A 72089-nucleotide genomic window follows, 5' to 3' on the forward strand; every position below is an offset into this window, starting at 1 on the left:
AGACACTGAGGCCCAGAGAGGGTCTCTTAGGATTGAGTTTGTATAGGAAATGAATAGGCTATCTAGTCCAACCACCTCATTTTACACATGAAGAAACTGAGGTCCAAGAGGGGTTAAATTGGTAGCTGCCATCTCTTCCTAACAATGCTGTATAGGTAGTGAAGGCTTCTGTTTTTATTGTATCTATGGTTCCATCCATCTCCATATAGCCTGTTTTTACAATCAGTATTCAGATTTCAGGGGGTTGTCTGGGGTCAACTTCTCTGTTATTTATCAGTTGAATCCTGTTTATGTAGGATGAATGAATGGATGAGTGGATAAATAAGTGAGTGGAGAGATAAATGAATGTTTGGATGGATAAATAGATGGATGGATGGATGGATGGATGGATGGATGGATGGATGGATGGATAAAAAACTATTAAACACTGTAGTCACCATCAGGGATTCAAATACAAAAGTGAGACAGTTCCTGCCATCAGGAAGCTATATAGATGAATGATAGCCACAGAGAAGTGTTATGATTTATTTAGAGAGTTACAGGAATGGTGAGAAGAGTCCCTGGGGAGCTGATTGGCACACCCTTTCTAGTACCAATGACAGAATTGACTTGATCGTACTTCTTGACATGTGAAAGGGGTAGGGCAAGACCAGGGCTCAGAGAGAACAGATAGCAAGAAAAAAGCTGGGGTAGAATGAATGTGCAGGAGGGCTGGGGATGGTTGGATATAATGGCCATAAAATAAGCAGCCAAACCTTTACAACAAGGGCCTCAGGGCTGGTGTCCTGGAGGTGAGAGAAGCAGGGAGTCAGTCACCAGGATTATATACAGAGAGCTGCAATAGATCTTAGAGGTCATCTAGTCCAGCCTCCTCGTTTTAAACATCGGAAAACTGAAGATCAGAGCAGTGGTGACTTACTCCACATCGCAGGGCTAATTGTGGCAGTTGAGTCCCTTTTGGAGCATAGGTCCTTCAGTGCCAAATCTAGTACTCTTTTCCCTGATCCATTCACAGGAAGACCTAGCTGGCTATTCTGTGATGACAGCTACTGACCTGACCCAGCCTGGCATCAATGTCCTGTAAGTGAGAATGACCCATCTTGGTATCTTTCTCCATTCTCAGTTCTCCTGTCCCCCTCCTCCACTATGGACAGCTCCCCAACTAGGTGACCCCTAGTCATTTGTTGTATTTCTCTGGCCCTCTCTAACATGAAGGGGATGGACTGAACGGCCCCTGAAGTTGCTCCTAGCTCTAAATGGAGGATCTCGTGACCCTGGGTTCTAAACCCTTCACTTAGGTAAAGACAGAGGATGGCATTACCCCTCTATAGCAATAATGAGATGTAAATGTATTTGAGCAAAGGACGATTTCACTGGGAGACTCGGAGCACCAAAAGTTTTATAACAGGAGCTTGTGACACTAATTGCTACAAAGGGGGACAGCCTCCCCCCCACCCCCGCCACCAGTAGGGAACTTATTTAAGGCTGTAACATGAGGTGGGCTATTTAGGGAATCAAATTACACAGGAGGGCTGGGGAAGAGAAGAGTGTGCCTTGGATGAGCCCAGCTACAATTAGTGTTAACTATAAGGTGTCAGCTTTGTCGAACACACACAACCTGAATTGTCAGGACAAGGAAGGAGAAGCAACTGGAGCCAAGGAAAGGGGGTTGGGGAATGTGGGAGGCAGCTGAGGGTGGGAGGAGGAGGTTTGTGGAAGAGGCCTATCCAGACATATCACTTCTCAGAAAGAATGCATGGAGATTTACAACCAGAACTTGGGGAGACCCAGTCCAACCCTGGCTCTGGGTAAATTGAGGCAGGAACAGTTCAACCAGTGAAGGAGCGAGGGTTGTTTTCTTTTTTCCTGGAGTATAGCTGACTTCCAGACTGCAGATGAGGACTCAGTCTATTGCAGTGGAAAAAATACTAGATTAGATTGTAAGCTCCTTGAAGTCAAGGACCCCTTTTGCTTTATTCTTATATTCCCAGTGCCATAGTAAGCAATCATGACACAGTTTTTGATTGCCTGACTAATTTGGACAAATAACAAACTTCTTTTGTGGTCTTAACTGTGTGTCAGTCATGAAAGTCCAACAACTGACCCACTCAGAAGGAAAATCATCAACACCAACGATACCTACTGTCTTCCTCTAGAACAGAGAGCAATATCCAGAGGGCAGGGTATGAAGAGGAGAGTGGAAACTCTCAAAAAGCTGGCTTCAACTTGTTCCTGAGGTATATAACCAATCCTTAGCACATCACAAATCATAGGGTTCCAGTCAACATATTTTTTAAATGAAAAAAGCTCTGGGTTGGACAGACCTTTAGTCAACTCTCACTTCTGTCACTAGCTTGATGGCCTTGGATAAGTCACTCACTTTCCCTGGTCCTTAGTTCCCTTACCTAAGAGGGGGTTAGACTAAATGGCTTCTGAGTCCCCTTCCAGACCTATGATCATCTGACTTTCTCCCTTTCCTCTACACCTTTGTATGGTCACTAAGTGGTATAGAATAAGGAGCCAGTACTAGACCTGTAGTCAGGAAGTCTTCAAATGCCATCTCAGACAAGTACTAGCTGTGTGAATAGGCAAGTCACTTAACCTCTGTTTCTTCATCTATAAAATGGGAATAATAATAGTAACTATCTCCCAGGGTGGTTGTGAGGACCTAATAAGATAATGTTTGTAATATGCTTAGCACAGCGCCTGGCACATGGTACATGCTATATAAATGTTAGTTATTATCTTTGAATTATTATTATCTTTGAAATGTTCCTGGAGACAAAAGAGCCAAGGAGGTATAGAGTGAGAGAAGTGAGATCCCCATTATAACATGATCTGAAAATCTCTGAAAATCAAAGACTCTGGAGATAGCTGAGTGACTCAATAGATTGAGAGCCAGGTCTAGAGATAGAAGGTCCTGGGTTCAAATCTGGCCTCTGATACTTCCTATCTGTGTGACCCTGGGTAAGTCACTTGACCCCCATTGCCTAGCCCTTACTAGTCTTCTGCCTTGGAACCAATCAATAGTATTGATTCTAAGACAGAAAGTAGGGGTTATAAAGAAAAAAAAAATCAGAGATTCTGGTTGTAATGCTGAATTTGCTGACCCAAATAATGTAAATGACTAAGATTATGTTTAATCCAAAGGAAAGCTGCTAAACTGAGCTGTGTGTGTGTGTGTGTGTGTGTGTGTTGATTCCTAGTGCTCAAATACATATTTTGAAACACCAATATAGTAATCAGTCCTCCGGCAGGCTCCATTACTGCAAACACACACATGCTTTAAATTAAAATGGGAAGGCTATTCAGCAAACCCATATTCTATGTGACTGCATTTTATATTTTGTTTGTTTGTTTTTTAAAGGGGAAATTTACAATGCTGAAAAGCATTAAGTTGACAGCCCCTGGAGTTCTCTACTCTCAGAATAAGCTAGCTTGAACTGGAAAAAACAAAACAAAACAAAACAAACAGAATCCATTTCTCTTTAGCTTGTTTGGTCCTGAAGGGAGGCAAGAGGGACAAGAGGATCATAGACTGGCCTGGAAGGGATCTTGGAGGTCATTAACACTAGCCCTTTCATTTTACAGAGGAGAACACTGAGACCCAAGGAGGTTAAGTGACTTTCCAAGGTCAGACATTGGAAGAGGCAGATTCAAACCCAGGTCTTTCTGATTCTGAATCCAATACTGTACCAACTACCTCATGCTTTAGGGGGCTATTCCCTGCTGCTCGGAAGGGGTCAAGTGAGTGGTCCAGTCTTGTCCTAAAACCCTCATCCAGGGGACATCAGATTGCTAGACCAGACTGAATGAACTAAGTCAGATCTTGAGCTGGAAATCTGAGACCATCTAGCCAACCCCCTCATTTTACAGGGGAGGAAACTGAGGTTGAGTTAGCTGAGGTTACACCAGGTAGATAAGGTAGCCTTTTCCAAGCCTCTGACTCCTGAGTTCTTTCCATTGTCCTATGACCTTTGCCTTGATTTGTATATACTTAGTTGTGTCTCTGTTGTCAGCTCCCCCAGGAGAGAGTAAGCTCCTTAAGGGGAGGCCTGGATTGTTTCACTTTTGTCTTTCTATACTCTTATCAGCTGATGAGTCAACAAACATTTATTAAGCATTTGCTTTGTGTTATGCTCTGGGCTAGTACTGAGATAGAAAGAACGGCAAAACCAGCCCCTATCCTCCAGGAGCCTGCATGAACACTAATGGACAAAACCTTATTCTAGAGAATCCAGAGAAATCAGAACACACTAGATGTGGGGATGACTCCAGCCCCTGGGGGACTTGGAAAGTCCTCCTGGGGAAGGTAACACTTGAATGGAGTCTTAAAGGATTGTAACCAGAGATTCTGGGAGGTAAGGAGTCAGAAAGAGAGCCTTCCAGGCAGAGGGTCCAGCTAGTACAAAAGAAAGCAGGTAGGAGATGGTGCTGTAGTGCTCTGGGAACAGAAGTAAGCCAGTATGGCTGGATCATAGAATTTATAGAAAGGAATAAAGTATAAGAAGACAGGAAGGGTAGGAGGACTCCAGATAATGAAACCCTTTAAATGTCAGAGAAGTTTATATTTGGACCTAGAGGTAACAAAGTAGCCACAGGGATTCATTGAGTGATGAGGGTATTGGGGATGTTGATGGTATAGTCATTCTGCACTTCAGGAAAATCGCTTTGGCAGCTGTGTGGAAAATGGTTTGGGAACAGAGAGAGACTTGAGGCAGGCAGACCAACTAGAAGGCGATTTCCAGAGTCCAGCTGTGGGAGTAGAGAGAAGAGGACAAATAGAAGAGATGCCCTGAAGGTAGAAATGACAAGGGATTTGCAAGGAAGCAAGGGACTCTGGAGTAAAGAACAAGTGTCAATTGACTTGATTCGCCAAGATGTTAAGACTTGGAAGGGAGAAGGATATAACCAGGACAGAGGTGACGGCCTGGGATAATAATACTGACCCGTGTTGGCATTGGAGATCACAGTGAGGACAGAAAGTAGCCTTTAGAAGGAGACAGAAACCTGAGAAGGGTTGGAAAAATAAACGATAATTGTCAGATAAAGAAAATTCAGAGTTCTCAAACAAGGAAGTGTACACTTGTGAGTGATGGTTAGATTAAGGGTGTGATCATCCCTGTGTATGGTTGAGGTAGAATGAAGAAATGGACTGTCTGGGGTTCTTTGGAGGGAAGAAACTGGGAAATTGGGGTTTTTGAGAGATTATCATTAGTGGATGGCTCCAAATAGGGGCTAATAAATGTTTGTTGATTGATTTCAACAGGGACTACTTGAGGGAAATGAGATCTTCCCAGAGGGATCTGCCTACCTGTTGATCTGGTGCTGAACAAGCCCAAAGTGGCCTAAGGTTGTGATTATATGTGGGAGAAAACCAATGCAACCACAGCAGCAGCAGCAGCCTTCCTTCCTTGTGAAAACCCCACTCTGCCCCAGCCTCTTCTACCCTGGCAGACGCTTCTGATAATGGAAAGAAATGAAGAACGGGAGAGAGTCCGTACAGGCGTTAGTTCGTTTTACTTATTCTCTTATTCAGCTCTTAAATTCCATGAGAGCAGGGACTTCGATTCTTTTCAGCTTTGTAAATCTCCTGCAGCGCAGGGCTCTAAATGGACGGAATTTGTTTAATAAATGTTTGCTTATGAATGAAGCATGACCATAGAAGGAGGACCGTTTGTCGGAATGATTTAGACACCCCCTCCCCATTTACAAATAGGGAAACGGAGGCTCCTGGAAGTGTCTTGCCCAACGTCAGAATCACAAAAAGCAGAAGTGGAAGGGGCCTCTCAGCATCCCCATTCCAACATTCCATAAAATGGGTCTAGTCTTGCTTCTTTCTCAAGAAACCCTGGGGATTCCCCGAGGAGGGGAGCCTTCTGGAGCCGAATGGGCCACCTCCCTTTCCCGCACGCCTCTCCTCCTCCTCCTCCTTCCTCGCCCTTGCCCGGGCAGCGCTCCGCGCCCCTGGGTGCACTGCGCTGCGTGGCGCTGGGAAGGGGCTGCTCAGCTGGTTCTCCGCGGGCTGCTCCTGAAGCTGCCTCGCGAGCGCGGATTGGGCCGCGCCCGGCAGGGGGCGGGGCTCCCTCCAGGTGAGTCGAGGGCCCGGCCCCGCCCCGCCGTGGGCACCCAGGTGCGGCGGTGACCCGAGCCTTAGTTGCCCAGAGGAGCCTGTGCCGCTGGCTGTCATGGCCGAGTCTCAGCTGGGCTGCCTGGACGATGGGCACGTGAACGAGAAGGTGACGGAGGCACACGCTGCCTTCTACTACTGCGAGCGGCGGCGAGCCGCCCTGGAGGCGCTGCTGGTGGGTGGGGACAAGGCCTACCGGGACGTGGTGACCAAGGAACGGCTGCCCGACTTTCTGTCCGAGCCCGAGCGCCAAGTGCTCCGGGCCGACTGGACCCCCTACGAGGTGCAGCCGCCGAGCCATGGCAAAGGCAAGACCAAGACCAAAGGCCAGACCTCCGCCCCCTCCCCGGCTTCACCTTCTGCCTCTCTGGCCTACTGGCCTGACCGCTCGGACACCGAGGTACCCCCGCTCGACCTGGGCTGGACAGACAATGGCTACTACCGGGGCGTCGGTCGCATCAACCTGTTCACCCACCCTCCCAAGGAGGAGAAGGCACCCCACCTCAAGGAGGTGGTCAGGGTGATGATCCAGCAAGCCCAGAAGGTAGGGGCTCCCTCCTCCCTCTTTCCTCCTCTCTCGCACCCACTCTGAGTGCTGACCCATCCCTTCTCCCCCACTGAATACAACTATCCACCTTAGAGTCAGTTAGGTGAGAGGCCTGAGGTGCAAGACCCCTGATGGGCCCTGAATCACAGGTTTCATGCTAGAAGGCACCTGGAGGTCCCCTAATCCAATGGATAAGGGCCAAAGGAGGAAGCGATTTGCCCCTGATTGCTCAGCAAGCAAGCAGCAGACCAGATTTGAATGCTGGTCTTGGACCTCCATATCCAGCCCTCTCTGTGTCCACAGCACAGTGCTGCAAGAGCCCTAACTCCTCTTGCCTGTTGGATAAACTGAAAGAGACCTCAGAGGCTAACTGAGCAAAGAATGATGGAAAAGTGGCCTGGCCAGGGCAAGTTAGACAGGTGGTGAATCTCATAGGGTAATGGGATTATGTGCTAGCTGGACCCTCAGAGCATCTGCTCTAGCCTTCATTTTACAGATGAGGAAACTGAGTCTCACTGAGGTGAAATGGCTTGTCAAAGACCTCACAGCAGTAAGCAGCCAAAGGAGGATTTGATCCCAGGCCCTCCATCTCTGGCCAGGTTACCTTTGCACACAGAGCAGAGAACAGATTGAATTCTGGCTCTAGGAGCAGTACACCAGGATGCCTCTGCTTTCTCTCCTCCTTCCTTCCTTTCACTCTCCAGGCCTCCAGTGTTAACTTCCACCCACCAAGATTGTTTTCTTCCTGTGCCTTCTCTGGCTCTGTGCCCTCTGTTCCCCTGGCTTGGGTGCCTGCCACGACCAGGCGGCCATCAAAGGGTCACTTTGCCTTACTAAGCCTCAGTTTCTTTATCTGTTTAGAGGTGAAAAACGTTTGGTGCCCTTATGGCATATGACCATGGTGAGTCAGGTGCTCCATAAACTGGCCCTAAAACTACCAAACTGAAAGTTATCTGGTTTTTCTTCCTTTCCCCCTCCCCCCCACTCCTCTGGTCTTGCCAGTTCTGCAGATTAGCCACACCTCCTAAGGTGTGTTTAGCAGGGAGGGCCCCACCCCCAAGCCATTGTACCCTGGGGCCAAGCAGCGGATGGGCTGGAGAGCCAGCTGTGGGGGAGGAGAGCACCTTAACCTGAATGCTAAAGGGGGAAGCTCCCCAGGGAGGCCACCTCTAGGGTTAATGGATTGCTGGAGGCTGGGGGGATGGTACAAGACTCACTTTTGAAGACCTTATTTGTCCATCTATGAAATGGGGATTCCCATTCCCTGCCCATTCCCAATGACCTTTGGACTTCAACCTGTTTTACCTAGAATCTGAGACGTGCCACGTTGATGAGGCCCTTTGCAAATACTTTGCTCTAAGGAGGTGGGACTCAGTGTGGAAACAACCTGGTTGCGTGTCCTGGGGAAAAGGAGTGGGTACCAGCTTTGTTAGTTTGGCCACCAGGGTGGACTCTGGGATTTACCTGGGTGATAGGGAAGTTGACCAGGAGGTCCCAGATGGAAGTGTTAACCCTTCACTGTCCAGGCCCTCCCTTCCCCCCCTCTTTCTCCCTCCCCCCCCCCCACACACACACAAGGGTTTTGAAGACCATCAATTCCAATCCCCTTATTTTATAGATTAGAAAATTTAGGATTGGAATCCTGAGGTTCCTCTCAGTCCAAACCCAGGATTCCTTTTCATCTTTCATTCATCATTTCCAGGCACAGGTCTGACTATATCACTCCCTTACTCTATAAACTCCATCAATTCCCTATTGCCTCTCCAGACTTCTTACAAATTCCTCCCTTCCATATACACTGCAATGTAGCCTAACTAGGCTTTTTGTGGTTCTTCACACCTTTTCCCAGGCTGTCTTCATGCCTGGAATGCACTCTGTCCTCACCTTAGCCTAACTTCCTTCCAGAGTCATTTCTTGAAGCTTTTCCCTGTTCCTTCCCCCTACCTTTGAGTGACACCCCCTCCCCATCAATTATCTTATATAGCATATATAGCTTCTATCCACCTTATATATGTGTTGTCTTTCCCCACTCCCATGCCTTGTAAGTTTCTTGAGGGCAAGAATGGTTCTACTTTTGTCTTTGTATTCCTAGATTTTAAAACTTCCTTCCCATCCTCCCATCCTTTACCAGTGGAGCCATGACGTCAAGAAGATTACATTTTTTATGAATCAATGTAAAGTCTTGTGCTTGGGTTCAAAAAATTAATTGCCCAATTATAAGATGGAGGAAGATGTATGAAAGAAGCCAGCCTGACGCTAGGTAGGTCTGGTCATCATGGACTGAAAATTTATCATGTACTGAGCCAGGTCCAGAGGGCCTAGAAGATGGCACTAAGTGAGGGAATTGAGTTCAATTCAACACCAATGCTAGGATGAGGGACACCTGGCCTTTCTCGAGGGAGGATCTCATCCATGATTTGAGTTAAAACACAGTTCCAACAGAAATAGATAAAAGTGTCATCTCATCTGCGATTATACCAGTATCATTCAGAAATATTTGAGCCCCTACTGTATGCAGAGCATTAGGTTATAGGCTGTGGCATGAGAGGCAAGAGCAGTAGGTGAGAACTCTGCTGGATTTCCCTCTTACTAGAGGTAAAACCCTGGGCAAGTCACTTTCCTTTCTTGTCCTTGGTTTCCTAATCTGTAAAATGAAAGAATCAGATTGAAATGATATCTGAGGTCTTTTCTGTCATCAAATCCTGCTTAATTCAGTTCAACATGGGTTTAATACTGCCTACTATTGCAGTATGTCTCCCAAGTGGGACCCCTCTTTACTTTCCACACTGCCATTCTTATTTCTGGTGTTCACAAGCCTTCTAGATGTATTAAACTAAGCTCTTCCTTCTTCCTTTTCCTTGAGGAAGGAAGTTGCTTGTCCTAATTGTTCAAGCTTTGTACCTGCTGAATGGGGAGTTGTTCAGCATTCCTCCAGTCCTGTTAGAGGGAGAGTGCCTTTAGCAGCAGTGGTGAAAGGTAAGGGGAGGAAGGGTTCCTTAACAGAATGAGCAATGGGATAGGAGGATTTAGCTCTTATTACTAAATCCTTCATTTTCCTTCTCCTAACCCACTCTTGCTGGTAAAGAAGATTATTACTTTTTCCCTAGCCATAAGGCAGAAAAATTAAGCTTTGAGCTAGATTCTGATGTCTAGATAAGTGAGAGAATGTGGAAAGGTGTCTTCTCCCCCTTTATAAGTACCATCATAAGTTCTCATACTCAAGAAATTTAAGAATACGGAAGGTAGGTTGGCAGCTAAATGAGAAGCCTCATCTGTTTGAACTCATACCCCTTTCCTCTACCACTGGAGCCATGAAGCCAAGAATATTATATTTTTTATGAATCAATGTAAAGTCCTGTGCTTGGGTTCAAAAAATTAACTTCCCAAGTTAAGATGGGGGAAGATGTTTCTAAAAAGCTGTTTATGTGGGGACTATGAATTTAGCTGTGTTACATGGCCAGAAATCAAATGTGACAATAGACTTCCCTTTATAATCATAATAAGTTAAACTAAACTCTGCCTTTTCTCTCTCCATGCTACTTTCCCATGATTTATAGTTCACAAAATCACTCATCTTCATAGTAATTCTATGAAGCACTACAAGTATTCCCACAAAAGAGTATTATATTTTTAGAGATGGAAGTCATTGAGTTTAAATCTCTTGTTTTACAGATGAGAAAAATGAGGTACAAGGTGGTTAAGTGACATGGCCATGGTCATATAACTGGTCTGAGGCCAGATTGGAAAGCAGGCCTTCCTGATTCCACAACCAGTGCTCCTTCTGACTCTCAGCAGCCTCAGGCTCAATGACTTCACCCTAGATCTCATAGAAAGGAAGAACAAGGAAATGACTGACCCACTCGCCAGACTATATCTGGAGTGTTCTAATCAATTTTGGGAGCCACATTTAAAGAAGAACATGAATGAGCTGGGAAAGGATGAGAAGGATAATGAGGGAACTTGAAATCATACTCTCTGAGGAATGATTGAAGGTGCTAGAGAAGGATTAGTGAGAAGATGTGCTTTCTATCTTCAAATATGTCAAGAGTTCTCATATAAAAGAGAGATTAGACTTGTTCTATTTGACCCCAGAACACAGATAATTATAGGTGAAAATTACAGGAAGGAAGATTTGAAAGTGTAATAAAAGAAATTTTCTAGCAAACAGAGCTGTCTCACGTTGGACTGCTTTGTTAGGTAGTGAGTTTCCTGTCACTGGACTTATTTAAGGAGAGTGGCTACATGACAATTTGTAGGTTGTTGAAGAGGGGATTTAGGTTTAGGATCAGATTTGGGTTAATAACTTCCAAGGTATTTTCCCACCCCAGGATTCTATATGTCTGTATTCATTAACCCAGCATAAGCCATCAGAGATTTCTATGCCCATTTTGGCAGTCACTGAATGATTGAATTTTTCACCCATCCAATTATAGAATTCCGGAGCTGGGAGAATCCCCTACCCAAGGCTTGAAATGAAGGTATCTGGCAATGGTGGGCCCCACTGAGTCTTCTCCTTTCCAGACTAAATACTACCCTCCACCCCCAGTTTCTTCTGCCTTTGGAAGGTCTAATTTCTGGTGACTTAATAGAGAGTCATGAACTTGGAAATGGAAAGACCTTGTCGTGACTCCTGCCTCAGATACTTAGCAACTATGTGGACCTGGACAAGTCAGTTAACCTTCCTGGGCCCCAGTTTCCTCATCTATAAAATGAGGGAATTGAACTAGATGGTTTCTAGGGCCACTTCCAGCTTTCAATTAAATTGTCTCTCTGGGCCTCAGTTTCCCCATCTGTAAAATAAGATTGTTGAACTAGATGGCCTCTGAAGCCCCTTTCAGTATGGGATCCTACCATAATAACCTCTGTGCAGATGGGATACTTTTGTTTTTTGAAATTTTTATTTTATTAGATGATTTAGAATATTTTTCCATGGTTACAAGATTTATGTTCTTTCCCTCCCTTCCCCCCCACCTCCCTCCCATATCTGACGAGCAATTCCACTGGGTTTGACATGTGTCATTGATCAAGACCTATTTCCATATTATTAATATTTGCATTAGAGTGATCATTTAGAGTCTACATCCCCAATCATATCCCCATCGACCCATGTGATCAAGCAGTTGTTTTTCATCTGTGTTTCTGCTCCCACAGTTCTTCCTCTGGATGTGGATAGTGTTCTTTCTCGTAAGTCCCTCAGAATTGTCCTGGATCATTGCATTGCCACTAATGGAGAAGTCCATCACCTTCGATTGTACCACAGTGTATCCGTCTCTGTGTACAATGTTGTCCTGGTTTTGCTCCTCTCACTCTGCATCACTTCCTGGAGGTTGTTCCAGTCTCCATGGAATTCCTCCAGTTTATTATTCCTTTGAGCACAATAGTATTCCATCACCAACATATACCACGATTTGTTCAGCCATTCCCCAATTGAAGGGCACAGATAGGATATTTTCTAAAGGGAGTCTTTGGTCTATTAGGCAGGGCTGGCTGGGGAGACCAGGGGAAGAGGTAGTTACAGATGGTTCACCTCACTATGGACTGGAGTGACTCATGATTTTGTAGAGCTTTATTGTTAACAGAGAAGGACAGCTTTATACAGTGGGCAGTGAGCTGGTCTCAGAGCCAGGAATACCTGACAGGTCCTGGCTGGCTGACCCTGAGCAAGTCTCTTCACCCCTCCACCCTCCCAGGCAACACCCTAAGACTCCAGTTTCAGAGAAGGCACTCACCTTCTTCACCTGGGACTTTCCAGTGTGGGTGAAAGCAAAGGTTTAGTTCTCCATCTCTTTACAGTTTAAAAAGTCCTAGGAGATAGGGAGTTCATACATGTGTATCCCCATTTCTACAGATGTGGAAACTAAGGCTCAAAGAAGGGGAACAGAAGGGGAAAAGCCCAAAATCATAAAATCAGTCAGTTGTTTGCTAGATCTCAAATCCATAGCAAGTCCCCTGCTCTTTCCATTGCACCTCATTGTCTAGAAGCAGGGATTATTGTGACCACAAAGGCCAGACTCGTTAAAAAGTGTGGGATGGTAAACTCTTTATGTGGTCAGTCTAATAATGAAACAAAGCATCTGTGAACAGATGTGCTGGCCTGGGTTCCAAGGTTCTGTGACTTTAGAATGGAATTTTAAAGGATCCTGCCTGAAAGGGCTCCTACAAGACCATTGAGTCAGGGCAGATGGGTGGCCCAGTGGATAGAGAGCCAGGCTTGGAGTCGGGAGGATCAGGGTTCAAATCTGGCCTCAGATACTTCTAGCTGTGCGACTCTGGACAAGTCACTTAACCCCCATTGCCTAGCCTTTGCTTTTCTGTCTTAGAGTTGATACTGAGTCCGAAAGTGAGGGTTTAAAAAAAAGGAGAGTCCTGTGAGTCCAGCCTCTTCATTTTAGAGATGAAGAAACTGAGGCCAAGAGAAGATAAGTAAGTTGCTCACGTTCATACAGCTAGTATACTGCAAAATGAGGATTGAACTCAGGGCCCCCAGCTCCAAATCCAGTACCAAACTGTACAAAAGTTTCATCCTAAGGCCACAAAGTACATGCTCAATCCAAGATTTGAACCTAGGTCTCTCCACCATTCTTTCATCACACCAAGTTGACTCTGAACCATCCATACAGTTCCCTTAGGACAAATAATGATTCTATCTTCCACTAGTTATTGGTGTATGTACGTGCGTATAGGTCACCCTTAATAGACTGTAAACACAGTGAGGGCAGGCAGTGTGCTTTAGTCTTCAGTCTTAAAATTCATACCCATTTCTTCATAAGACTTCATACTCAGCACTCACTCTGTACAGGACCTGTGAAGGAACAGAAAGCATTCCCCAGGGGCACAAAGGATGCTGGACAACAAGGCACAGCAGAGAGAATTCCCATCTCCAGATCTCTATAAAATGATGGGGTTGGGTCGGATGATCTCTAAGGCCCCTTCCAGATCTAGGGTCTGCCCCTCACCCAGGGTGGGCTGCCTGAACCTTAGGTGGGGACCCCAGGTATCCTCCTCTCCCCCTACTGTAGAGGGCTGGTACAGTGGCTGGCTCTGCAATATCCTTTCAAGTGTCCTCTCTTCTACAAGCACTGTCTATTCATCTCCTGATACTTGGGAGGGAGCACTGAGTTAGAGTTGGGCATTGAAGCCCAATCAGGGGTCCCTCTGCTGCCATACTCCCTCTGCTGCACTGTCCACCAGTACATTTCCCATCCCTCCAGGTGCCATGGGGCACCACCCAATCTAGACCCATTACAATGCCCTTTAAAACAGTCAGTTGTGGGAGCAGATGCCAGGAAGATGAACCAGTGACATGGCATGTGATACTTGGCTTTTTCTTTCTTTCTTTTTCTTTTTTTTAATATCTCAAGCCAGAGCCCAGAATCCTGTCCCAGCCTGCCCCTGTCCTTCAGACTTCAGGGTACCCTCTCCAGGTGGCTGTGGATGAGTGGCCCTGACTAGCTCCTCTGCCTTTTCCCCAGGGCCTCTAGCTCTGACTTTACCTATGGGGTGTGGGCTCTTCCACCAGGCTGTGTCTGGAGATGCTGCCCTTAGGGGGTTGGGGAGGGCCCCTATGGCAGTCTTCTCCAAGAGGAAGCTCTTCCTCTGAGTAGAATTTCTGGTTCCCAGAAATTGGACCAGGTTTGCTTCTTATACCTGATGGTGCCAGATGGAAGTGGAGCTTATATTCTATTGAGGGAAGGCCATAGGTAAAGGGGAGTTGATGTATCGGGGAAGAGGCTGCTGGGAAGGGGTTTCAAGGCCTGAGGTCCACCAAGAAAAAGAGAAAGCTCAGCCTTCAGAGCTTGGGAGACCAAGGGGCAGGGGCCAAGATTCCTGAGGAAGGGAGAGGTGGGTGTTTTCAGGAGAGTGGCAGACAGCATGGGGTGGAGACTCTTCCTGACACTTGACTATGGGAAAGTCCCAAGCTTTCTTCTCTATTAAATAAGGTTAGACCTGATGACCTCTGAGGTCCCATCTAATACTAGCCCCATGACCCCTGCTTATTGAATTGAATTAATATCAGTCTCCAAAGGGCAGATAGGTGGTCCAATGGATTGAGTGCTCACCTAGAGTCAAGAAGACACATTTTCCTGAGTTCAAATCCAGACTAAAATAATTCCTAGCTGGTGATCTTGAGAAAGTCACTTAACCCTGTTTGACTCAGGTTCTTCAGCTGTCAAAAGAGCTAGAAAAGGAAATGGCAAACCAATCTGTTATCTTTGCCAAGAAAACCCCAAAGGGAGTCACAAAGAGACAGAAAAGATTGGAAAAAGAATTCAACAATAACAAAAATCCAAAGGACCCTCCTGTGAGAGACTCAATTTTTTCTCTTGGTCCCCATGGGCAGAACCAGAAACAGTGAGTAGATATTGCTGAGCAGTTTGTGTGGATCCATTTTAAGCTAAAACTTCCTGATAATCAGAGATCTTCCAGAGCAAAGGAAAATAGTAGGTTCCCCCTCCCTAAAGGACTTCAGGTAAAGCCTGAGAGAGGGGGTTGGTTCTTCTTTCACTTTAGGCTGACCCAGATGGCCTCTGACATCTCTTCCCAGAGACTGAATTTTCTCTGAGATCTGCTATTGCTTTCAGAGGAGGTGGAAGGGACAGGAAGCTGTGAGGGTCTGAGCTTCCATTTTGCTGAGCCAGAGAGACTTTGGGCAAGTTTCAGATTCAGAGGGTCCTAAAGAGAGAAGCATGACAGGTCTATTCCACAGGGCTAAGGGATGACCAGGCCAGAAGGAAGTCCTAGGCTCTGGGGGTGGGGTGATTGAGATATAGATAGATAGATAGATAGATAGATAGATAGATAGATAGATAGATAGATATTTTTAGATTTTTGGAAATTTTTATTTAATTGTTTAATTAGTTAATTTAGAATATTTTTCCATGGTTACATGATTCATGTTCTTTCCCTCTCCTCCCCCCACCCTCCTTCTGTAACTGATGTGCAATTCCACTGGGTTTTACATGTGTCACTGATCAAGACCTATTTCCATATTATTGTTTGCACTGGGATGATCATTTAGAGTCTATGTCCCCAGTCATATCCCCATTGACCCATGTGATCAAGCAGTTGTTTTTCTTCTGTGTTTCTGCTCCCACAGTTCTTCCTCTGGATGTGAATAGCATCTTTCTCATACATCCCTCCAAATTTTTCTGGATCATTGCATTGCTGCTAGTAAAAAAGTACTTTACATTCGATTGTGCCACAGTGTATCAGTCTCTGTGTACGACGTTCTCCAGGTTCTGCTCCTTTCACTCTGCATCAATTCCTGGAGGTCGTTCCAATGGGAGTGATATTTAGAAAACCAGAGGATTCAATATCCAGACATCTCCAGTGATGGGGATGAGCAAGAATATGATGAGGGAATATAGGAAATGCAGGGAATCCAACCGGGACCTTCCTCATTGTGCCCTAGGCTATGGAGAATAAATTATTCCAACTCTATCCAGATGCTATGTGCCCCAAGAAGTCATAGGAGACTTCAGCACAAATTTTGGCTTTGTCACTAAGTGCCTACATGACTTTGGGCAAGTTGCATCACTCCCCAGGGTCTTGGTTTCTTCTATAAAATAAGGTAGGGAACTAGATGGCCTCCGTGATATCCCTTCTGGCCCTGGATCCATGACCCTCTGACCCAGGGATTGTGGAGGCATCCTTTTCCCTCCCTGGGCTTCAGTTTTCCTTTCTACACATTTGACAAAATGGGTTCTTTTTTTTTTTTTAAATATATTTTATTTGATCATTTCCAAGCATTATTCGTTAAAGACATAGATCATTTTCTTTTCCTCCCCCCCCCACCCCCCATAGCCGACGCGTAAGTCCACTGGGCATTAGATGTTTTCTTGATTTGAACCCATTGCTTTGTTGATAGTATTTGCATTAGAGTGTTCATTTAGAGTCTATCCTCTGTCATGTCCCCTCAACCTCTGTATTTAGGCAGTTGCTTTTTCTCGGTGTTTCCACTCCCATAGTTTATCCTTTGCTTATGAATGGTGTTTTTTTCTCCTGGATCCCTGCAAGTTGTTCAGGGACATTACACCACCACTAATGGAGAAGTCCATTACGTTCGATTATACCACAGTGTATTAGTCTCTGTGTACAATGTTCTCCTGGTTCTGCTCCTCTCGCTCTGCATCACTTCCTGGAGGTTGTTCCAGTCTCCATGGAACTTCTCCACTTTATTATTCCTTTTAGCACAATAGTATTCCATCACCAACATATACCACAGTTTGTTCAGCCATTCCCCAATTGATGGGCATCCCCTCGTTTTCCAGTTTTGGGCCACCACAAAGAGCGCAGCTATGAATATTTTTGTACAAGTCTGACAAAATGGGTTCTTAATGTCCCTTATAACATGGAGTATGGAGAACAGCAAGAGAACCACTTGGTCTACACTAAAGAGTTAGGGGGAGGGACAGGAAGAAGAAGGAGAGAGATGAGAGGAAGAACTTCCCTCCCCCTCAAAATTATAATCAGAACTTCAGAGAAATGGGAAGGAAGGAATGAAAAATGGAAGGAAGGAATCTCTATAGGCACATCCTACATCATAACCAGTGGGCCCCTTAGGGGCCCCTCCTTCTGGTCACTGAGAAATTGCTAACTCTAGTGCATTCTCCCTGGTCTTTAGTCCAGACAGGCACCCAGAGACTGCCCCACCCTACTTCTGCCCCATGCCCCTGGGACTGCTGCTTAGGGTACTGGTGGCAGCCTGTCTCTCCTCCAGAATAGCCACAAACCAGGTGAGGAAGGAATCCCAGTGGGCTAAGCCCAAGAGGCAGATGGGGCTTCCCATTCCTACCCCCAGGCTCCCTTGGCTGCTAGTCCAAAACCCTGCCTAGGGAGTCTGTGTTCCTTCAGACATTTGGAGCTAGACAGGGTTTCCCTTTCCCATGGCCCCTTCTCAGAATTCCTGCAACTCTTCATCTGCCCCCCAACAACTGCGCTTTTACTTCTGTTCCATTTAGTATTGGCAGAGTGGTGACTGACATTGTGATAGTGAGCTGGGTTCCAAAACCACAGGCAGGAACTCGGACTTCCAGATCTACAGTTCTTTCCTCCAAATACTAGACCTGGGATTAATGGTAGATAGGAAGACCTGATTTCAATTCCTGCCTCAGGTACTTACTAGCTGTGTGGCCTTGGGCAAGTCACTTAACTTCTCTCTATCTCAGTCTCTTCACCTATAAAATAGGGATCATTATAGCCCTGATATCACAAGGCTGTTTTGAGTATCAACTGGGATAACCTTTGTAAAGGGCTTTGCAGCCCTTAAAAGCACTCTATAGATGCTATCATAACCATCATCCTCCATTTTTTCTCTATAACATCTCTTACATCTGTCCCCTGACTACTTAATATTTCTGAATTCTGCATTTATGCAAGCACCCTTGCATAATAACATAATAACAAAGCCAGGACTAAAACCCTTTACCACCTAGCCCATCTTTCCAGGCTGGTTCAATACTCCTCCCTTATTCAGCCAAATGAGTTCCTTACTATTCCTTATAAAAGGCACTCCTACCTCCTTGCCTTTGTCCTGACTTTTCCCCAAGCCTGGAATTCAGTCTCTCAGCACTTTCACCAGTTAGAATCCATAGCTCCCTTTCAAGTCTTAATTCAGAAGCCCCCTGACCTGACCCCCACCCTTAGTTGTTTCTAATCTCCCCAGCACTGAAATTATTTTGTATTTCTTTTTTTTTTTAATAAACCCTTACCTTCCATCTTAGAATCAATACTGTGTATTAGTTCTGAGGCAGAAGAGTGGTAAGGGCTAGGCAATGGGGGTTAAGTGACTTGCCCAGGGTCACACAGCTGGGAAATGTATGAGATCACATCTGAACCCAGGACTTCCTGCCTCTGGACCTGGCTCTCAATCCACTGAGCCACCCAGCTGCTCCCTGTATTTCTTAGAATATTTGTATTGAGTCACCAGGGTATCTTTCCAGCAGATTGTAACCTTAGTGAGGGCAGGGGCTCTTTCCTTTTTGTCTCTGACCTGAGCCCCTGGCAGAATGCCTTGGAATAGAGTAGATCCTTAATAAATGCTGATTGAATAAATGGAAGGATTTTGAGAATTCCATTAAGGCATCTTAAAGGATCTTAACCTGAAGTTTGGGAACTTAAAAGAAAGCTGTTAATCGTATTTCCAATTTTCTTGTTCTTTATTTGGAGCCTTTGTAAACATGGTTCTGAGAAAGCTCTTCCATGGACTGCTCAGGAGTTCAAGGACGTAGAAAATGAGGAAGAACCTCGGCTATCCGAGTCAGCTCAGGAGTTAACCTCCTCTGCTTCCCTCCTTGTTGGTTAGTGCTCCCTCCTCTTCAGCCATGATTTCATTTGTGTTCCTGTTGTCACACCACTCCCAAGTAGAATGTAATCTCCTTAAGGGGAGGCACTAATTATTTGTTTTCCCTTAGCCCTGTCAGAGCCTCTGCCAGTAAGAGTATAATCAATTATTGCTGCATCGAGTAGAGGTTCTTCCCAGCGGCTGGGGCACCCTGGGGATTGTAGCCTGGTCCCTACAGCAGGTATTTAATGATGTCTCATTAGTGAACCTGAAACACTGTTACATGGCAGCAAAAAGTGGGGAAGCTGTTGCTGACAAAGCTTGGACCACCCCCTCCCCCTCTGGTAGACTTCTAGTGCCCATCATTCTGGATCCAGGAAGGAAAGGTTGGGATGCCCTGCTCAGATGCCTGAGACTCTCAGGGAGGAGGTACCAGCAGGAGCTAGATCAAAAGCACTCCCACAGGACCCACTGCTGCCCCCTGTGTTTTCTAAGGATCCTTAAGGGGAGGGGAGATGGCAAGCCTCACCTGCAGAGGAGAATGTCTTCCTGCTAGATCACATTTAGCTCTGGGAAGGACCACAGAGGTCAGCTAGCCCAGCCTCTTTGTTCTACAGATGAGGAAAGCAAAGCTCAGAAAAGTTGATTGACTTGTCCAAAGTAACACAACTAGGAGAGATCTGTGGGAACTGATGCAGAGTGAAATAAGCAGAACTGGGAGAACATGGTACATAGTAACAGCAATATTGGACGATGATTCTGTGTGAAAATTTGGATATTCTCAGCAATGCAATGATCCGGGACAATCCTGAAAGACTTGGGATGGGGAGCACTATCCCCCTCCAGAGAAAGAACTGCTGGAGTCGTCTTTCACATCAGTGCATCCTTGGTCTTATTTTGGGGTTTGGGCTATGTACGACATTGCTCTTACAACAATGACCAACATGGAAATGGGGTTTGACAATAAAACAATGAAAAAACAAAAAACCCCAAAGTAACCCAGCTAGTTAGAGACCAAACAGAGGATTAGAATCCAAGTCTCTGCTCATAGTCTCTCTCTCTCAGATTCACACCCATTATCTCACAGGATATAAGAGCTTGGAAAGCTCTGGCCTAGAAGTCCCCTGAAGTCCCTTCCAACTCTGAATTTGTGATCCTATGATCTCTTATTTTGCAGGATTGGAAATGATGTGTCTGTCCAGTGATATGAACTCAGTAAGGAACCAGGCCAGGACTCAAACCTTTTACAAACTGACTCCAGCCTGTCTTCCCAGATTTGTTTCAAATTATTCAAATTATTTCTCCCATTTTATATTTTAGCTAAACTGGTCTTCCTGTTTTCTGAGCAATGCATTCCATCTTCTACCACCAGCCTTTGCCCAGGCTGTTCCTCATGCCTGTAATGCTCTCCTTCACTTTCTAATCCCTACCTCCCTTCAATACACAGTCCAGTACATCTGATATCTCTCTCTCTCCCTCCACTCAAGTCTCTCCTATCACAAACTGTGAATGCTTCTCAACCACTGAAATAACTGTATTTTAAAAATTATTTGTACTGATTTGTGATATTATTGTATATATACTCAATAGAATGTAAGCTTTTTTTTTAAAAACCCTTATCTTAGAGTCAATACTGTGTATTGGTTCCAAGGTAGAAGAGTGGTAAGGGCTAGGCAATGGGGGTCAAGTGACTTGCCCAGGGTCACACAGCTAGGAAGTGTCTAAGGCCACATTTGAACCGAGGACCTCCTGTCTCTAAATCCACTGAACCACCAAGCTGCCCCCAGAATGTATGCTTCTTAAGGCCAGGAACTGTTTCCTTTTTATCTTTGTGTCTCCAACATCTAGCAGGGTACCTGGCACAAAGAAGGCACTTAAGAAGTGCTCAAGAATTAATGAGTGAATGAAACTCTTCTTCTCTAGTTCCCACTCCAGGGCTCTCTCCAGTCTGCCACAATCCTAACATATCTGTAGCCATGGATGATCTCTTGAGATTCCTTCCTCCTCTCAATCCCAGAACCTTTGAAGAGGGCATGATTAATTCTGTCCTTTAATGGGCAGCTCAAGGTAGAACTTCATTTCCCATGTTCCAAATTAAGAGGCAGAATTATTTCATCTGGAGTTTAGTGTTGTTGCCCACCATCCCACCCCTTCCAATGTAAGGTTGTAGAACTCGGAACCATTCAGTTCATTCATTGACTCTGCTAAAGTGCATATCCATACATGTCAGTTCCCTACTCAATAAACTCCAGAGGCACCATATTGCCTCCAAGAGCAAGTACAAAATGCTTTGTTGGTCATTCAGAGCCCTTAATGGCTTAGCTCCCTCCTGCCTTTCCAGTAGTCTTATATCTTACTCCTCAACATGTCCTCTTTGATTTAGGGACACTGGCCTCCTAGTGGTTCCAGGAATAAGACCCTCTGTCTCTGGGCATTCTTTGGCTGTCCCCCATGCCCAAAACATCCTCTCTCTTCTGCTCTAACCACTGAGATTTTTGGCTTCCTTTAAGTCCCAACTAAAATCTTACCTTCTACCAGAAGCCTTTCCCAGCCCCTCTTCATTCTAGTGTCTTCTTTCTATTAATTATTTCCTAGTTATCCTGTGTCAGGGCAGCCAGGTGGCATAGTGGATAGAACATCAGGTCTGGAGTCAAGAAGACTCATCTTCCTGAGTTCAAATCTGGTCTCAGACATGACCTAGCTATGTGACCCTGGGCAAATCCCTTAACCCTATTTGCCTCAGTTTCCTTGTCTGTCAAATGAGTTGGAGAAGGAAATGGCAAACTATTCCAGGATCTTTGCCAAGAAAATTCCAAATGAAGTCATGAAGAGTCAGACATGACTGAAATGACTCAACCACAGAAAAGTATCCTGTATACAGCTTGTTTATATATATGTGCTTGCTTGTCTCTCCCATTAGATAATGAGCTCCTTCCCAGTGCTTGGCACATAGTAGGCACTTCCAAATGTTTATCAATTGCTTGAAAAGGATTAGAGCTGCCAGCCAATTTTAAATATAGTGGAGAGAGCTCTAGATCTGGAGTTGGGAGACTTTAGTTTGAATCCTCAAGCTCTATTTGTTTGCCTTAGAGTAAGTCGTTCACTCTCTCCAGCTCAGTTTTCTCATCTGTAAAATGAAGGGACTGGACTTGATGGGCTTGAGTCAAGATCTAGCCCTTTCTCACTCTATGATCCTGGAATACATTTAGAATGTCCCTAAGATTATGGAGAGAAAGAAAGAAGAGAAAATGGCTGTTTCTTTCTCTTCTTTCCAGAAGTAGGAGATTCTGGGTATCACACACTGTCAGACTAGGTTCATCTGCTTTTTCTTCTCTCTCCTTTTTTTTTTTTGTGGTCACAAAGATGATTCCTTGAATTGGGGAGGAAGGAGGGAATAAATTTGGAAACAAAGGTGATCAGAATTCCAAAACCTTTCATAAAAATGAAAATTTTAAAAAGATTGTGAGGTAGATCTCCAAAAGGGCATCATGTTTTTAAGCCCCTCAGCAGCATCTGTTAGTATTCTTGTTTGTATGTTAATTATAAATGAGCCTTATTTCTTACATGAAAGAGATCTGACAGGATTGCTCTTTGTCAACATTTTCCTTCGCATTGTTAGTTCTCTGTCCTCAAATGGAAGAAGCAGGTTTAAAAAAAAAAAAAACCTCTCTAAAATGTAGATGGGCTATTTCCTCTCTCTGGGCCTCAGTTTCCTCATCTGTAAAATAGGAGAGTCAACTAAATGACCTCCAAAGCAGATTGGCCCTTCCCACAACAAATGCCAACCAGTCAAGGTTTGTCTGTTTTGGGCTGGAGTTGCTATCAGACTGTCAGCTGGGGATAATAAGATGACTCACCAGGACTGAACAAGGGGAAGTGATTTCCACCTTGATGTTGGCTTTCTAGCAGCAGTCCAGACTGCTCCTGGAGGCTGTCCTCACTGTCTCAGGAGGAGTTCAGAGGCCCGTTAAAAATGGATTGTCGGGGGCAGCTGGGTAGCTCAGTGGATTGAGAACCAGACCTAGAGATGGGAGGTCCTAGGTTCAAATCTGACCTCAGCCACTTCCTAGCTGTGTGACCCTGGGCAAGTCACTTGACCCCCATTGCCTAGCCCTTACCATTCTTCTGCCTTGGAGCCAATACACAGTATTGACTCCAAGACGGAAGGTAAGGGTTTTATAAAAAAAAAAATGGATTGTCATGCCAATCTGGCTTGGCCTTTGACTTGAGTAGGAATGGAGTGTGATGAGAGCTCTTAACAAAGGAAGAGAAGTTGGGACCATCAGGAAAAGGGCAGGAATTCAGTTCCCCCAACAGATATACAAAGGGTTGAGTAACTGACTGGCAAACAAGCATTTATGAAGCACATCCTATGTGCCAGGCACTGTGCTAAGTTCTGGGGCTCCACAAAAAGGCAAAAGCCCATCTGTACCATCAGGGACCTCACGGTATAATGGGGGAGACAGCACACAAACATCTCTGTTCAGACAATCTAGAGACAGGATAAGTTGGAAATAATCAACAAGTGGAAAAGACTAAAACTTAACAGAGTTTGGGAATGCCTTCTTGAAGACTTGGAAGAAGCCAGGGAAGTAGAAATGAAGAGGGGAGAACTTTCCAGGCTTGGAAGACTGGGGAGGGGAGCAGCCAGTGAAAACTGGTACCCAGAGCAAAGAGATGGAGGGTCTTGTGAAAGGCACAGATGCCAGAGGTATTTGGGTTTGGGGAGAAGAAAAGGAATAAGATGTGAGAAGGCAAGAGATGGGGAAAGGTAGAGTAAGCTAGAAGGGGCTTGAATGCCAACAGAGGAATTTCTATTAGGTCCCAGAAGTGATAGGGGGTCCCTGGAGTGTATCAATGGCCAGGTAACATGGTCAGACCTGGGCTTTGGGAAGATCAGCTTGCCAACTGAGTGGAAGATGGACAGGAGTTATTCCTGGTCCTCTTCCCTTCCAGATTGTCCTGGATTTACTCTGTGTATGTAGGGTTCTAAAAATTTTATTTTTCTACTTATTTATCATCAAAGCTCAGGAAAATAGAAACTCCCCAGGGAAGGGACTGTTTCATTTGTCTTCAGGACCTAAGTACCTGGCATACAGTAAGTGCTCAATAAATGCTTCCTTGAATTGAGTTTTCAAAGAGGATTCAAGATGCAGGGCTTTGAAAAATCTGCTTAGTTTACCTTTAGAGAAAGTCTTTTAAGGGTGTCTCTGAGAGCATCACCTTAGTCAGCCAGACTTGCCCAGACCTCTCTCCCTGCATGCCCCCAGGACTGGTGCTAACTGCTGACAGTGCGGGCTCCAGCAATGTCCTTTTGTTTTCCTGCACCTCGGGGATCATGGTGGGGCATGACTTCCCTAGTAACTGGTAGCCAACAGGACTTGATGCCAGACACCTCACATCACTGTGGCCCCAGAGAAGCCTAGAAGGTGCGACAGAGCCTTGACTTTTGGTGGTGTGTCTTGATTTGAGAGGAAGATTCCAGGGGTGTTGGGACTGGGCTGAGAGGAGAGGCAAGTCTGAGTTCAAGTCCTGACTGTTAGTTACTGTGCCTAGGAGAGGGTGGAGCTGAGGTGAGGTGATAGCTCTTTCAAGAGGTCTCCCCCCCCCCACACACACACACATTTTGGATTGAGTTTGGCTATATCTTGTGTTTCCTTGTTTCTGAACATGTTCTATTCCTCTCAGTTTCATGTAAGATCCTCAAAGGCAGGAGTTGACTTGCTTATGTCTTTGTCCCCTGTGCCTACCACAGTGCTTGACAAACAGTAGGGAGTTAATGTTTGCTATGGAATTTTCTGTGAACTCTTTAAATCCGTAGAATATAGTTTATTAGAACCAGACAGTAACCTCAGAATGAGCATGGAGTTCTCTGGAAATCAGTCTGCTAAAGTCTATGAATCACTCAGAATCATGTTTCTAAATGCATGGCAGGGAGGTGGGGGGAGAAGCTGGGTGGCTCAGTGGATTGAGAGCCAGGCCTAGAGAGAGGAGCTCCTGGGTTCAAATCTGGCCTCAGAGCCTTCCCCAGCTGTGTGACCCTGGGCAAGTCACTCCATCCCCATTGCCTAGCCCTTACCACTCTTCTGCCTTGGAACCAATACCCAGTATTGATTCTAAGATAGAATGTAAAGGTTAAATATATATATATATATATATATAATTATTATTATATATAATATGTTATTATACAGGTTATATATATGCACTGTCCTTTGAAGATATTGTAGGAATCCCTGAGATAACATATTCCTGGAACCTGTGGCTGGTGTCCCTTTGGGCCATCTCTGTGAGCAAGGTGGCATTCCCAGAGGACAATGGGTATGGCAGGTGCTCATCCTGTCCTCGATTTCCAGGGAGGAAGTCTTGGGGAGCTGAGACCTTGGATACTCTGTCCAGCAGCCCATCTTCCTTGATGGTCAGTGAGGAGCAATGTATAACCCTGAGCCCCATTTTCATCTTCCTGGCCAGTCCTATGGGCCTCATGTACTTAAATAAGCCACATTTTCCAGCCTGGCATTTGGTAGCCTTGTCTCCCTAATCTACCTTAGCCCCACCTTTCTTGCCTTGTCTTCCACTCATCCCTCCAGACTGGGCTTCCTGCACATTGTATTATATAGTGGAGAGAACAATAGATTTGAAGTCAGAAACCCTGCTCTGATCCTTTCTATGTGACCTTAGATAAGTCAATTCCTTTTCTGGGTCTGTTTCTTAATCTGTAAAATAAAGGAGGCTTGGCTAGATGATCTCAGAGGTTCTCTCTAACTTTAAAGATGAAATTGGGAGGGACTTAGGGAAGTTAGGTCTGATTTTATTAAACTGTCAATGATATAAATTGACATGGACACCATTTGTATTGTGAGAAGACAGCAATGTCCAGGCTCCAGGAGTCTTATAATGATGCTATGTTAAAAGAACTAAATCCCTTCCAGCCTTAAAGGCTCAAATGCAATTTATTTCAGCAAATATTAGGGCAGCTAGGTGGCTCAGTGGATATAGAGCCAGGCCTGGTCACAGGAGGTCCTGGGTTCTAATGTGACCTCAGATATTTCCTAGCTGTGTGACCCTAGGCAAGTCATTTAACCCCCATTGCCTAAATGCTTGTTGGTTTATTTTTCTATTTAAAAAAAAACTTGTTTCATAATCTAATTCTCTCCATTCCACCCTACTGTATGGCCAGCAGAGGCAAATTCTCTGGCCTTGAACTCAGAGGATCTGCGTTCAAATCCCACCCCTGACACTCACTGCCTAAGGTGACCTTGGTAAAGTCACATATCTGGAGCTGGAAGAGACCTTAGAGAGTCCTTCATGTTACAGATGAATAAACTGAGGCCCAAGAAGGTTGAGTACTTGACCATAGCTAGCAATAGGGCAGAAACTTCATTAAGAGGCTATTGAGTCTCACCCTCTCATTTTACAGAGGAAACAGAACTCCAAGGAGGAGGTGAATGAAGTGACTTGCCCAGATACCTTGGTGATATTTGAACCCTAATCCTTTCAACCCTATGTAACTCTGACCCCAAACTAGTCTGAGGAGGGAGAGAACAGTGGCAGGCAGTGCTGCCATTTACAAATATGATTTCATCAGCACCTCAGAACAGTTCTGGGAGGTGGGTACTGTTATTATCCCCATTTTACAATTAAAGATTGTAAAGGCTGAGATTAAGTGCCCAGGATCACACAGTTGCTGGGTAGTATCTGAGGCAGAATTGGAACTCAGGGCTTCCTGACTCAAGGTCCAGTGCTCCATTCCCTGGGCCACTTTTCTGGCTAAGTGCAGAACTTCAAATAGAATGATAGATCCTTGAGAAATAGAATGAATGAAAGAGAAAAAAGGTAAAACCCTGGAATCAGAGAGCTTACCTGGCTTCAAGGCCCATTTACCAGCTGTATGACCCTAGATAAGTCATTAAACATTAGTCTTCGAGTCTCAGCTGTTTCAGGTATGAAAAGGAGTTTTTGTGGGGCAGAGAGAGAGTGCTGGGTCTGCATGGAGACAGGGGGCTTGGGGTTCAGGGCCTGCATCCTTTATGTAATTTGCATGTGACACCTCCTCTGGATCCTCAGTTTTCCCATCTGCTGGACTAACATGATTGGTCAGCTCTCTTGCTGTCTGAAGCCTCTCCTTGCCTCTGTCATTGTCACTGGGGAGGGGTGGAGGGCAGGCACTGGATAGCACCACAGTCAGCTGGTGACTCTCACAGATACATCCTAGATGGGATTCCTAATCTTTTGGTGTCTTCCACAGGCCAGGGGGAAGGTGAAAGAAGAGTCACTGCTGGTGCTGAGTGAAAGCTTCCATTATTTTTAGTATCTGGTAGTAATTAAGGAGCCCAGAGAGAGAATTAGTGGAACTGGGCTATTTAATTAAAACTGAATGGCATGTAGAAGGAAGTCTCCAGTCTCCCTCCTCCCGCCTTCCCTGACTTTCTAGCAATGAGAACGCCAGACGAGAAGCGTTAGAACATGAGCATGGAGGGGGCCGACTTGGCACCCAAGGGCTTAGCAGCCCAGCGACTTCCAAGAATGGCTGCCAGCTCAGATTAGCCTCTCGTGGTGGGCGGTGCCCATCCAGGAAGGGGCAGGCAGAGACCAAGGTGACCTTCCCATCCCTTCCTGAGAATCTGAGCCTAGGACAGGGTGTCGTCCAGCCCAGCAGTGGGGGGATGTGTGTCTCCATCCTCTTCCCCAGAGCACAGAGAAGCTCTGGGCAGCCTGGGCAATGGCTCAGGAATGAAACAGAGCAGCAGGAGCTCTGGGAGGAGGGGGCTGGCTGTCAGGAGCCTGACACAACAGAGTGGAATGTCAGATGGTACCTATGGAGCCCAAGCACAGGGTAATTATCACTCCTGCACCGCAACTAGAGTAGGAGCAGAGAATAATTGATTTTTTAATACAAATATTTTACTGTTTAATTTAGCAGTGACACAGCTGATAGAATCTCACCAGTGAATGGCAGACTGCGGTCCTTGTGGTCCTGGAAGTGGGAGGGCAACAAGGACAGGATTTAGCCAGAGACCTCCCTTCTCCTAGTTTCATGATTGCCCACCCCATCTTGCCTTGGATGCCAACTTTGGACAAGATACTTCTCCCTGGGCTTCATTTTCTTCCTCTGTAAAATGAAGGAGTTGGGCCAGATGCCATCTGAGGTCCCTTCCAGGTCTAAAGCTTAGTTACTTAGATTCTAGAGCTGATAAAAACTGATTTGGCCCTTAAAGAGTAAGTGGGTCATGACTGGATATTGTGGAAGAAAAAAGAAATATCAGATACAGGTCACAGCATGAGCAAAGGCCTGGAAGTAGGAATAAGTAACCCCTGTTTGGGGGACAATGAAGAAACCTGCCTGGTTGAAGTGAAGGGGTTTGCAGAGTGAGAACAGTAGGGCAAAAGATTGGAAAAGGGAACTAAAGAGATTGCAAAGGGCCTTGAATGCCAACATGAGAATCTAGACTTGATCCAGTAAGTGAAATTCCTAAGTGCTTTGATTTGAAATTGACATAGGATGGGACACCTGAAAACCAAGATATTGAGACCAACTAGGATTGTTATTCTGAGATGCCACAGGAGGGTGGTGGGATACAGACAAGGTTCAGCCCAGCTTAATGGTCATGGAACTGTATGGAGGATGGAAATCAGTTTTCTCTTTGCCTCCCTATTAGTGTTAACATTTCCTCTCTCTGTAATTTCTCCTTGGGATGAATGAAACAGCTCTGAGTTTCCCTTCTAAGATGCATTACCCTCACCTGCTCAATCAGTAACCAAACATTAAGTCCCTGCCGCAAGCCAGGCAGTGAGGGTACAAATACAAAAAAAAAAAAGAAAGCATGTCTGCCCTCAAGGAGTTTGCATTCTATTCTGCTGGAACAGCATAGAAACAGAGAATTTAATTTAGTAAGATCAGTGCGATTTGGAGAATGCTGGAGAAGGCAACATATGAACATAAAAGTAAATACAGAATATACACAATGTTTTTCAAAGTCCTTTTGAGGGGCAGGGTGAGTATTGAAATTGTATCCAGATGGGAAAATCTTAGGCAGCAAAGATGCCATTGATCAAAGGGGAAAGGGCTGAACAATTTGTGCTATATTTGTATCTAATGGAATATTGCTGTACTGGAACATTAAGCTGGCATGTTCCAAACTCCTGAGATTCTAGGGAAGATTTGTATGAACTGATGCAAAAGGAAAACAAGCTGAAACAGGAAAATAATACATCCAATGACAAAGGAGAAAACCAAAGCTCTGGTTAATGGCAGTGCCCAAACCTGAATCCCAGTAGACTATTTCGTGAAACATGCCTCTCTTTTCAGAGGAGAGAGGTGTTATACCATAAGCATTTGGTAATTACAAAGGTGTTATCCCATAGTCACAACAGTCATTTGAGGCAGGCTCTAAGAGTTATTCTGTCCCCATTTTACAGATAAGGAAACTGAGGTTGTACAGGTGAAGTCCATTCAGATTTGCCCAGGGTCACGAAGCTATTAAGTCTTGAGATTTGAACTTAAGATATCGCCTGAGTCAAATTCAGCACTTGCCAACATATCAAATAAGATAATATCTGGAAAGTGTTTTACAAATCTTCAGAAGCAACATAAATGTGAGGTATTAGCTGTCACTACCACAGTGAAGTATAGTCACAGGTAGAGTTTGCCTCTTTTGAGCCTCCACCCAGCCCAAGCTGGGCTGTCCCTGCTGCTGAGTTGGGGCATGCTCCTAGGCACAGGGAAGCCACTATCAGTTAGGAAATAAGCCTTGATTTGGCCCCTCCTGTTTGTGGCTATTGTTAACTATTGTCCCCACCTTCTAGGTCATTGCAGTGGTCATGGACCTTTTCACAGATGGGGACATCTTCCAGGACATTGTCAATGCTGCCTACAAGAGACGAGTCCCAGTATATATAATTCTGGATGAGGCAGGCGTCAAATTCTTTTTAGAAATGTGTCGGACCTTGGAGCTCAATGATTTCCGAATCCGGGTATGGGCTAAGCCTTCAAGGGGAGGGTGGGGAAAGGCCTGAACTTGGGGGGGGGTAGAGGTAATGGAGGGGGTGGCTTCTTCCTCCTCCTTTTTCTGCTCTCCACTCGGCAATGAGCTTACCTTAGCATCCAAAGGAAATAAAAAACATGTCCCTAATTTTCCCCTGACCTCCATTCTGTAGGAGGGAAGGAGGATTTCCCAGGTCTTGGTTCTTATCCAGACCACTGTCAGGTAAGCTTTTGCTTGGTGCTTGTCAGCCCTGGGTCATCACCAATAGGTGGGGAAGCCAGTGTCCTGGGTGGTCCTTTGAATGATAATGCCCTTTAAGAGTGATATATCATTGGACCCTCACAACAACTCTGTAGGATGGGTACTATGATTATTCCCATTTTACAGAAGAAGTTAAACATCTTGCCATCAAGTAACTCAGTAAGGCTATGAGGTAGGATTCAAACCTGAGTCCTCATGATTCCAGGCTAAAAGCACTCAGGAGGAGTCAGGGGAGCTGTCTGGTCCAGCTCTTATCTACATGTTTCCTTCTCTGTTCACCTGGTTCCTACCAGCCTTTACAAAGAGATACCCAACTTATGGGGTGAGAGCCAGCCTCACTGCTCTCTGCTGGGCACAAGGGCTGACCATTCTACTTATAATGAGGATCCAAGAAAAGGATTGTAGTCATATATGGAGAGGATTTCAAACCATCTGAGCCCTGGATGGCCAAGAGACTGCAGAGCAGGGAGAACTCACTTTCACCATTTTTCACCCACCCCAATACCCATCCTAAGCCTACCAGGTCAAGGGACCTGCTTAATTCCTTTCTCCTCTTCCACCAGAACATCCGAACCCGCTGTGTGACTGGTGTTGGGTTCTACACACCTACTGGAAAAGTCAAAGGAACTCTGTCCTCCCGATTCCTAATGGTAGATGGTGACAAAGTAGCTACAGGGTCTTACAGGTGAGTGGGCCTGAGGCAGAGGTGGGCAGCTGGAGTGTGGTACCACCGCCTACTTCAGTCCTTTTCGTCTGATGTCCTTTGAGCTTTGGGAAATGAAGTTGAAGGTGGTTTGGGAAGAATCCAAAGTAATGGGGATAGGGAGAGGGGTGGTTCATGGGTTGAGGACATACAGAGGGGCCAGAAGGATTAAGAGAGCATTGCTTTTTCTTATAGATTTACTTGGAAATCTTCCCATGTGGACAGAAATCTGCTCCTGGTATTGACAGGACAATATGCAGAGCCATTTGATGTTGAGTTCCGAGAACTTTACGCCATCTCAGAGGAAGTGGACCTGTACCGGGAGCTGGGCCTGACAGGCCTCAAATACTCTTCCACAGTGGCCCGTAAAATGATCAATCCAAAGTATGCCCTGGTAGTGGGCAGCCGACAACCCCCTGGGGAGATGATGCGCTGGGCAGCTCGTCAGAAGCAGGAGGCTGGAGGAGGCAAGGATGAGCCAGAGGAGGGAGGCCGAGAAGGCTCCGAGTCTGCCCGGCGCCTTGACAGCTTTCTCCATGACCTGGTCACACTGGATCAGGTGCTGCCTATGATGGACCTTCCATCCGTGGAAGGATTGGACTGGAAAGGTGGCAAGGGGAGTGCCCCAGGGCGCCCAGAACCAAAGCTCAAGGGCAAAGAGCCTTCTGGCCGAGCCGGGAAGAGTGAGGCTACCAATGGAGCACCCGTCCCCAGCAAAGAAGGCAGACGCCTGGGCACCAAGTTCAGCTGGAGATCTAAGCGTGCTCCCACCAGTGGCATGATCAGCTCTCTCTCCAGTGAGACCTTCTCTGAAGGGGAGTTTGTGGTAGTAAGAAGGCCAGTCATGGACCCAAGTTCCCAAAGCTCCAATGGTGGTGTCCACAGCAATGGCAACGTTTCAGGTGGGGATCCTATCCCAACTCTTTCCTCTACCTTCCACTTCCCCTCCTCTCCATCTGACCTCTTCCCTGGCCCTTTCCCCAGCGAGTGTATAACACACACTTTTGGAAGGCATTTTTTAGAAATTATCTTTATTGGTATCTTTTGTTTTTATATCACCTTCATTTGCAAATACATCCATCCTTTAGCCTCTTCCCAAGGAGCCAACCTATATAATGAAGAACACAAAAGAAAGCAGGGCGAGGAGAATTTCAGCAAAACCATCCAAACTAAATTAGCCAAAGCTGGCATAGAATTAATTGAATAGGATTAATTAATAATTAATTAATTGAATGTTCCTCATCCATAATCCTCCACCTCCTCACAAGTCATTCTCAAAGCTCATGGGGCAGTAAAAAGGCACCAGACTTGGGAACTGTAAGACTTGAATTCAGGTGTTGGCTCTGTCCCTCAATGCCTGTTTGATCATGGGCAGGTTACTACCTATTCTGGGCCTCACCTATAAAATGAGGGGGTTGGACTAGATGACCTCTTATAGTCCCCACCAGCTCTAAAGCCATGACATTCTCAATTCTCAGTTTCACATTTATAATCTGTATCACTCAATCCAGGGATTCCAATACCCTGTTAGCATGTAGCCCTCATTTGACAGGTCAGGAAACTGAGGCTCAGAAAGGGCATTTGTGTTAGTCATAAAATTAAGTGATGGACGAGTTTAAGTACCTAGTATGTGCTGAGGACTGGGCTAGGTTCTGGGGATACAAAGACAGAAATGAAACAGGCTCTGCCCTCAAGGAGCTTCTATTCCATCAGAGGAGCCAGGACAGGAATGCAGGGAGTTTTCTCTACCTTTCAGGCCTAGGGCTCCTTCCAGAAGATTCCCAGGAGCCCCCAAGAAGAAGACTACCTTGCCCAAACAGAGCCTGTTCTCTCCTGTGTCTGACCAATGGCCTTGACTTATTTCTTTCTCTAATGAGTTAACCAGATTCACTGCCAGGTTGGAGACTGGCCTTTTGATGGTTTTTGCTTTTTCTTTCCTCCAAGAATTTGTGTTTTAGACTGAGATTTACCGGAAGGCAAGAACTATGTCTAATTTATCTTATGGTTTCTAGCACAGCCAAAAAGACCCTTCTTTGAGGGGAGAGTGGTGCAACTTGGGCTGCAGATATTCCTTGGCCACAGAAATAGACTCTGCCCCAGGGAACTGGCTAGGAAGAATAAGAGGAATGGAAAAAAGGCAGAGAATAGTTTACAAGGGAAGGAGCATTGAGAACCAAACCTGGCCTACTTCTGAAAGCTCTGGTTTAGAGTTGAAAGACCTGATTTAGAGTCTTCTAAACAGTTAAGTGGTTTTGAGCAAGTCAACCAACCTTGCCAAGACTTAGTTCCCTTATTTATAAAATGGGGATTATACGTCTCAGGATTAATAAGAAGATGGAGCCTTGGCTTTGGGGTCAAAAGTCCTGAGTTCATATGGTCCAGTTCCTCTTCCAGAAGAGGAAACTCGAAATGCCTAAGTCCCAAAGGCACACAGTTACATAGCATCTTGGAGAGTCAAGCTCAGTCTTCTGACTCTACCACCATGGCTCGAGGACAATGGTGTGTGAATCTCTAGATTCTTGGAAGGCTGGGCTTCTCTAAGACTTCCTTCTCTCAGAATAGAGAAATCTGCTCTGCTCTGCCCTGTCGAGGGTGTGGAAGCATCCCTGGTTTATTTTGACTTCCTGAAGCTTGTACTTTTAAAGCTTTAAAATGATGAACTACCAAATCACTTAACTCCCATGGCCTAGCCCTTACTGCTCTTCTGCCTTGGATCTAAAACACAGTATTGATTCTAAGATGGAAGGTAAGAGAGGAAGGAAGGAAGGAAGGAAGGAAGGAAGGAAGGAAGGAAGGAAGGAAGGAAGGAAGGAAGGAAGGAAGGAAGGCCCGCCCAGACAAAGCATATTAGGATCACAGATTTAGAGTTGGAAGGAACCTTAAAAGTCATCTAGTTCAGTCCCCTAATTTTATTTTTTTAAATCTTGACTTGCCCAGGGACATATAGCTAGGAAGTGACTGAGGCCAAATTTGAACCCATGTCCTCCCAACTCTAGGCCTGGTTCTCTGTCTACTGTGGCAACTAACTGCTCCTGAGTCCCCTCATTTTATACAGAAGAAAACTGAGATCCAGAGAGACAGAGCCACTTGCTCAAGTCAGAATTTGAATCTAGCTCTTGGACCCAAAATCCATCTGTCTTTCTACTGTATGTACCACCCTGAGGGAGGGAACTGGTATTCCTTCCCTCTCCTCTGGTTGTTCCCAAATTTGTACCTTCCTCCCCTCCATACCCCACCAGATGCCACAGTGCTTTGTGACTCTTCCAGAGAGGAAGGGTTGCCATGGAGAACACCTGGCAGGGAAGGGAAGAGAGGAGGCACAGAAAAGAACCTAGACTGGAAAAGGAGAAGCCTTTGTAGGCTGGCCTCATCCTCCCAGTCCAGGGCCCTCACCCTGTAGGTGATGTCTGCTTAGAAACCCCATGACTCCATTGGCTAGTCCTTTTCCTGTATCTCTGGTGGGTTCCTCAAAATTTAAGGGGTTTCCCATGGTCTCCCTGCTTGAATGGCACAGCAGTTGGTTGCTACTTTTGAATGGTATAAGTGGGAGGGAAGGGGTACTCAGGCTGATCCTAGGCTGGTAGGAAGGGCTCAGATACATGGGAAGGAGGGGAAGGGGGCCAGGGGAACCCTGGGAACCAAGAGGAAGGGGGGATTTGCTCACAGTTACACAGGGTTTAGTAAAAGATAGAATTAACTGAGGCCCTCTGATCCCAGATTTAGGACTTTTTCCCAGCGTACCACCCAAGAGCTTCCCAGTTTACAGACATTGTTATAACCACTGCCTCTCTGAAACACACATCTGTGCTGAAGGCAAAAGAAGGGGTTAGGATAGAGGGCCAGACTTGGGGTGGGGAGGAACTGGGTTCAAATCTGACCTCAGATACTCCCTAGCTTGTATGACCCTGAGCAAATCACATACCCATAATTGCCTAGCCCTTGCCACTCTTCTGTCTTAGAATTGTTATTAAGACAAAAGATAAGGGTTAAAAAATAGTTAAGTGACCCTGAAAAAAAATCTCCTTTTATTTTCCTTCTTTGGCCTCAGTTTCCTCATCTGCCCTCCCATCTCTCAGTCAATATGAAATCCTCTATCCCCAGGGTAAATGTCTGAGCCAGAGCCCTGGGTCCCTTTGGAAGAGGTTGGGGACTCAGAGACAATAGCTTCAGGCTTGATGGAATTCATTGAAGTGGCCAGCTCAGGCAAGCAGGCCAGGCATGACAAAAGCTCCAACTAAGAAAAATAAAGACGGGCATCTTGAACCCCACCAAGGCTGTGCCTGTATTTGGTAGGAGATCCTTTAATTTTCTTCCCTAGGCTGCGAGGCTCTGTCAGTCTTTCCTCAGAACAGAAAGTGTGATGGATTGAAATCAGAAAACCTATGGGGAGGGGAGAGAGATCTTAGCTCTTCCCTTCAACCCTCTGGGCCTCAACTACCTCATCTGTAAAAAGTGAGGAAATTGGACTTAATTAATGGCTTCTGAGGTCTTGTCCAGCTCTAAATCAGAGGTTCTCTGTAGTATTGTGCCCCTGACCTTGATGATCCCCCTTTATTCCCCAAACACAGTCCTTCCTGAGGTACTGTTTGAACTGACATAATAAAATCAAAGGCTTAGAATTCATTAGAAAAAACCTAAGCAGGCCGGAGGTGGCTCCACGGAGAGAGCCAGGCCTGGAGATGGGAGGTGCTGTGGTCAAATCTGGCCTCAGACCCTTCCTACCTGTGTGACCCTGGACAAGTCACTTAACTCCCATTGCCTAGCACTTACCACTCTTCTGCCTTGGAACGAATACACAGTATTGATTCTTTTTTTTTTAACCCTTTAAACCTTCCTTTTTTTTTTAAACCCTTACCTTACCTCCATTACTGTGTATTGGTTCCAAGGCAGAAGAGCAGTAAGGGCTTGGGGGCGTGGAGGTGGATGTGTTAAGTGACTTGTCCAGGATCACACAGCCAGGAAGTATCTGCGGCCAGATTTGAATTGAGCCACCCAGCTGCCCCCTTAAAAATTTTTTCCCCATAGCATTGATTTTAAGATGGAAGATAAGGGTTTAAAAACCGATTAGAAGGGAGAGGGTGTTGAGACTGACTCCATTTTACAGGTGAGGAAACAGAAGCCGCGAGTGGACCTAGCTCTGGAGCTGGGAGGGGCCCCTGAGACCCTCTAGTCCCTCCATGTCATTATACCACTGGGGAAACTGAGGCCCCGAGTTCTGCCGCCACTCTCGGAGCTCCAGGTCCCTGCAAAGGTGCTTGGTGCTTCCCTCCATGCTCGCTGGACCCTGGGGGTGGGGTGAAAAGGGAGATGCAGGAAGAGAGGGATTCTTATCGTCCCACTCAAAGCTGCCCTCATAGAGTGGCGAAAGGCTGGTCAAGCGCTTTCCGCCCATCATCAGACCCGATCCTCACTGCAGCCGGGGAGGCAGGTGCCGCGACCTGTTCTGGCCCGAGAGCTGAAGCCCAGGGTTCGGGCAGGGACGGAGACGGGGTGACTCCACACGGCTCTGGGGACGGTCCATCCGCGACCTCATACTCCCCTCTAGCGGCTGCCCTGGGCCTCGGTCTTCCTCTGCGTTCTCTGCGTAGCCGGCGCACTTCCTGGGTGCAAGGGCCCCAGCAGGCCGGAAGAGACCCAGACCGGGATTGAAGAGGGAAAGAGGGAGGGAGCAGCCGGGGGCTCCTAGGGCAGGGTGTGCCCCAGGACGCTGGAGGGCGGGGTTAGCCTCAGGAAGGACGCTTGCTGCCCTGCAGCTTGAGTCAGGAAACCCCGTGGCCAGCTGGGAGCATAAGGATGCATGGGCATTGGAGGCAGAGGCACCTGCTAGGTCAGGAGAGACGCTGGGGGGACCTGGGTTCGAAACTGGATAGAGGTCATTCATTCCCGGAGAAGCGTGTTGTGTGCTACTGTAATGGGCCTATAATGATCCGTGCACAGTCAGAGCAATCACACGGACATTTATTTTAGTGGACCGAGACTTAAAAAGAGCTTTCTAACAATCTTCTGAGAAAGGGGAGTCAAAAAACACTGTTCCTATTAAAAAACAAAGAGTCAATACTGTGTATTGGCTCCAAGGCGGAAGAGTGGTCAGGCAATGGGGGTCAAGTGACTGCCCAAGGTCACACAGCTGGGAGGCGTCTGAGGTCATATTTGAACCCAGGACCTCCTTTCTCTAGGCCTGGCTCTCACCTAGCTGCCCCATATCATTCCCATTTTATAGATGAGTATCCCAAATCTTGGAGGGATCCACAGGATTTTAAGCTGCACAGGGCCTAATAAAGGATTATTTTAGCCTAAGCTTCCCATTTTATAGATGTAGAGACTGAGTCTCAGGGAAGCCAGGTGACTTATGTGGGTCTCACAGGCGTAGGGAACAAGCAGTTGGGACTGAAACACACTGGCCCAGGATGGAAAGTGACGGCACAGCCTACCCGGGTCTTCACATTCCTCCTCTCCCAGGTCTTATATGTTCAGAGGAGGAAGGTGGAAGGGGGTGAGTGTCAGGGTGAGATGGTAAGCCTCCAGGGAGGAAGGTTTCTCAAACAGCCCTGGCTCTCTGCCTCTCTGAGCCTCCACTCCCAAGCTATGGCACTGGCTCACTGGTCTGCCGCCAAAATGCAGCTGCCTCAGGGGAGGATTTTGGCACCCGATTAATAGGCTGAGCCAGTAAAAGAGGCAGAGGAGAGGAAATGAGGGGGGCTCTCTGGCCAAGTGCAACAGTCTGGGGACTGGAGAGAGGCAGGATTCCATTACCCAGCCTGGAGGCCCGCCAGATGTCAGGGCGCTCCCAGCTCTGAGGCCCATGGCACAGAGTAGGAGGTTTCCACAGGAGGGATGGCATCAAGCTCCTTTTGTCCAAAACCCCATGAAAGGCGAGAATCCAGGCCCGGGTGGACTTCTGAGGACTGTCCCTGAGATTTCCTGAATAATCTGGGGGTGGAAGAAGGCAGGCTCAAGAAAGGGAACATCTGGATTTTGTTGTCAGACAGTGGAGGCCGGAGAGAACAACCTGGGTCTGGCCAGGACACTGGCCCAATGGGCCATAAACAATGGGGTATGATGAAGATGGTGGGCCAGCTCTGAGGAATGGGGTTTATGGGAAGGGGGACAAAGGACTGCTGGGAGTCTGTTTGCTTTAACATCTCTCTTGCTAATGGCCTAGAAGAAAGAGACAGACATTGGTCCCCTTCATTGAGTTCCCAGGTGCTCAAGGATGGTAGGAATGTTCTTTGTGGGGGATGGAGGGGGACCATCTGGAAAAATGCTGGAGAAGCCATCAGGGAACAGGAAACGGGAGGAAGACTCTTCCCTAGAACAAAAGGTCCAACACAGGCTCCCTGCTCCACCCCAAGCAAAAACTCAACAGACTGGCCCAAAAGTGTGGGAGCAGGTATGGTCCTGATGGAAGAAAGCCTGCCTTGGCTGGCTTAGAAAATGGGAGAAGGCCAGAGATGAGGACACTCTACTGTCTGGTTCTAGTGGGAAGACTGGTTTATAAAATCTCCACACCATTCATAGGAACCTCTAGTTTGACCTCTAGTTGAATGGAAATTTTTAAAGCAGCCCTGACCATTGGGCCATCTAACTACTGCTTGAAGCCCTTCAGAAAAGAGGAACTGACCCACCACTTTGGGGCTGCTTTCCCTGTTTGCAGGTTTTCCTTGTGTGGACCTGAAATGTGGCTCTCTGCAGTTTCCAGGCCCACCACTCCTGGTTCTGCCCTCTGGGTCCAAATAGAACAAGTTAAAGAGGCTTAAGTGAGAAAACAGGCCATTATTGGTTTGCAAACCTTAGGATGATTTTAAAATGCTGCTATCATTCTGTCCAATCTCCTGCCTGGCTGCCCTCCCCATGTTGTTAGACTACCAGTTTGGGTTCACTTAAATTGTCTTTTCTACAGATTAAACCCCCTGAGAGCCTTCAGGATGGCCTCAGTCCTGGTCACTCTCTAAACCTCCGGCCTGTGGCCACAAAACTTCCCACAGTATTTCTGTGCAATCAATCTGTTCCCTGGACACGTGTCACTCCACACATAGCCGGGGGTCAGGACCTGCTTCCGACCTACAGCAGCTATCAAACCCCAAGTCACTTCACTGGACAAATGTTCTAGGCAAATCTAAGACCATAAGCTAAACCATAGCGGCTGGTCTTTAAAAAAAAAAAATTTACCTTTCATCTTAGAAAGAATTCTTTAGGCTTTAAAAGACTGTCTACCCTTGACCCAGCCATAGCACTGCTGGGCTTGTACCCCAAAGAGATCATAAGGAAAAAGACATGTACCAGAATATTCATAGCTGTGCTCTTTGTGGTGGCCAAAAATTGGAAAACGAGGGGATGCCCTTCAATTGGGGAATGGCTGAACAAATTGTGGTATATGTTGGTGATGGAATACTATTGTGCTAAAAGGAATAATAAAGTGCAGGAATTCCATGGAGACTGGAACAACCTCCAGGAAGTGATGCAGAGCAAAAGGAGCAGAACCAGGAAAACATTGTCCACAGAGACTGATACCCTGTGGTACAATCGAATGTAATGGACTTCTCCATTAGTGACAATGCAATGATCTAGGACAACTTGAAGGGATCTATGAGAGGGAACACTATCCACATCCAGGGGAAGAACTGTGGGAGCAGAAACAGAAGAAAAACAACTGCTTGATCCCATGGATCGAGGGGATGTGATTGGGGTGTGAATGTTAAAGGATCGCTCTACTGCAAACATGAATAACATGGAAATAGGTTTTGAACAATGGTACATGGATAACCCAGTGGAATTGTTCATCGGCTCTGGGAGTGGGGAGGAAAAAGCATGTGTGGGGGAGGGGGAGAATAATGAATCACGTAACCATGGAAAAATATTCTAAATGAAGGAATACCTGTCACACAAAAAAAAAGGAAGAAAAGAAAGAAAGAAAACTCTTAAGAAGGAAGGCTAAGTGCTAGGTGATGGAGGTTAAGTGGCTTGTCCAGGGTCACCTAGCTAGGAAATATCTGAAGCCAGATTTTGAACCCAGGGCCTTCCTAGTCTGGTTCTCCCTCCACCGAGCCACCTAGCTATTCCATAGCTGCTGATCTTTGAGACAGTTAAGTAAGACAGTGGATAGTTCTAGATCTGACATCAGGAAGACCTGAATTTAAATCCTGCTCTGGTACTTGCTGTGGGACCCTAGATGAGTCACTTAATTAAGTCTCCTTATATATACAATGGGCATCAAACTAGAACAAATTGGCAAACCTTAAACCACCATACAAGTATTGATGAGAAGGAAGAAAATCTTTATTAAGTGCCTACTAAGCCTCATTTTATCCTTATAACAACCCTGAGAGGTAAATACTATTACTATTCCCATTTTAAAGTTGAGGAAACTGAGGCAATTGGAAGTTAAATGACGTCACTCAGGTCATATAGCCAGGAAGTGTCTGTGACTAGATTTGAACTCAGGTCTTCTGGACTGTTCAAAGCACTTTACAAATATTTTCTTGTTTGATCATCATAACAACCTTATGAGCTGTGATTGTCCCCTTTTTACTTGTGGAAATTGAGACCAACAGAGATTAAATGACTAGTCCCGAGTCACCCAGCTAGGAATTATCTGAGCCTGGATTTGATCTCAGGCTCTTTATCATTTTTATTCCTAATAAAACAATGCCCTGATTACTAAGGATGGCATTATAAAGGTTATAGGCACCTTTCCAGTTTAGGGGCTCAGGAGCTCCAGCCTGATGCTGTGGAAGGGAGTGGATGCCAACAGAGAGGTTTAAGTGGGATGGAAGATGAGGGCTTCGGACTGATTGGGGACTGGAGACTCAAGACATGCTTATGCAAGATGGGAGTATATTCAGTAGAAGCCCAGTGCTTGGTTGTAGGTGAGTGGAATTGTTTTCTGGACTGATGAAGATCAGAAAGGGCTATGAGCTCTTTCTGGGACCTCAAGAGAAGTCCAAGGCTTATATTTTCCATCTCTTTAAAGCAGCTGCATGGCTCTGCTTGACTCAGAAGTCCCCAAGGTATAGATCTGACCAGATCCTCTGAGCAAGAATTATCTTTCTTCTTTCCCCAAATTGGGCCATTGTAGTCTCTAACCTTTTGTTGTGTTCTGGACCCATTTCACAGACTGGGGAAGTGGATGGATCCTTTCTCAAAATTATTTTTTAAGATTTATTTATTTTCCTCTTTTATGTATTTATTTATTTGTTTGTTTACTTATTTATTTTTTTTAACCCTTACCTTATGTCTTGGAATCAATACTGTATATTGGTTCTAAGGCAGAAGTGTGGTAAGAGCTAGGCAATGGGGGTTAAGTAACTTGCCCACATAGCTTGGTCACATAGCTAGGAAGTGTCTGAGGCCAGATTTGAACGTACGACCTCCCATCTCTAGGCCTGGATCTCAATCCACTGAGACACCCAACTGTCCCCTATTTTCCTCTTTTAAATCAATGTTATTCTTAAAAATAACAACAAAAACAGGTTAGTGGATTAGGGCATGATTACAACTATTTTATTTTATTTTTATTAACATTATACTTTATTCTTTTTCAGAATCATGTTTTTAAATAATTGAAGGAAATGCTAAATTTTCAGTTAAAAGGCAGTAAAAATAAAGAGGCAATCATTTCCTATCCAGATTTACAGAATCCCCAGAGATCTGTCCCAGGTTAAGAACCACTGCTTTAGGGCATCCATTCTCCAAGTGTGGTCCAGGGACATGAAGAAGTCCACCAGATCTTTTCAGGGCATCCTCAGAGTCAAAACTATTTTTATAATAATTCTAAGATGTTTTAGCTTCTAATACCATAAATATAGATACAACCCACAGAAACAAAAATTCTTGTTGGAGGAACAGAAGGCAATAGAGTGGGAATCCAGTAATTTTTAATAGTCTAAAGGGGTCCTAGGGGCACCTAAATAGCACAATAGCTTGAGCCACTATGCTTGGAATTTGGAGGTCCTGGGTTCAAATGTGGCCTCAGATACTTCCTAGCTGTGTGACCCGGAGTAAATCATTTAACCCCAGATGCCCAGTTGTGCCTCTTCTCTCTTAGAACTGATGCTAAGACAGAAGGTAAAGATTTTTTTAAGAGTCTAAAGGGGTCCTGAGATTTTTTTTAAAAGGTTGAGAATCACTGTTGATTCACACTTATATTAATAGTTTAAGGTTAGCCAATTTGTTCTCATTTGATGCCCATTGTATACATGAGGAGATTCAACACTGGATCTTCTTTGCAGAAGGTATGAGTATGGAGCATCATGTACTGTTAGCCAAGTATCATTGAACTGCCTTTTTTTTCACCTTTTAAAAATCTTTGGTATAAGTAATGGCAGGCTGTATAGAAGAGCAGGAAGGGATATGGTTGCTAGTGAAGATGATGTAAAAAATAAAAGGTGTCAATGAAAACTTTTTTTTAATGCCTGGGTGGGTACCCCTGATTTAACTCTAGCCCTGACCCTGAGGATTACACATGACCAGAAGCTTCATTGAAAGAGAAGTTGCAAAAGACTTCTATTGAATCCATCAAAAAGCATTTAAGCCCTTTCAGTGTGCCTGGTACTATGCTAAGTGCTGGAAGTACAAAGAAAAGTTCCCTTTTCTCAGGGATTGAGCACAGGCCCTGTCCTCAAGGAGTTCACATTCTAATCAATGCCATTCTTTATCTCCATCCCTGCAGGCAAAACAAGCCTTGGTTCTTCAAAGGTGAACAAGTGTGTGATTTCCTGAATCTGGACACTACCTTGCCTAGGACCCCCAACCCTAACCCCAGATGTCTCTGGCTCCACTGACTCCCAAAAGTTGCCTTGGAAAAGGACTCTTGGATAGACCCCTCTGGAGCTTGCATATTCACCCTGGTCATCAGCCTTCTGCCTTATAACCTTGGTCTTGACTAGCTTCCTGAATGATGACCAACAGAGTCCCAGACAAGTTCCTCTGCTGTACTGGATGAGGGGTTTTTCACTAACAAATCATGTTTACACTTTGTGGGAGTGGGGAGAGATACCCTTCCCTACCTTTGTGCCTCAATTTGATGGGAACCAAAGAATCTTATTAGCCTTGGTTGGTTTTTTTTTTCCCTCCATATTGCTGGTGATTCTGGATTACAAAGGTGAAAACTGGACAAAGGAACAAAGCACCTTCATGGACATAGCCTAGGAAGGTAACCTCTATTATGGTTCTAGTCAGAGGTCCTGTGTTCAAATCCCACCTGCATGACCTTGGGCAAGTTACTATACCTCCATATTTCCTCTTTTATAAAATGATGGAGAACACCAAGCTGCCTCAGTCATTCACTTACATGCCAGACTTTTAGCTTTGTTTCTTTTTTGGGGAAATGCAAGTGGGACAGCCATGGGAGAGAGAGTTTGAGTGGAGGTGGAGACCAAATCTTCAGTGAGAGGTAAGCAAGGGGGAAGAAGACATCTGGCCTGAACCCAGAAGGCACTTCTGCCACCCTGAGCAATGATGAGGAGAAATGCAAATGGGGACATAGAATAAGTTAGATGGGGTGGCAAGAGGGAGAAGGAGAGAGGTTTCTAGATGGTCTAGAAAAGCTGGAATGGCCCAGAGAGATCAGATTCATCCTGAAGGTTCTGAGTGATAAGGTCTTAGAGGTCTCAAGGTGGGGCCTTGACCTAACTCCCCTGGGTTTGAATTGTCCCATTGGGTTATACCCCAATCTTGGGGATTAAATATTTAATTCCTCATGTCCTATGAGGACTGTTGGTTAGGGTGGCCAGAGGGATGGAGCCCATCTGAGGTATCCTCTTGAAAAAGGCTACTGACAAGTGCCAGGAGATGGGAGATAGGGCTTTGCCTTGGCCCTAATCCCTTGACCCAATGGAAATTATTCCTCCTCATTTGCCTAATATATGTGCATGTAAAAGCCTTTTAACAAAAAAGAAAAAGGGACTCATTCCCAAGGGAGAGTGGTGGTAGACCCATTTTTAGCCATGAACACCATAGCTGGAATTTTCTCTGCTCAACTAGGCACCTCAGTAGAGTCCTGAAGAGATGTGGTCCAGGAGAACCAAGATTTAGAGGAGGAAAGATTGGAAACTGATGGGGTGTGTTTTACTTAGGGAGGAAGAGTCAGTAGGACTACCTGGGGAAGCTAAAGTAACTAGGGGGAAAGAGAATATAGTGACAGGAACTGAGGAGGGGACCCATCTGTCCAACCTAATATGCAGCCCCTGCCATACACACACATCCCTGGCTCTGATCTATATGTGAATGTATGCATGTATATACATATATTTACATGTGTGTATTATTTGCAAATATATTCTACATTCATATATACATATTGTGTAGGTATATATAAAATCTTCAGACCTGTGATTTCAAGGAGAACTTCCAGAATGGAAATCTCCTCCACCTCTGCAGACTAATCATTATTCTGTCCCTTAGAGACTTAAGAGAGTGGTCTGGGTCCCTGACAGGTTAAATGCTTTGCCCACAGTGACATAGCTCATGTGTGCTAATCTAAGGACTTTGGCTCAGGTCTTTCTAACTCTAAGTCAAGTTATCTCTGCTTTAAAGCATGTTCCCTCTGTTTCCTTGCACATAAAAATAATGATTGAATTAACTGAAAATGAGAACAGATGGGGAACAAAGGATATGGAATATCATACATATATTGTTAATATATTGGTTTTACTAAACTTTGAGGGTTTGGGGTAATTTTTCTTTTTTAAATCTTTGTTACAAGGGAAAGCTCAGAAGGAAGTGGGGAGGGAAATGAATGTGAAGTTTGAAAAAAGGTGTCAATAAAAATAAATTTAAAATAAAGGTTTTTTTTCAAATGAATTGGAAATTAGTCCTGGGATGGGGAAGTGACTCATCCAAAGTAATAAATGGCAAATTTGAACCTGGGCCTTCTGTTCTGAAGCCAGATTTCTTCCCAGTACATCCCACTGCCTTTAATTATCCTGCTTGGAAATTCATGTGAGAGATGGGATTTTGATGACTAGTGTTGTAGAAAGAACCCTGAGAGCAAGGGACATGAATAGGCAATTTTCAGTTAAAGAAATCAAAACTATTAATAAGCACATGAAAAAGTGTTCTAAATCTCTTATAGTCAGAGAGATGCAAATCAAAACAACTCTGAGATATCACCTCACACCTAGCAGATTGGCCAACATGACAGCAAAGGAAAGTAGTGAATGCTGGAGGGAATGTGGCAAAGTTGGTACATTAATGCATTGCTGGTAGAGTTGTGAATTGATCCAACCATTCTGGAGGGCAATTTGGAACTATGCCCAAAGGGTGCTAAAAGACTATCTGCCCTTTGACCCAGCCATAGCACTGCTGGGTTTGTACCCCAAAGAGATAATAAGGAAAAAGACCTGTACAAGAATGTTCATAGCTGCACTCTTTGTGGTGGCAAAAAATTGGAGAATGAGGGGATGCCCTTCAATTGGGGAATGGCTGAACAAATTGTGGTATCTGTTGGTGATGGAATATTATTGTGCTCAAAGGAATAATGAACTGGAGGAATTCCATGAACTGGAACAACCTCCAGGAAGTGATGCAGAGTGAGAGGAGCAGAACCAGGAGAACACTGTACACAGAGACTGATACACTGTGGTACAATCAAATGTAATGGACTTCCCTATTAGTGGCAATGCAGTGATCCCAAACAACTTGGAGGAATCTATGAGAAAGAACATTATCCACCTTCAGAGGAAACACTGTGGGAGTAGAAACACAGAAGAAAAACAACTGCTTGATCACATGGGTTGAGGGGAAATGGCTGGGGATGTAGACTCTAAAGGAACACCCTAGTGCAAACATCAACAACATGGAAATAGGTTCTGATCAAGGACACATGTAGTAGTAGTCTCTCAGTAACCGAGGATGACGATTGTCTTTGTACATTTTTGTGCACAAAGACACTTATGCATGAAGATTTAAGTGGAAAAGTCGATGCACAGAGACAGTCCCACTCTCTCGGCGTTGGAAGCCTGGGTCCATTGGCACAAAAAATCGTTACACCTGGAGACTTCCTCAGCTGCATTGGATGGCTGTGCTGTCCTTTGTGCTCCAACACGCCCTAAGCACTCCACAGTGCCTTGCTGTATCACCATCTCAGCTGTTGAACCTTCTTGTTGGTTTCTTCCGCCTGTTCCACTGGAACAGTCTTCACATGCTGGGTCAGCAAAGCCCTGGTTCACCAGGGGTCGACGTCAACCTGATGGCTACCCTCACAAGGTTTAGCTGGCCTGTAGAAGCCGTTGCCCGCGGTGTGGCTGCTGCCGCATGCTAGCAGCTACTGGTAGCCACAAGTGAGAGCTGGGTGTCAGGTGAGGGTCAGAGGCTGGAGAGCTGCCCTAGAAGGGCACGACAAGCCCTCCATACCAAAGATATTACTCCTCCCTGAGATGTAAAACCCGTGGAAGTGCACATCAGCTATGGGAAGGGGTGAGGGAGGGGAGGGAAAGAATACGATTCTTATAACCAAGGAATAATATTCTAAATTTACTAGTTAAATAAAATTTTCAAGAAAAAGAAAGAACCCTGAGAGCCTGGACTCCAGTTCTGCCTATGACTGTACTCATGTGGTCTTGATCACTGGGTAAATGATTTCACTTCTTGGCCTTAAAATGTCTGTTCTCATTTAAGCTGACTCCTTTTCATTATGTATCACCTTCATTCAGTCTCTGTCTTTCTGTCTGCTATCTGTCTTTGTCTCTGTCTCTGTCTCTGTCTGTCTGTCTGTCTGTCTGTCTCTCTCACACACACACACACACATATGTTCTCCTGATACTGCCTCCTATTGGTCCATCCTTCTCTTCAGGACCAAGCTCTTGTCATCTCAACTGACATTTGGCTAATCTGATAAAGTCTCCTGTTAATGTGCTAAGGTGGAAAACTTCCAGAAGCTCTCCAAGGTCCTCCCTCTCTGCAGTCCCGAGGCCACAGGTGTATTATGATCAGACCCTTGTGGAAATGACAAATAATTCTTATTTGTTCCTTCTATTGTTTGTGTTAACTTGTTTAAATTAGATGAATAAAAATGTACCAGCCAGTATGGGTAAGACTGCTGTCAAGTTTCTCTGGTATCTGTTAAATCATGAGTATATATGCATATATATGTGGAAGGAGAGTCAGGGGAACCTGGGACAGGGGAAAGAAAGCTGAATTTCCGTCCTATCTCTGACACATCCTAACTATGAGACCATCTCTTCGCTTCACAGACAACTCTAAGGCTAAACTGCAGGCCAGTTGCCAATATGCATTTGTGTAGGCATGGTTCTTCATCAATTTCTTTACACCAGTGTAATCACTGATTTAAAGGGGAAAATGTGTACATGTATGTTTATATATACACATACATGTATGTGTGTGAAGTAGCAATGCACGCTGAGAATCAGGAGGAGTCTCATATGATACCTCCCCTCAAACTCTGATGGAGTCCAGAATCTGGAGCCCAAAAGAGCACTTAGACCAATGCAAGGAACAAAATAAATGCTTAATGAGTGCTTTTTCATCCACCCACCCATCATCTATTCATCATTCATTCATCCAGTCAACCAGCCATCATCCATCAACCAGCCATCTAGCCATTCATCTGTCATCTATTATTTATTCATCTATTATCCATCCACCCATCATCCATCCACCATCTATTCATCTATCCATCCATTTCTCCATTATTCACATATCTTACCATTGTCTACTCATCATCTATCCAACCATCTACCCATCATCTATCTTATCCATCCATCCATCCATCCATCTAACATGTGTCAGATGCAAGACTTGAACTCAGGTCTTCCAAGATATTCCTAACTCTAAGGCCAGCTCTCTATACAATCCTGGTTCATACCAAATGGGAATTTCAAGTTATCCTTTACCATCATCCAAAACCTTTTGGGGATCCAGGAGTTGTGTACTCTCCAGCAACAGATTTCATACTTCTTTGTCCATTCCTGAGAACTGGCCTGGTCATCCAGCCCTTTCCCACTGACTTCAGAACCAGCTCATTCTAGAGGGATCAGTGTTGATACCAAAGGCCTTGTGGATAGATCCCTGGGTTGGACTACTTCCAGGCTCCATGAGCTCCAGGCTAGGTTCCTGGTTCATGTACAGCCTTGGTGGAAAATCTAAGATACTTCAAATTATCCACTGCTACCACCTATCCTTATAATTAATGTTCCTTGTTTCTCCGGTGACCTGGATTTCCATATGAGGGCTATTGTGTTTCTCTCTGACATTCTTTGTTCCAAGGCCATGGTTCCCTAATGACTGCCGATTCTCTTTCAGGGTTAGTGTGTGAGATCTTCTGATGATTTATTTTTTAATTATATATATTTTTTATATATAACTTTTTTAATAAAGTAAAAATTATATTCTGATGAAGTATTTTGGAAGTGTTGTCCAAGGTAAATACTTGTACTTAAGGCTTCTTAGTATATGGTACCCATTATAAACTGGCCATAAATAAATGAATATTATGTTTTCATTTTTTTATTTGGAAGAAGGTTAAACCCCCCAAACAAAGGGGCATGAATTTTGGTGTAATGATGCTATTTGGGGGGTAGCAGAAATTCATATCATAAGATTGTATTTGCTACTTCCGGTCAAGATGGCAGCTTAGAGGCAGCGAAAGTTCAGACCTCTGAAAACCCTTCCTTACTAATCACAAACTGAATGCTCCCAGGACACCAAAATTCAACCCAGGGAACCCTCCTCCTGGACCTGGATCAAAAGGTACCGCCCAGAAGCCAGAACCCTAGATCACTCGGATCTAAGGAGTAGGCAGAAGGAAGGTTCCAGGACTCATCCCCCCAACCCAGAGTGCTGAGCCCACGGCAGCAGCAGGAACCTCAGGGCCAGCAAAAGGGCCTCAGGGCTGGCTATTCTGAAGGATTCACCTTGAAAGCAACCTGAGCCAGTCTCTGGGGCACCCAACACAGACGGCAGGGAAACATAGAGAGAAGGGGGAAGCCTGTAGCCCCCTGGCTGGGTCCTTCCATCTGAGTCTCAAGGGAGGTTCCAGCTTTAGGGCACCAGCTAAACCCAATCCCATCAGGAGCCCTCAGAGCTTCTGAAAGGACAGAAACCTCAGGGCTGGCAAAGGGGTTACTCCGAAGGACTTACCGTGAAAGCAACCTGGGCCAGTCTCCGGGCATTCAACACAGATTGTGGAGGAGGAGGTTTTTTGGTTTGGGGATCATTCAGCCCACACCAGCTGAACCTAATCCCATCAGGAGCCTTCAGAGCCCAGGGAGGCCACGACCCCTCACCCCTTAGAGAGCAGGGTCTTCTGAAAGAACAGAAACCTAGAGGCGGAGTCAAGATAGCGGCCTAGAAGGAGCATAGACCTGGCAATCTGGCCAGAGCTTTGGAGATCCTCCATATTTGCTCCAGGCTTCCAGGAAGTTTAGAACTCAGAGCAAACCCAGCCCAACCAAGCTGAACTTAATCACATCAAAAGTCTCCAAAACTCAGGGAAGCCCAGGCTCTCCATCCATCCTCATTGACTGCTGGACTTTAAGCCAAGCAAAAGCCTCCAGAGGACAGGGAAGCTCAAACCCCCAACAACCCTCCCCCAGAGACTATACCAAGAGATTCTGTTAAAGCTCCAAGAGGGGAGACTGATAGAAGTCCCCAAAAAACAAAAAAAAATGAGAGGAACAAGAGCACAGAGAAATACAGGGAGTAAAGAAGGGGTGAATTTGAGCAAACAACAGAAAAAGAAGAAAGAAACTACAATAGACAGCTACTACTCAGCAAATGGAACAGAGGGGGAGGGATCAGCAAACAATAAACCAGAAATCCCAGCAAATTGAATACAGGCTGTGGAAGGACTCAAAACACAACTAAGAGAGGCTGAAGACAATTGGGAAAGGAACTTAAAAATTAAGATAAGTAATCTGGAAACAGAGGCACTTGAACTAAAACGAGAAAATAGTGTCTTGAAAGCCAACATCAACCAGCTGGAAAATGAGGCAAAGGAGATGAAAGATGAGGCAAAGGAGATGAAAGATGAGGTAAAGAGGATGAAAGACGATCTTCAAAGAAAATCAGACCAGAAGGAAAAGGATGACCAAAAAGCCAGAGATGAAATCCAATCTTTAAGAACCAGAATAGAACAACTGGAATTAAGTGACCTCACAAGGCAGCAGGACACTATAAAACAAAACAAAATGAATGAAAAAATTGAGGAAAATGTGAAGCATCTCATTCACAAAACAGACAATTTAGAAAATCATTCAAGAAGAGACAATTTAAGAATAATTGGACTACCAGAAGACCACGACAAAAAAAAAAAGCCTGGACAAAATGCTAGAGGAAATTATCCAGGAAAACTGTCCTGAGATCCTAGAACAAGAGGGGAAAGTGGAGATTGAAAGAATCCACAGATCACCTCCTGTATTTAATCCTCAACTGAAAACACTCAGAAATGTTATAGCCAAATTCAAAAACAATCAGATGAAAGAAAAGATATTACAAGCTGCCAAGAAGAAGCCATTCAGATACCATGGAAACATGGTGAGGTTAACACAGGATCTGGCTGCATCCACACTGAAGGACTGAAAGGCATGGAATATGATATTCCAGAAAGCAAGGGAATTAGGTCTACAATCAAGAATAAAATACCCATCAAAACTGACTATATTCTTACAGGGGAAAGTATGGTCATTCAACACAACAGAAGAGTTCCAAGCATTCATAAATAAAAGACCAGACCTGAACAGAAAATTTGATGTCCAACCACAGAACTCAAGAGAATCATCAAAAGGTAATTAAAAAAGAGGGGAAAAAAACAAACAAAACAAAAACAACAAAAATTTAAGGGACTCAATAAGTTAAAATGATATCTATCCCTATAAGAAAAGAGGTCATTGGTAACTCTTAAAAACTGTTGCTATCACCTGGTCAGCTAGAAGAGTTACACTCAGAGGGAACAATGACAAACTGTCTAGGATGAAAGGACAAGACATAAATAGGTATATAGATATATGCATGCATAAATACATATACGTGTATATATATATATACATGACTAGAGCTAAAAAAAGAGGTTAATACTAAAAGAAATGGGAAAAGAAACAAATGGGGGTAAATTTATATGTCACAAAGATGCTCATGGCGGGAGTGGGGAGAACATCAATACACTGGAAGGGTAAAGAGGTTGGAGATAGGAAATATTCAACTCTTACGTACCTTGAAACTGACACAAAGAGGGAAGAACAATTCAATCCATTGGGGAAGAGAATAGATTTGTGCAAGAGGAGAGTAGAAGGGTAACAAACGGACTGGCGGGGAGAGAAGCAGTACAAGGGAGGGAGAGGGTGGAGGGGATAATTTTAAAAAGACTACAGGGGAAAATAAGGTAGGGAATAAGAAGGGAGAAGGGTAGAAAGGGAAGTAAAATAAGGGGGGGGGAAGTAGGGGAACTGACTATAAACAAACATTGGTGTAGAAGGAAATAGTGAAAGAAGAAAAGGCAAGACCAGGAGTAGAAATCAAAATGCTGGGAAATACAGAGCTAGTAATCATAACTCTGAATGTGAATGGAATGAACTCACCCATAAAACACAAGCAAATCACAGAGTGGATTAGAATCCCAAACCCTAACATATGCTATCTGCAAGAAACACACATGAGGAAGGTAGATACACATAGGGTGAAACTAAGAGGATGGAGCCAAATGTATTGGGCATCAAATGATAAAAAGAAGGCAGGAGTAGCAATCATGATATCTGACAAAGCCAAAGTAAAAATAAATCTAGTTAAAAGAGATAGGGAAGGTAATTACATCCTGATAAAAGGCAGTATAGACAATGAGGAAATATCGTACTCAATATGTATGCACCAAATGGCAGAGCATCCAAATTTCTAAAGGAGAAACTAGAGGAGCTCAAGGATGAAATAGATGGAAAAACTATACTAGTGGAAGATCTGAACCTTCCCCTATCTGAACTAGGTAAATCAAATCAAAAAATAAATAAGAAAGAGGTGAGAGAAGCAAATGAAATCTTAGAAAAATTACAGTTAGTAGACATATGGAGAAAAATAAATAGGGACAAAAAGGAATACATCTTCTTTTCAGCAGCACATGGTACATTCACAAAAATTGACCATGTATTAGGGCATTGCAAACAAGTGCAAAAGGGCAGAAATAATAAATGCAACCTTATCAGACCACAATGCAATAAAAATAATAATTAGTAAGGGTACATGGAGAGATAAATCAAAAATTAATTGGAAATTAAACAATATGATTCTCCAAAACCAGCTAGTTAAAGAACAAATTGTAGAAACAATTAATAACTTCATTGAAGAAAATGACAATGGTGAGACATCCTTTCAAAACCTATGGGATGCAGCCAAAGCAGTACTCAGGGGGAAATTTATATCCTTGAGTTCACATATAAACAAATTAAGAAGGGCAGAGGTCAATGAATTGGGTATGCAAATTAAAAAACGAGAAAGTGAACAAATTAAAAATCCTCAGATGAAGACTAAATTAGAAATCCTAAAAGTCAAAGGAGAAATTAATAAAATTGAAAGTCAAAGAACTATTGATTTAATAAATAAGACTAGAAGCTGGTACTTTGAAAATACAAATAAAATTGACAAAATACTATTCAGTCTAATTAAAAAAGGAAAGAAAAAACCAAATTGACAGTATCCAAGATGAAAAGGGAGACCTCACCTCTAATGAAGAGGAAATCAAGGCAATCATTAAAAACTACTATGCCCAATTATATGGCAACCAATATGGCAATCTAAGTGATATGGAAGAATACTTACAAAAATATAAATTGCCTAGACTAAAGGAAGAAGAAATAAATTACCTAAATAACCCCATATCAGAAAAAGAAATTGAACAAGCCATCAAAGAACTCCCTAAGAAAAAAATCCCCAGGTCCTGACAGATTCACAAATAAATTCTATCAAACATTCCTTTTTGTCCCTATTTATTTTTCTCCATATGTCTATTAATTCTAATTTTTCTAAGATTTCATTCACATCTTTTACCTCTTTCTTATTTATTTTTTGATTTGATTTATCTAAATTTGATAATGGTTGGTTCAAGTGTCCCACTAATATGGTTTTACTGTCTATTTCTTCCTTCAATTCTCCTAGTTTCTCCATTAGAAATTTGGGTGCTATATTATTTGGTGCATACATGTTGATTAGTGATATTTCCTCATTGTCTAAAGTCCCTTTTAACAGAATATAATTACCTTCCCTATCCCTTTTAATCAGGTCTATTTTTGCTTTGGCTTTATCAGATATCATGATTGTAACTCCTACCTTCTTTCTGTCAGTTGAGGCCCAGAAGGCCTTACTCCATCCTTTAATTCTGACCTTGTGGGTGTCTACCCACCTCATGTGTGTTTCTTGAAGACAATACATGGTAGGGTTTTGGATTCTAATCCATTCTGCTATTCGTCTACGTTTTATGGGTGAGTTCATCCCATTCACGTCCAAAGTTATGATTGTCACTTGTGGACTCCCTGGCATTTTGATATCCTTCCCTAATTCTAACCTTTCTTCTTCAGCTCTAACCTTTTAATCCAGTGATTTACTTTAAATCAGTCCCCCTTGTCCCCTCCCTTGATGTTTCCCTTTCTAGCCCCTCCCTTTTTGTTCCCTCCCCCCTCTTCTTTCCTCCCTTTTTTGTGTTCCCTCCCCCCCCACCCCCCTTGGTTTTCCCTTCTCCCTACCTTATTGGGTAAGATAGAATTCAAGATCCCAATGGATCTGGATGTTATTCCCTCTCAGAGTTGATTTCCCTGAGAGTAAGGTTTAAGTAAAAACTCGCTTCCTCTCCTTCTTATAGGAGCTTTCTTCCGTTCCCCTTCCCGTGTGAATCTTTGTGTGAGAAAGATTATTCTATTTGGTTTTTCTTTTCCCCCATTTACACATTACATTTCCCCCACATATTAATATACATAGATTGATATAAATGTAGTCCTTATAGAATACAGTTTGAATAAAAGAAAGATAACATTTTTCTCCTTTTCCCTTTCCTTCATATTTACCTTTTCAGGTATTCCATGCTCTTTGTTTTTCGATATCAAACTTTCCACAGAGCTCTGGTCTTTTCTTTGCAAAAACTTGGAAACCTTCTATTTTGTTGAATGCTCATACTTTCCCTTGGAAGTATATAGTCAGTTTTGATGGCTAACTGATTCTTGGTTGAAGGCCCAGCTCTCTTGCCTTTCTGAAAATCATGTTCCATGCCTTACGGTCATTCAGAGTGGTACTTGAAAGGTCTTGTGTGACCCTGATTGGCATTCCTTTATATCTAAATTGTCTTTTTCTGGCTTCTTGTAAGATTTTTTCTTTTGCTTGAAAGCTTTGGAATTTGGCAATTACATTCCTGGGAGTTGTCTTTTGGGGATTTAGTGTAGAGGGTGTTCTGTGAACTCTTTCAGTGCCTGTATTGCCCCCTTGTTCTAGAATTTCTGGGCAATTTTCTTTGATTATATCTTGTATTATGATGTCGAGTTTGCTGTTTATTTCTGGCTTTTCTGGTAGTCCAATTATTCTTAAATTGTCTCTTCTCCCTCTATTTTCCAAATCTATGACCTTGTCAGTGAGATATTTTATGTTCTCTTCTAATTTCTTGGTCTTTTGGCTTTGTTTTATTAATTCTTGCTCTTTTACATGCTTGTTGTCTTCCAGTTTTGCATTATTTCCCACTTTTCCTCCCAAAAGGCTTCCATCTTTTTGATCATTTCCAATTCAAATTCTTCATGGGTTTGTGGAGAGTTTCCGTTTCCTTTGGCAGGTTTCGGAGCATTTGCTTGTGTTTCCTCTTCTATATCCTCTGTATTTTGTATTTTTGCTCCACAAAATGTGTCCAATGTCGCCCCCTTCTTCTTGTTTTTCTTGGAGTTTTGAGGCTTTTCTGTGCTATTTGCCATCTCTATCTGAGTGGGAAGGTCTGGCTCTTCTATCTGTCTGGTGTTTAGAGGCTTTAGCCCCAGGCAAATTGTCCGTTCTATGCAGCTGTTCTGCCTTCCCGGGGGAGCCCCGGGTTTGGGGTGTTACTGCTCTCAGTTCCCTCCCGATGCTTCTTTGTTGCTTTACTTCCACTCTCTGAGCCTGGCTTGGCACTGTCCGCAAGGTATCTCAGTGCCTTTGCTGGCCAGAAGAGGGCCAGAAGAGCCTGCACTCTGAGGAGGGAGGGGCCGTGGCTTCCCGGAGCTCCAAGGGCTCCTGATAGGATTAACTTCAGCTGGGTTGGACTGAGTATGCCCTGGTGCAGGGACCTTCTGTGAGACTCAGATGGAAGGATCCAGCCAGGAGGCTACAGGCTCCCCACCCCCACCCCAGGTCTCTCTCTGTTTCTCTGCTGTCTGTGTTGGGTGCCCCCGCGACTGGGTCAGGTTGTTTTCAGGAAGTGGCCTTCAGAAAAGTCGGCCCTGAGGTCCTTTTGCCGGCTCTGAGGTTCCAGCTGCTGCCTGAGACTCAGCACTCTGGGTTGGGGGGGATGGGTCCTGGGACCTTCCTTCTGTCTACCCCTTAGATCCGAGTGATCTCGGGTTCTGGCTTTTGGGGGGCTATACCTTTTGATCCAGGTCCATGAAGAGGGTTCCCGGGATCTGTCCTGTTGTTCATTTTGAATTTTGGTGCCCTAGGAGCATACAGTTTGAGATTGGTAAGGAAGGGTTTCTGGGGATCTGAACTTTAGCTCTCTCTAAGCTGCCATCTTTACCGGAAGTCTCTCTATCAAGCATTCAAAGAACAGCTAACCCCAATACTATACAAAATATTTGACAGAATAAGCCAAGAAGGGGTTCTACCAAATTCTTTTTACGACACAAACATGGTATTGATCCCAAAGCCAGGCAGGTTAAAAACAGAGAAAGAAAACTATAGGCAAATCTCCCTAATGAATATAGATGCAAAAATCTTAAATAGGATACTAGCAAAAACACTCCAGCAAGTCATCACAAGGGTTATCCACTACGATCAGGTCGGATTCATACCAGGAATACAAGGATGGTTCAATATTAGGAAAACCATCCACATAATTGACCATATAAACAAGCAAACCGACAAAAATCACATGATTATCTCAATAGATGCAGAAAAAGCCTTTGACAAAATACAACACCCATTCCTATTGAAAACACTAGAAAGTATAGGAATAGAAGGGCCTTTCCTAAAAATAATAAACACTATATACCTAAAACCATCAGCAAACATCATCTGCAATGGGGAAAAACTCAAAGCCTTCCCAATAAGATCAGGATTCAAAAAAGGATGCCCATTATCACCTTTATTATTTAATAGTGCACTAGAAACACTAGCAGTAGCAATTAGAGAAGACAAAGAAATTGAAGGTATTAAAATTGGCAATGAGGAGACCAAGCTGTCAGTCTTTGCGGATAATATGATGATTTACTTAAAGAATCCTATGGAATCAACCAAAAAGCTAATCGAAATAATCAACAACTTTAACAAAGTTGCAGGATACAAAATAAACCCACATAAGTCATCAGCATTTCTATATAATTCCAACACAGCTCAGCAGCAAGAACTAGAAAGAGAAATCCCATTCAAAATTACCTTAGACAAAATAAAATACTTAGGAATCTATCTGCCGAGACAAACACAGGAACTATATGAATACAACTACAAAACACCCTCCACACAATGAAAACTAGATCTAAACAATTGGAAAAACATTGATTGCTCATGGGTGGGATAAGCTAACATAATAAAAATAACCATCCTACCCAAACTTATCTATCTATTTAGTGCCATACCCATTGAACTATCAAAAAACTATTTTACTGAATTAGAGAAAACCATAACAAAGTTCATTTGGAAGAATAAAGGATCAAGGATATCCAGGGAAATAATGAAAAAAAAAATACATAGGAAGGTGGCCTTGCAGTCCCAGATCTCAAACTATATTACAAAGCAGCAGTCATCAAAACAATTTGGTACTGGCTAAGAGACCGAAAGGAGGATCAGTAGAATAGACTGGGGGTAAATGACCTCAGCAAGACAGTCTATGACAAACCCAAAGATCCCAGCTTTTGGGACAAAAATCCATTATTTGATAAAAACTGCTGGGAAAATTGGAAGACAGTGTGGGAGAGATTAGGTTTGGATCAACACCTCACATCCTACACCAAGATAAACTCAGAATGGTTGAATGACTTGAATATAAAAAGGAAACTATAAGTAAATTATGTGAACACAGAATAGTATACATGTCAGACCTTTGGGATGGGAAAGATTTTAAAACCAAGCAAGACTTAGAGTCACAAAATATAAAATAAATAATTTTTACTACATCAAATTAAAAAGGTGTTGTACAAACAAAACAAATGTAACTAGAATTAGAAGGAAAGCAACAAATTGGGAAACAATCTTCATAACAAAAACCTCTGACAAAGGTATAATTACTCAAATCTATAAAGAGCTAAACCAGTTGTACAAAAAATCAAGCCACTCTCCAATTGAAAAATGGGCAAGCGACATGAATAGGCAATTTTCAATTAAAGAAATCAAGACTATTAATAAGTATATGAAAAAGTGTTCTAAATCTCTTATAATCAGAGATGCAAATCAAAACAACTCTGAGGTATCACCTCACACCTAGGAGATTGGCTAACAAGACAGCAAAGGAAAGTAATGAATGCTGGAGGGGATGTGGCAAAGTAGAGACATTAATGCATTGCTGGTAGAGTTGTGAATTGATCCAACCATTCTAGAGGGCAATTTGGAACTATGCCCAAAGGGCGATAAAAGACTGTCTGCCCTTTGATCCAGCCATAGCACTGCTGGGTTTGTACCCCAAAGAGATAATAAGGAAAAAGACTTGTACAAGAATATTCATAGCTGCACTCTTTGTGGTGGCCAAAAATTGGAAAATGAGGGGATGCCCTTCAATTGAAGAATGGCTGAACAATTGTGGTATATGCTGGTGATGGAATACTATTGTGCAAAAAGGAATAATAAAGTGGAGGAGTTCCATGGAGACTGGAACAACCTCCAGGAAGTGATACAGAGTGAGAGGAGCAGAACCAGGAGAACACTGTACACAGAGACTGATACACTGTGGTACAAGAGAACGTAAAGGACTTCTCCAGTAATGGCTTTACAATGTCCCTGAACAATCTGCAGTGATCTACAAGAAAAAAAAAACTATTCTCAAGCAGAGGACAAACTGTGAGAGTAAAAATATCAATGAAAAGCAACTGCTTGACTACAGAGGTTGAGGGGACATGATCGAGGAGAGACGCTAAATGAGCACCCGAATGCAAATAGCAACAACAAGGAAATGGATTCAGAGCAGGGACACATGTGATACCCAGAGGAATCGCGCGTTGTCTAGGGAAGGGGTTGGGGGGGGGGAGGGTAAGGAAATGATCTGTTTCCAATGAATAATGTATGAAAATGACCAAATAAAACAATGTTTTAAAAACTAAAAAAAAATTGTATTTGCTTCTTATGTCCTTTCATGATAGCTTTTTTTCCCCTGGGATTAGCCCCCAAAATAGCACTTCATCTAACATGTGTATGCCTCCTATACTAGACTTATATCTAAGTCATTAGAAGTTTAGGCTTGGGGCAACTGGGTAGCTGAGTGGATTGAGAGCCAGGCCTAGAGACGGGAGGTCCTAGGTTCAAATCTGACCTCAGACACTTCCCAGCTGTGTGACCCTGGGCAAGTCACTTAACCCCCATTGCCTAGCCCTTACCACTCTTCTGCCTTGGAACCAATGCACAGTATTGATTACAAGATGGAAGGTAAGGGTTAAAAAAAAAAAGAAGTTTAGGCTAGTAAAAGATTAAATGGCACCACGGCTTTGGAAATTCAATATTGTGTACATATTTGTGTCTATACACATTTGTGTGCAGGTATAGCTCTCCACCAGAATCCTTTTGGGGATTTATCTCACTGCAGAGGTCACCCTGGACTCTGAAGGCCTATGCTAGTGTAGCCTAGACTCAATCAATTCCTCAGGAGCTAGAAAGACTTCTAGTATGGTACTCAGGATAAACCATTGGTCTGTGGTCCAAGGACCAGCCCAGCTAAATCCAGAGAGACTCAACCCTGGAGGAGGCTTATCTCTACCTGTGCATAAGTGGATAGCAAATAGCATTTGCTCCAAAGGTGTCTCGTGAAGATCAAAGGAGATTCATAGAACATGTAATACACTTCACAAATCTTAGAGGGAGCCAAATAATGCAGTGGATGAGAAAGACTCATTTTCCTATTTCAGATACAGCCTTAGACACTTATTAGCTGGGTGACGCTGGGGCATTTTACTTTACCTTTCTCTGCCTCAGTTTTTTCATCTGTAAAATGAAGCTAATAATGGAATCTACCCCATAGGGTTGTTGCAAGGGTCAAATGAGATATTACTTGTAAAGCACTTAGCAAAATGCCTGGCACATAGTAGGTCTCTGTAAATACATATTCTCTTCCCTTCTCCCTTAAAAGCCCTATAGAAATGTAGGTTGTTGCTGATGATGTAAGACTCTGTTACAATATTAAAACTTCACTCTCTCCATCCACAGGACTGCACATGCATATACCTTTGAGCTATCGCCTGCTTACCCACTTTTTCACACTTCCTAGAAAGCCTGAGCAGGTGTTAATGACATGTAGGTATGCGCGCATGCGAGCGTACACACTCACACACACATACACACACACACACACACACACACACACACACACACACAAACCTGCCTTGTTCCAGGCTGATCCCCTGCCAACTTTCCCAGCCAAAGTCCCTCATCTTCTCTAGGCCCTGGTACCCAAGTCTATACTCATATAACCCCCCTAAAATCAGCCTCAAGCCTGGCCCTGTGGGGGTGAAGTCCTGGATTTTAAGGGATGTTTCCTGAGAGTGAACAAGAGCTAACTCTCTTCAGGAGGCTGATTAAATTCCCTCCTTTGGACACCTTTTATCCCTTGGAGGAGATGCAACAAAATCGCTTGTTTTTTGCGGAAGGACTTAACAGGCAGCTGTGGTTATGACTTTCATTCCCAGTTTGGTTATAGAAATCTTTAGCCAGTATAAATTGGTGTTCTTATTAATAATGATTAGAAAAGAAGCAAGGAGATACAATAGAGAGGGATGAGCTTCAGAGCCAGGAAGATCCAGTCTAAATTCTGCTTTGGACACCTATTAGCTGTTCAACTCTAGACAAATCACTCAGCCTCTCTAGTCACCAGGCAACTCTCTCCAGGATTATATAAATTGCAGAGCAGTTGATAGCTGATAGAAGGAGTTTCCTCTTAAAGTACTCTCTACATCAATGAAATCACAGCTTCTTATCAATAATAATAAAAATAATATGAGAATGAGATAAAGATGACACAGGGTATATATCCTGAGCTGACCTTGGAATCAGGGAGACCCAAATTCAAACCTGTTTGATCTTTGGCAAGCCAATTAACTTTTCTGCCTGCCTCAGTTTCTTCATATGTAAAATGGTAGCAAATAATAGCAACCACTAGGGCAGCTACTAGAGTATAGGAATGTAATCGCCAAATTCAAGAGCTTCCAAGCTAAGGAGAAAATCTTACAAGAAGCCAAGAAGAGGAACTTCAGATATAGAGGGGCCCCCATAAGGATCACACATGACAGCAGCAAACACTGCAAAGCATGGAACACGATATTAGGAAGGCAAGAGAGCTGGGTCTCCAACCAAGAATCAACTACCCATCAAAACTGACTATATACTTCCAAGGAAAAGTATGGGCATTCAACAAAATAGAAGATTTCCAAGTATTTGCTAAGAAAAGACCATAACTTAGTGGAAAATTCGACATCCAATCACAGAGAGCAAGAGAAATATGAAAAGATAAATATGAAAGAAAGGGAAAAGGAGAAAAATCTTATCTTTTTCTTTAAGCCAAACTCTCTTCTATAAGGACTACATTTACATCAAATTTTATATATGAATATGTGGGGAAAATGTAATGTGTAACTCTCAAAAATCATATGCATCATAAGAGTAGTTAGAAGAATCATACATAAGAAAATGATCTTTGTTTCCAATGAATAGTGTTTGGAAATGACCAAATAAAAATTAAAAAAATTTAAAAAAAAAGAATCACGCATAGGGAATTGGGACATCAAGACGATTTGGTGAAAGGGGGGGAAAGAAAGAAAAAGGGAGGGGGGAACTGTCGATAATACTAAGATTTACTTCAAGAAATAGAGGGGGGAAAAAACTAAATAGAATAATCTTTCCCACACAAAGATACACATGGGAAGGGGAGGGGGAAGAATTCTCAAATGAAAAGGAGAGGAAGAGAGTGCGAAGTGGTATTACTTAAACTTACTCTCAGTGAAATCAACTCTGAGAGGGAAGAACATCTATATCCATTGGGATCCTGAATTCTATCTTATCCAACAGGGCAAGAGAGAAGGGGAAATTAAGGAGGGGGAGGGGGAGGGAGTATAAAAAGGGAGGGAAGGAGAAGGGGGAGGGGAAGGGAACAAAAAAAAGGGAGGGACCAGAAAGGGAAGCATATCAAGGGAGGGGACTAGGGGGATTGACCTAAAGTAAATCACTGGTTCAAAAGGAGATAGCTAAAGAAGAAAGGTCAGAATTAGGGGAGGATATCAAAATGCCAAGGAATCCACAAGTGACAATGATAACTTTGAACGTGAATGGGATGAACTCACGCATAAAACATAGACAAATAGCAGATTGGATTAGAACCAAAAACCCTACCATTTGTTGTCTTCAAGAAAAACATATGAGGCAGGTTGATACTCACAAGGTTAGAATTAAAGGTTGGAGTAAGACCTTTTGGGCCTCAACTGATAGAAAGAAGGCAGGAGTTGCAATCATGATATCTGACAAAGCCAGAGCAAAAATAGACCTGATCAAAAGGGATAGGGAAGGTAAATATATTCTGTTAAAAGGGAGTATAGACAATGAGGAATTATCACTAATCAACATGTATGCACCAAATGGTATAGCACCCAAATTTCTAATGGAGAAACTAGGAGAATTGAAGGAGGAAATAGACAGTAAGACCATATAGTGGGAGACTTGAACCAACCACTATCAAATTTAGATAAATCAAGCCAAAAAATAAATAAGAAAGAGGTAAAAGATGTGAGTGAAATCTTAGAAAAATTAGAGTTAATGGACATATGGAGAAAAATAAATAGGGACAAAAAGGAATACACCTTCTTCTCAGCACCACATGGCACATTCACAAAGATAGATCATACACTAGGTCACAGAAACATGACATACAAATGCAGAAAAGCAGAAATAATAAATGCAACTTTTTCAGATCATAAGACAATGATCAGTAAGGGTATATGGAGAACCAAATCAAAAATTAATTGAAAATTAAATAATATGATACTCCAAAATCGGTTAGTTAGAGAAGAAATCATAGAAACAATTAATAATTTCATTGAGGAAAATGACAAAGGTGAGACATCCTTTCAGACCTTATGGGATGCAGCCAAAGCAGTACTCAGAGGAAAATTCATACCCTTGAGTGCATATATTAACAAATTAGGTAGGGCAGAGATCAATGAATTGGAAATGCAAATCAAAAAACTTGAAAGCGAACAAATTAAAAACCCCAGAAGAAAACTAAACTAGAGATCCTAAAAATTAAGGGAGAAATTAATAAAAACGAAAGTAATAGAACTATTAAACTAATAAACAAGACTAGAAGCTGCTACTTTGAAAAAACAGACAAAAAAAAGGAAAGAAGAAAGGCAAATTAACAGCATCAAACATGAAAAGGGGGACCTCACCTCCAATGAAGAGGAAATTAAGACAATCATTAAAAACTACTTTGCCCAACTATATGGCAATAAATATACCAACCTAGGTGATATGGATGAATATTTACAAAAATATAAATTGCCTAGACTAACAGAAGAAGAAATAGATTTCTTAAATAATCCCATATCAGAAAAAGAAATCCAACAGGCCATCAAAGAACTTCCTAAGAAAAAATCCCCAGGGCCTGACGGATTCACCAGTGAATTCTATCAAACATTCAAAGAACAGCGAACTCCAATACTATACAAACTATTTGACATAATAAGCAAAGAGAGAGTTCTACCAAACTCCTTTTATGACACAAACATGGTACTAATTCCAAAGCCAGGCAGGATATCCAGGGAAATAATGAAAAAAAAATACAAAGGAAGGGGGTCTTGCAGTCCCAGATCTCAGACTATATTATAAAGCAGCGGTCATCAAAACAATTTGGTACTGGCTAAGAGACAGAAAGGAGGATCAGTGGAATAGACTCGGGATGAGTGACCTCAGCAAGACAGTATATGACAAACCCAAAGATTCCAGCTTTGGGGACAAAAATCCATTATTCGATAAAAACTGCTGGGAAAATTGGAGGACAGTGTGGGAAAGATTAGGTTTAGATCAACACCTCACACCCTACACCAAGATAAATTCAAAATGGGTGAATGACTTGAACATAAAGAAGGAAACTATAAGAAAATTAGGCGAACACAGAACAGTATACATGTCAGACCTTTGGGAAGGGAAAGACTTCAAAACCAAGCAAGAATTAGAAAGAGTTACAAAATGCAAAATAAATAATCTGGAATACATCAAATTAAAAAGTTTTTGTACAAACAAAACCAATGTAACCAAAATCAGAAGGGTAGCAACAAATTGGGAAACAATCTTCATTAAACCTCTGACAAAGGTTTAATTACTCAAATTTACAAAGAACTAAATCAATTGTACAAAAAATCAAGCCATTCTCCAATTGATAAATGGGCAAGGGACATGAACAGGCAGTTCTCAGACAAAGAAATCAAAACTATTAATAAGCACATGAAAAAGTGCTCTATGTCTCTTATAATCAGAGAGATGCAAATCAAAACAATTCTGAGGTATTACCTCACACCTAGCAGACTGGCTAACATGACAGCTATGGAAAGTAATGAATGCTGGAGGGGATGTGGCAAAGTGGGGACACTAATTCATTGCTGGTGGAGTTGTGAATTGATCCAGCCATTCTGGAGGGCAATTTGGAACTATGCCCAAAGGGCGATAAAAGACTGCCTGCCCTTTGATCCAGCCATAGCACTGCTGGGTTTGTACCCCAAAGAGATAATAAGGAAAAAGACTTGTACAAGAATATTCATAGCTGCACTCTTTGTGGTGGCCAAAAATTGGAAAATGAGGGGATGCCCTTCAATTGGGGAATGGCTGAACAAATTGTGGTATATGTTGGTGATGGAATACTATTGTGCTAAAAGGAATAATAAAGTAGAGGTATTCCATGGAGACTGGAACAACCTCCAGGAAGTGATACAGAGCGAAAGGAGCAGAACCAGGAAAACATTGTACACAGAGACTGATACATTGTGGTACAATCGAAGGTGATGGACTTCTCCATTAGTGGCAATGCAATGTCCCTGAACAATCTGCAGGGATCTAAAAAATACTATCCACGAGCAGAGGATAAACTGTGGGAGTAAAAACACCAATGAAAAGCAACTGCTTGACTACAGGGGTTGAGGGGATATGACTGAGGAGAGACTCTAAATGAACACTCTAATGCAAATACCAACAACAGGGAAATGGGTTCGAGTCAAGAACACATGTGATAACCAGTGGAATCGTGGGTAGGCTATGGGAGAGGGAAAGGTGGTGGGAGGGGGGGAGGGGAGGAAAAGAAAATGATCTTTGTTTCCAGTGAATAATGTTTGGAAATGACCAAATAAAATAATGTTTAAAATTTAAAAAAAACAACAACAAAAGAAGAAGGAAACTATAAGTAAATTAGGCAAACACAGAACAGTATATATGTCAGACCTTTGGGAAGGGAAAGATTTCAAAACCAAGAAGTCTTAGAAAGAGTCACAAAATGTAAAATAAATAATTTTGATTACATCTAATTAAAAAGGTGTTGTACAAACAAAACCAATGTAACCAAAATCAGAAGGGAAGCAACAAATTGGGAAGCAATTTTCATAAAAACCTCTGACGAAGGTTTAATTACTCAAATTTACAAAGAGCTAAATCAATTGTACAAAAAATCAAGCCATTCTCCAATTGATAAATGGGCAAGGGACATGAATAGGCAGTTTTCAGATAAAGAAATCAAAACTATTAATAGGCACATGAGACAGTGTTCTAAATCTCTTATAATCAGAGAGATGCAAATCAAAACAACTCTGAGGCATCACCTCACACCTAGCAGATTGGCTAACATGACAGCTATGGAAAGTAATGAATGCTGGAGGGGATGTGGCAAAGTAGGGCCACTAATTCATTGCTGGTGGGGTTGTGAATTGATCCAACCATTCTGGAGGGCAATTTGGAATTATGCCCAAAGGGCGATAAAAAGACTGCCTGCCCTTTGATCCAGCCATAGCACTGCTGGGTTTGTACCCCAAAGAGATAATAAGGAAAAAGACTTGTACAAGAATATTCATAGCTGCACTCTTTGTGGTGGCCAAAAATTGGAAAATGAGGGGATGCCCTTCAATTGGGGAATGGCTGAACAAATTGTGGTATATGTTGGTGATGGAATACTATTGTGCTAAAAGGAATAATAAAGTAGAGGTATTCCATGGAGACTGGAACAACCTCCAGGAAGTGATACAGAGCGAAAGGAGCAGAACCAGGAAAACATTGTACACAGAGACTGATACATTGTGGTACAATCGAAGGTGATGGACTTCTCCATTAGTGGCAATGCAATGTCCCTGAACAATCTGCAGGGATCTAAAAAATACTATCCACGAGCAGAGGATAAACTGTGGGAGTAAAAACACCAATGAAAAGCAACTGCTTGACTACAGGGGTTGAGGGGATATGACTGAGGAGAGACTCTAAATGAACACTCTAATGCAAATACCAACAACAGGGAAATGGGTTCGAGTCAAGAACACATGTGATAACCAGTGGAATCGTGGGTAGGCTATGGGAGAGGGAAAGGTGGTGGGAGGGGGGGAGGGGAGGAAAAGAAAATGATCTTTGTTTCCAGTGAATAATGTTTGGAAATGACCAAATAAAATAATGTTTAAAATTTAAAAAAAACAACAACAAAAGAAGAAGGAAACTATAAGTAAATTAGGCAAACACAGAACAGTATATATGTCAGACCTTTGGGAAGGGAAAGATTTCAAAACCAAGAAGTCTTAGAAAGAGTCACAAAATGTAAAATAAATAATTTTGATTACATCTAATTAAAAAGGTGTTGTACAAACAAAACCAATGTAACCAAAATCAGAAGGGAAGCAACAAATTGGGAAGCAATTTTCATAAAAACCTCTGACGAAGGTTTAATTACTCAAATTTACAAAGAGCTAAATCAATTGTACAAAAAATCAAGCCATTCTCCAATTGATAAATGGGCAAGGGACATGAATAGGCAGTTTTCAGATAAAGAAATCAAAACTATTAATAGGCACATGAGACAGTGTTCTAAATCTCTTATAATCAGAGAGATGCAAATCAAAACAACTCTGAGGCATCACCTCACACCTAGCAGATTGGCTAACATGACAGCTATGGAAAGTAATGAATGCTGGAGGGGATGTGGCAAAGTAGGGCCACTAATTCATTGCTGGTGGGGTTGTGAATTGATCCAACCATTCTGGAGGGCAATTTGGAATTATGCCCAAAGGGCGATAAAAAGACTGCCTGCCCCTTGATCCAGCCATAGCACTGCTGGGTTTGTACCCCAAAGAGATAATAAGGAAAAAGACTTGTACAAGAATATTCATAGCAGGGCTCTTTGTGGTGGCCAAAAATTGGAAAATGAGGGGATGCCCTTCAATTGGAGAATGGCTGAACAAATTATGGTATATGTTGGTGATGGAATACTATTGTGCTAAAAGGAACAATAAAGTGGAGGAATTTCATGGAGACTGGAATAACCTCCAGGAATTGATGCAGAGCGAAAGGAGCAGAACCAGGAAAACACTGTACACAGAGACTGATACACTGTGGTGCAATCAAATGTAATGGACTTCTCCATTAGTGTCAATGCAATGTGACTGAACAATCTGCAGGCATCTAGGAGAAAAAACACTATCCACAAGCAGAGGACAAACTGTGGGAGTACAAACACCGAGGAAAAGCAACTGCTTGACTACAGGAGTTGAGGAGACATGTCTGAGGAGAGACTCTAAATGAACACTCTAATGCAAATACCCACAACACGGAAATGGGTTTGAATCAAGAACACATGTGATACCCAGTGGAATCGCGGCTCGGCTATGGGATAGTTGGGGGGGGGGGGAGCGAGAAAGGAAAATTATCTTTTTTTCCAATGAATAGTGCTTGGAAATGATCAAATAAAATAATGTTTTAATAAAACAAAAAGAAAAGAAAATAGTTTGGAATTAAGAGGTTTAAAATGACCCTCCCATTATATCTACCATTACTACTACTACTACTGAACATGTATAAAACACCTTAAAGTTGTAAGTGCATTATCTCATCCTCATAACTCTGTGAGATAGGGAGTACAATTATTCTTATCCTTTTTTTCTGTAAGTCCCTAAAGTCACCCAGCAAATAAGTAGCAGATTCCAAGTAAAAGTACAGATCTTCTGATGCAGGAGTGATTTCTTTTATCTTCCTATTCTACATTGCCTTCCAGTAATGGCTAGCTCAGAATGAAAATTAAAAGTTATAACCTAGGAAGGGATGCTTTGTGAACTATCCAGGGGTCAGGAACAAGTCAGAGTGAGACTGGCCAGCTGTAAATCTCTGACCCAGTGATGATCTTTCTACATCACAGGCAGGGAAGTTGTAAGAATCCAAAGTAATGACAGAGGTGAATTCTTCAGAGCTATTCAGCTGTGATCCTTCTTAAAGGATCTAGGATCTATGTGACTTCCTCTCATACACTTTCCATTCCTGCTAAAAAAAAAGGCTGCTTGATGTTTTCTGTTCACAACATTCATTTACCACCTCTACAACTTTGCACAATTTGTCCCCCGTGTCTGGAATGCTTTCCCACATCCCTTCCATCTCTCGGAACCTGTGACTTTCTTCACTATATAACTCAAGTGCCACCTCCTATAAAAAGTTTTTTCCTGATTCTCCCAATGATTGAAATTGGTGAGCAAGAGCATCCTATACTTGTCAAGACCAGCTCATATTCATCAGAATTCATAAAGAATTCTGGAAGGGGGAGGAATAACTAGGGCAGCAGTGCCATTTCACCATGAAAATCCTCTCTGACCAAGAGTAAAATATCACCACAAAACAAATACAGGAGTGAAAGAATTAATAAGGAGACAGAATGAAACAACCTTCAAAAAAAGAAAAACTCAAAAGGTAGGCAGAGACCATCTGGAGAACTGGGGTGAGAGGGGAGTGGAGCTAGAAGGAGGCATAGCAGTGAGTGAAGAGCAAGCCAAGAGCAAACCACACACATACATCTGCTCTCACAGGTTCCGAACTTAAACTCAAGCTAAGTCAGACCTTGAGATCCTACAGGGGCAAATAGTGTTCCAAGCCAACTCACACCCCTTGAAATTTCAAACCTGTGGAGAAGTCTGGAGTCTTGACCCAGGGCAATTTGGACTGAACAGGGCCAATCCTTGTGAGCCCAGAGAAAAGCCAGGAATCCCAATATGGGCTTGAGATGAGGATATAATCCATGATTTGGGGTGAGGACACAGTTCTCAGGGGGAGCCTCCCCAGGATCTTTTTGCCTAAAACTAAGACTGGAGCTCTAGGACAGGGCAATCAAGGGTAAGCCTGCTTGCATTAAGAACACTTTGAGACCAAAAACTTGAGCCCAAGCCTAGGGCTAGAATTTGATCAGCCCCTGACCTGATCAAGTTCAGACTGAGTTCAAAAGCTTACCACCAAGCCTGAGGAAAGTCTTTAAGCTATTAGCATCTCAAGGGTCAACTGAATCAGCAAGGGGAGCAAGAACCCTCAGCCCTCAGACCATCTAGTAAACTAGTAACAACCCAGAAAATAAGCTGAAAATAACATCAAGGAAGGACTGAAGTTTAAGAGGGTACCCCAAATTTTCCAGAAAACAGAGCCTACCTATAATTAGATAGGAAAAATGAGCAAACAACAAAAAAAATCTAACACTAAAGACTCTTGATGGAGACAAAGAGCAAGGTGAAAACACAGAAGGGGACAGCAAAAGGAAAGGAAACACATGCAAAGCCCAAAAGAAAAATATGGATTGGACACAGAGTCTGGAAGAGCTCAAAAAAAAGACTTCAAAAGTCAGTTAAGAGAGGTAGAGGAAAAGTGGGGAAGAGAAATGAAAGTGATGGAAGAAGAAATGGGCCAATTGAAAAAGGAGAATCAAAAACTGACTAAGGAAAACCATGCCTCAAAAATCAGAATTGACCATCTAGAAATTAATGATTTCATGAGAAATCAAGGAATACTAAAGCAGAATCAAAGGAATGAAAAAAGCAGAGGAAAACATGAAATATCTTATTGAAAAAACAACTGGCTTAGAAAATAGATCTAGGAGAAACAATCTGAGAATAATTGGACTATCTGAAAGCCATGAAAAAGAAAAAGTCTTGGATATCATATTACAAGAAATTATCAAAGATAACTGCCCAGAGATCCTTGAACAAGAAAATAAAATTGAAATTTAAAAAATTCACAAATCGCCTCCAGAAGGAAATCCTCAAATGACAACTTCCAGGAATGTAATAGCTAAATTCAAGAGCCACCAAATCAAGGAAAAAAATTCTACAAGCAGCCAGAAAGAAACCATTCAAATATCATGGAGCTACTATCAGGATCACTCAGGACCTAGCAGCTTCTATGTTAAAGGACAGTAAGGCATAGAATATGATATTCAGCAAGGCAAAAGATTTGGGTTTACAACCCAGAGTCATCTATCCAGCAAAACTGAGTATATTTTTTCAGGGGAAAATGGTCATTCAATAAGATAGAATATTTCCAAGCATTCCTGAGAAATAAGCCAGACCTAAACAAAAAAATCTGAAGGCCAAATATTAGACACAAGAGAAGCCCAGAAAGGTAAATAAGAAAGAAAAAATGTAAAGGATACATTAAAATAAAAAATGTTTATATGTCCACGTGGAAAGAGGATTTCTGTAATTCTCAAAAATTACTATCAGTAGTAGAGAGGATAGAAGGAATTTACTCAAAAGAGGGTGGAAAAGTAAGCTGATTATGATAATATGATGTATATGATGAAATATGATGATATGGTATATATGTAAATGTGATTATATGGAATGTATGATATGATATGTATACATATGAATGACATGTAAAAAGTCAATCAAGGGCTGACAAAAGAGGGTTGCACTGAGAGAAAAGGGAAGGGAGTGATAGAATGGGGTAAATTATATAACATAAAGAGGAAAGAAAAATCAATTCAGAGAAGGGAGGAAAAGGGTGGTGACAGGCAATGCTTAAACTTTACTCTCATTTTAACTGGCTCAGAGAGGGAAAAATGAGTATACTCAGTGGGGTATAGAATTCTATCTTACCCTATATAGAAGTAGAAGGGGAACAAGACATGGGAAGCAGGAGGTAACTGAAGGGAGGAGGAACTGGGGGGAGTGACAAAAAGCAAAAAACTGGTGAGGAGGAACAGTGAAAGGGAAAAGAGCAGGATCTAAATGGGATAATACTATGGAGGGCAATACACAGTAATAATAATGCTTAATATGAATGGGATGAACTCACCTATTAAATGGAAGCAGATAGCAGAGAGGATTAAAAACCAGAATCCTACTATAAATAGGTTTTGAACAATGATACATGTATAACCCAGTGGAACTGCTCATCAGCTTCAGGAGGGAGGAGGAAAGAGCGAGGTGGGGGATGGGGAATTATGAATCATGTAACCATAGAAAAATATTCTAAATTAAAAAAAATTAAAGCTTGCTGGAAAGGATCCTTGAGGGCATCTAATCCAGCCCTTTCAGAAGAAACTTGCCTGAAGTCACACAGCAGTAAGTTGTAGAGCAGGATTTGAACCCAAGATCCCTGACTCTAAATCCAGCTTTCTTCACACTATGCCATGCTATTTTGGCCAATTTCTCTGAATCCCCTAGAATTGGCCATGACTTACCTTAGGGCAAGAGGCTAGCTTGATAAAGAATCTTAAATGACTTGTCAGTCAGTGGTATAATCAGAACTACAACTATATAATTTGATTTTTCATTCCCCATTTCTCAAGTATTATACCCTGAATGAAGAGAAAAGAATAGATAGCTCTGCTGAGAGCAGAAGAGCTTAAAGGCAAGAAAGAGAAAGGAAATGTGGAAAAGGAAAAGAAGTCAGGCACTTTGTCCATTATCCCCTGGAGAAGGCCAAGGCAAAATGAAGATCTACCTGATTCACCCTGCTATTTCCTATTATCTGAATGTAACAGGGGTGGTACCATTAGAGTATGGTTCTGTCAGTGATGGGGTATGGGCTTCAGAATCTAAATAAAGGACATGAACATCCAGGGGCTTCCAGTAAGTCCCCATCCACCACTTCCCCTAAAATAAATTACATATGGAAGAAATAAACAGCTGTCCCATGTCTGATCAACCTTGTAAATAGTATACCTTTCTAGAAGCCCTAATAATCCCTTTAGGGAAGATTCTATGCATAAATCATACCTAAACTTCAAACTATTTTGCCTAGGGTGGAGAGTCAAGAAGAACCAAGAATAATGAGAAGGAAAAAAGAAAACCTGATCCCTTTTGTTAGAGGCTATGTTTTCCTAGGCCTGAACCTAGTGTAGGTAAGGGCAAAGTTGGAACCACTTAGAGGGAAGCTGCAGTTCTCTGGGCCTAGTATTCATTTTTTCTAATTAATTAATTGATTGATTAGTTAATTATTTCAGTTACATGTAGAAACAATTTTTGACAAATGTTTTCTGACATTTAAGGATTCGGATTTTCTCTGTCTCTCCCTTCCTCCCCATCTCTTCAAGATGGAAAATAGTCTGATATAGGTTATACCAGTGTTTTCATGCAATACATGCTTCCATATTGCTCATGCTATGACAGAAGACACTTATCACCTATACAATTAAAAAAAAACTCATGAAGGAAATAAAGTGGAAGATGGGATGCTTTGCTTTGGTCTGCAATCAGACTCCAACAGTTCCTTCTTTGGCTGTGGATAGCATTTTTCATCATGGGTCTCTTGTGGATATTTTGGGTACTTCCTTTGCTGATAATAGTTTAGACCTTCACAGCTGGTCATCATACTATATTTCTATTACTATTATATGCTGTTCT

At 43.3% G+C, this 72089-nt stretch overlaps 1 protein-coding gene across 1 annotated transcript; it reads left to right on the top strand.

Moving 5' to 3' along the window:
• The first annotated feature begins 6112 nt into the window (after nt 1-6112).
• Nucleotides 6113-44691, top strand: FAM83F (family with sequence similarity 83 member F). The gene is made up of 5 exons (XM_056798977.1): nt 6113-6674; nt 29767-29934; nt 30770-30891; nt 31105-31811; nt 42578-44691. The coding sequence occupies exons 1-5, from the start codon at nt 6189-6191 to the stop codon at nt 42625-42627; spliced, it is 1533 nt and encodes a 510-aa protein (XP_056654955.1). The 5' UTR covers nt 6113-6188; the 3' UTR covers nt 42628-44691.
• Nucleotides 44692-72089: the final 27398 nt, after the last annotated feature.

The sequence above is a fragment of the Monodelphis domestica genome, chromosome 5 (assembly GCF_027887165.1).
Source record: "Monodelphis domestica isolate mMonDom1 chromosome 5, mMonDom1.pri, whole genome shotgun sequence".
NCBI lineage: Eukaryota > Metazoa > Chordata > Mammalia > Didelphimorphia > Didelphidae > Monodelphis > Monodelphis domestica.

Bases quoted from the DNA above. Each gene is read 5' to 3' on its own strand.
- FAM83F (XM_056798977.1), top strand. From the start codon at position 6,189: ATGGCCGAGTCTCAGCTGGGCTGCCTGGACGATGGGCACGTGAACGAG. The intron at 29,935-30,769 runs GTATGGGCTAAG...CTCTTCCACCAG, and splicing joins TCAATGATTTCCGAATCCGG to AACATCCGAACCCGCTGTGT. The intron at 31,812-42,577 runs GTGGGGATCCTA...CCATCCCTGCAG, and splicing joins CAGCAATGGCAACGTTTCAG to GCAAAACAAGCCTTGGTTCT.